The sequence below is a fragment of the Sciurus carolinensis genome, chromosome 3 (assembly GCF_902686445.1).
Source record: "Sciurus carolinensis chromosome 3, mSciCar1.2, whole genome shotgun sequence".
Taxonomy (NCBI): domain Eukaryota; kingdom Metazoa; phylum Chordata; class Mammalia; order Rodentia; family Sciuridae; genus Sciurus; species Sciurus carolinensis.
The window spans coordinates 80,925,109-80,997,197 of NC_062215.1; the positions used below are offsets into that span (position 1 = coordinate 80,925,109).

Here is a 72,089-nt window from a genome sequence, read left to right on the forward strand (position 1 = left end):
CCCACACACACACAAAAAGAGTCCATTACGGTTTCTCTGTCGGTTCATTGTCTTGGTTCTCTTTCTATTCTTAGGCCACCAATCCTATTCTCAGCTATAACATGGAAAGTGAACGACCCCCGAAGACCCATGTGTTGGAGGCTTGGAAACCAGGGTGATACTATTTGGAAGTGATAAAATCTTTAAGAGGTGGAGCCTCATGGGAGGTCTCTAAGTCATTGAGGGAGTGCCTTGAAAGGGTGTGTGGGATCCTGGACTCTAACTCATTCTCGTTTCTGTCCTGACCATGAGGTGAATGGTTTTGCTCTGCCATATAACACTACCATGTTGTGCCATCTCACAACGTCTCATAGGTCCAAAAGCAAAGGGGTCATTTGAACTGGAAACTCCAAAACCGTGAGCCAAAATAAAACTTTTCTCTTTGTAAGTTGATTATCTCAGGTATTTGTTACAGTGACAGAAATCTAATCAGTATATTATCCCTCCCTTTTTCTGACTTTATCAAAGTGCCCTGGTTACAAGTAACAGGAAGTGATTATTTAACTCAAGAGGGAAAAAAATCACGTAAGACTCACAGAATCAAAGGGAAAGTTTGAGAACCTGACTTAGAGAAGGTAACTTTGAGGATTTGGAAAACTGAAATTATTTTACAATACTACTGGGATGCAAAGAGTAAAGTTAATGAATTTCAGCTGTTTTCTTCCCAGCAATTGCATCGTAGCTCTTGATACTTTGAGTTGTTTGAGAAAGACTTATTGCTCTAGCTTTTTCTCATGCATGACCCCTTAATGGGGGAGGGGATTGGGTGGAGAAAGCAGAGGTAATTCTCAAAGGAAAACTGATGCTATTACCAACAGGAGAAATGGATGCTGGTAGCCAAAACACACACCCACACACCACCACCACCACCACCACCACCACCAAAACCCAAACTTGTAACTGCTTCCTGTCCTTCTCCAAGTGTAGAATAGTGAATACTGTCCCTTTGACTGACCTGGCTCCCACCTCGTGCCTCAGCCATGTATTTCCACCATTCTCTCTTTGCACACGTTGTTCCCACTGCCCCAGAATATCCATCCAGCCCTTGCTCTTATTCTTTACCTGAGAGAGCTTTACCGGTCTTTCCTATTTCTGGCCAATGCTCATGTCATCCTCAAGTTCTTCAGACTTCCCTGGCTGCAGGCGTTCTTTATGGGTAGGGACTGAGTTGCTCATCTCTGCTGCCACAGCATCTGGCACAGCACCTCACACCAAATAGTCACTCAATAAAATTTCTATGAACACATGAATGGCTCTAGATGTCTTGCTCCAGATTCTCTTTAGACTGCCAGTCCCCAGGTTGGAGGTACCCCTGGATATCCAGCTGACTTCTCAAACTGACTCACTCCAAACTAAGTCTCCATTCTTCTCCATAAATCATCACCTCCTTCTGATTTCTTGCAGTTCAGTCTCTATTTATTGAACTTGTGTTCTGCTTGCTAGACATGAGGAAAATGAAGATGCCCTCAAGGATCTTCTCTTGATCAGGGTTTTCCAACCTTGACACTGTCCACATTTGGGCTGGATAGTATGTGCTACGGGACTGTCCTGTGTTGGGGAGGGTATTGAGCAGCATCCCTGGCCTCCACCTGCAGAATGCAAGGAACATCCTTTTCCCAGTTGTAACAACTACAAATGCCTCCAGACATGGCCAAATATCCCAAGGGGCCAAACAGATCTCCAACCACTAGTTGGAATACAGAGGAAGAGATACAGAAAGAAAAAATCCCAACATGAGGTATGTGTAATTACAAGGTACAGATATGTTCTGAGAGGAAATGAAATTGAAGACTCCAAAGACAGGTCTATCTACACCAATAAGCTAAATCTTATCCACGTGAAATAATTAAAAGACAACAGAAGGTGGCATTTTCACCGAGACACAAAAGGACTAAGGCTTGTTTAGTCTTTGTTATGCAAAAGCTGCTTTGCATTTGTTGATTTCATTGGTTAACAATCCTACAAGACAGGGAGTATCTCCCGCAGGATGAGGGAAGTGAGCTAAGGAGACAGTCATGTGCTGAAGGCCACACGTAGGCTTCTCTGTATTTGCTAATGGAAACATCTTTCTCTCCATCCCGCATCTTTGTGGTCACTTCACCCTCTTGTCATTAAGAATGACTGGGGCTTCACCCCAGCATCACTGCCCCTGCCTGGAGGATGGCAGTGCCACAGTGTCCCTCCTGTTTGTTCTTTTTCTCTTTCTCCTGTTCAGTTTCCCCACCTGCATTTCATTCTGGTCTTCTACCCTAAATATTAACAAGAATGAACCCCAGGGCTTGACCTGACACTTCATCTTTCTCCCCACTGTCAACCAAATTCAAATTCCAACCTCACTCGGCTCTAGCTTTGTTTCTGACTTCCACCCCGGTTCCTGTCACCTCTTGGAACCATCCTAGCTTGTATGACAAGCTCTGCTAATAGCTCGCATGTCTCACAGGTGCTCTCTGCCAGTTCAGACCATCCTTACAGCAGCTGGTGAAGATGATGGTACTTGTTCTTATTTTACCAACGATGGTGATGGGGCTCAGAGAGGTTCCTTGCCAGTAAGTGACAGCCCCAGAACTCAAACTCCAGAGTCCGGGTTCCAAACTGTCCCCCAAACCAGTCTACGCTGGCTCCTCCTTGCTTTGCTGATGTAAAACACTGTCGGGACACCTTGTCTTGCTTCTTTCACCCAACTCTGCAGCCACTTAAACACCCCTCAGGACTCAACTCCCTCACACCTTCCCAAAGCTCTTCTCAAATGCTCAGCCCTTGGAGATGGTTATTTTTCTTTAGGATACACTTCCCCCTGGTTTTGCCTCAGATCCTCCTCACAGTGAGCTTGTACTATGGAACCAAAATCACCCTGCCTCCCAGGCTCTTCCTTTTGAATGCTCAAGTACATGTTATGAGAACACAAAGACTCTGCTCCTATGGTGTCTGATCACCTTAACCATCTCTACCAGAATGTTGGGGTTGGAGGCCAGAAGTTATGGGTTAGATATAAGTGTTCCCCAAAAGCTCATGTGTTAGACAGCAAGAAAGTTTAGAGGTGAAATGACCAAATAAGTGCATTAATCCAGCTAACTGGTTGGTAACTGTATGCAGATAGATAGTGTGTAGTTGGAGAAGGTGGGTCATCTGGGCCATGGTTTTGTGAAATATGTTCTGTTCAGGGTTAGCCCAGCTTAGGCTTTCTCTGATCATCAAGCCCTGAGCTAATTTTCTTTGCCACACCCTTCACCCATGATGTTCTGCCTCACCTGGGCCCAGAATAACAGAGTTGGCTGTCTGTGGACTGAGACCTCTGAAACGGATAAACATTTCATCCTCTAAAATTGTTCTTGTCAGGTCTTTTGGTCACAGTGATGAAAACTTTTACTAAAACTGAAACCAAATTAGGTGATCGGGTCAAATTGAGGAGATGGAGGCCAGTTAGGATCTTGAAAGTTGGAGACCACTCCTGGGAGATTGGAATGTCAATGTCTCCAAAGCCTATGTTTACCTGCCTATGCTACCCCTCCCAAAAGGCTTCATGCAGACAGGGAGTTGCTAATTAATGCCCCCTGGGCTACTACCTGCCTGGATCACCCCATTTGGCCCTTCCCCTGCCCATCTGCTTCTCACTTTTTTGCCATCTCACCGGCATTTCCTAGGCCTAGTCATGTAGGCAGGAAGGAGAGAGATAAAGGGGAGAGAGCAGGAGAACAAAGGAAACTTTCGTCTATAAAAAGGGCAGGGTGGTCTCACTTTTTGGGATAACAGAATACCAGCCATGGCCCACTTCTCCCTCCTTTAAATAAAACCTGCTTCATGTTTGCCTTGGCGTGCTTCTCCGGTGTTATACTTCAATATTCGAGGAAGCAGAACTTGTCACCAATAACTGCTCGTATCAAAACAATAGAACTTTTGGTCCTTTTTCCAGCACCACCAGCACTGTCAGGGCTCAGGCTATCAGGCATCTGCAGGCTTCTCCTGTGTCTTAGGACAGCAGCATCCCATCGGGGAAGAAGCAGGGACAACAGTTCACCTCAGCCGGCTGTGGAGTCGAGTGGGAAGATGCCCTGGCTTTGGGCTGGTAGAAAGCACTCGTATCCAAACCAGGTGATTTACTTATGAGCTGTCACGGACTCTCTTCTGACTGCTGCTTCTTCCTCGTAACACTGGGAGGAAACCATCCTTCCCAGGGCTGCTGGAGGGCTGGGAGGATTTGTATACTTTATAAGAGCGGTCTAGTCAGGTTCATTTCTCAAAGTCCTCCCAAGTGCATGCTCCGAGTGTGATAGAGCCTGACATGGGTATGTCCCCACTCTTCCCCTGCTCTGTCCTTTCTCTCCTCCAAGTTGGAGAAAATGAACCCCTACTCTCCTGTCAACAAAAAAAGATTAAGTAAAAATCACCCCTGCTCCTGGAGGAAGGGTCCCAGAGTGCCACAGGCCCCAGGTAGCACTGGTCCTCTTTGTCTTCAGCACATCTTAGAGGCCCTCTGCTGGGGACATTGGAAACCATGAAAAAGAACTAGCAGTCTTTTGACCTTAAGCATCTCAAACTTGCCTTTTTGATGGTGGCAAGAGGCTGTGAGAAACATATTAATTCTGGTTTCCAGTCTTTTCTCCCCTAATCTTCTTGGTGGTACTATCAATAGTTCTCATTTCTAAGACCTGACTGCCCTACTGTGTGCATGCAAGCCTTGTAGATATTGTTGCTTCTTTTCTACAGATGAGAACATAGGTACATAGAGAAGTTACTTGGTCAAAGCCTCAGTGCAAATTCTGCCAGCTTCCAGAAAATACAGTCCCTGAGGGTCTGACAATCCCATCTACCCTTTTCCAGCTGTAGATACTGCCCTCAAGGCTGTGAGCAATGCCAAAGATCCCATTTTTTCCTGCCTCTCAAACGTCCAGTTTCAGAGCAGCTTCTCCATATTCTGTCCTCAGAGATGGTCAGCTAGTCACTTGTTTGATGCATCCTTGCCCGAGATATTTGAAGTGCTGTCCTCCCTTGAAATCAACCTCTTTCTCTGAATGCAGGAGAGGTAGGCTCTGGGCGTGGAGGGTAGGTGTAGAGAGCAACCTGGGCATTTTCATAGAGGCAAAGACAAAATGAATCTGAGAAACTATATACTAGGTTCTTAGTTATGAGTAACAAAAAGCTACAATGAATGATCTAGACTGAGAAGGAATTAACTGAAAAAATATTACATGATTAAAGAGAAACAGCTTGAAGAATAGGCAGAGATAAGAGCAGGTACACAAAGTAACTGCAGGACCCAAGTCATGCCACACGGTCTGTTTTCTGTCCTACTGCTGCCTGGATGCTACAGTCACAAACCACCTGTTTCTGATGCAGCTGCCTCTGGAATCTGGAAAGGAGGCCACCACTTCCACTATTTCTGCTCCTTCATTTTATTAATTGATACCTGGTTCAGGGTCTGGTCAGTTATATCTGATTGATCTAACCCAGGTCACAGCTCTCTCTGCCTTGGCTGCAGGGAAGGCACTTCTGCTTTTCTGATGGGAAGGAATCTCAGCAACCCACCAGGAATTGAATGGTACGGTTTCTAAATGGGAAGTCTAGATGCTGAGCAGTTCCAAGAAACCAATAAGGTTCACTTTTTCTCCTCGTGAAATTGCAGATAAGAATAATGAATCCAAAGGAGAATGGCTTCCTTCTCAAGGACTTGTGGCCAAGGCAAGTCAATTTCATCTTCTGTGACTGAAAGGAGCACTGTTGAGCAATCTCAAGGTGGTTATCTGCTCGGGGAGGTAAGGGTGCCATGGGGTGCTAGGTTGCCTACAGCATGCTTCTTCCCACATTAGGAATTCAAACAAAAGCACAGCTGCTTCCTCTGGAACTTGTGTGTCTCCTGAGGGCTGTCCTAGTTTGTGGCTGACTACATACTAACACTATTTCTTGTGTTGGGCATTTTCACTGCAAGGTCAGACAGATGAATTAATAAGAGGCTGTATGTGTAATAATTCTGACTTACTTGCAAACCTAACTGCATGAGGATCACCCAGATTCCTTGCCCCATATAAGCCCACTGAATCACAATCTTCCCTGGTGGGTGGGGGGGATAACAAGAAAATACAAAAAGGGATGTAGGATTTTCAGGTCTAGAAATAACTGTAATGTGTCTACATTTTCATACTATTTGGAAGACAATACTTTGACAATCTCCTCTACAGTGCATCTTACCTCCTTTCTAAGAGGGACCTGGAGAGCTGAGGGAGCAGCTCAGTAGTAGTGTTTGCTTAGCATGTCTAAAGCCCCAGTTGGCCCCAGTACTAGGGAGGTGGGGGGAAAGACCTGGCCACACTTGTCTTGTGTCCTGTGTAGTTTCTGAAACCCAACAGACTTGTTCGTTTGCAGTGCTAGAGCTCAAATGCAGGGCCTGGCACATGCTAGGCAAGCACTCTACCACTGAGTTACATCCCCAGTTCCCCAAGTTGTAATTCATGATGAGCCATGGGTACTTAAAGGCACACAGATGTTGTCTCCACCTGACAATATTATGAGAGTAGCCCTGAAAATGGCTTGTTATGGTGTCCTCCAGAATCTCCTGTCAGTGCAGGAATGTTGAGAGGCAAAATGATTAGATCAAGCACTGTAACCTAATCAGTCCAAACTAGTTTGTATGTGTGGGTGGGATTGTAGGAAGATGCAGTGTGGCTGCAGCAACTGGGTCACTGGGGGTGTGCCCTGGCAGGGTGCAACATCTCTGAGGCCCTTTCACCCTCTGTGCTTCCTTGCTGACATGAAGGAAGCAACTTCCCTCCACTATACCCTTCCACCATGAAGTGCTGCTGCCTCACCTTAGACTCAGAGCAATGGAGTATAGAGATTGAGACCTCAAAACCATAAGCCCCAAATAAACTTCTCCTGTAAGTTGTTCATTTCATGTCAGGTATTTTTGTCACAGTGATGCAAAAGCTGACTAAAACAGTATCTACCGGACAGCCTCCTTAGAGGGGTGTTGCAGGGTTGGACCACTTCCCAAAGTCTGAGTTTGCTCTTTGGAAATTCTGTCTACTCCAAAGGGGCCTACCTGGGCTCAGGATATGGGGTTAGCCCTTATCCCTGCTGCTGTTTGGTAGCAAGCTTTTCACAGAGGATACACAAATGTCTCACGTGTACAGAGCACCATGCCAGTTACCTTATTCTTACCCTTTTATGAATTAGGCAGCATTACTTTCAGTTATCTCATGAAATAGGATAAATCTAAGTGGCATTGGTGGAATTTGATCCAGACTAAATTTATGAAAAAATTAATTTATGGATAAATAAGGTCCATTTTTTTGATATTTTGACTCGTTTTACATTTAACTGCCCAAACTAAAAACTTCAATACAGCAATGATTAACCACCACTGCAGACTAGAAGAGCCCAAGGCTTCTATTTACCTGTAGTGATCTGCTTGGCTTCCTGCCCCTGCTGCCTTCTAACCTTCATGACATCACTTAAGCTACTTGTCGGCTGTGCTCTTAGCGTAAGAGTCTGAGGAACACTTCATGTGCAAATGAGCCTGGGGATGCTGTTGCCCTGGCCTTGCATCTTCTGGAAAGACTCCGTCACATCTGTGGACCAAGCAAGGATTAACAAAGTACTGTCACAAATGAATTATAAAAATACGGGGGAATTATTTAATGATACAGGAAAATAACACGTTCTGAAACAAGTTGGTTACAAGTAGTAGGCAGAGGATGACTTTACTTGATAAAATATTAAAATGTATGAACATGCATACAAAACCTGGAATGTTACATATGAAAGTATCAACATTATAATTTCTGTCCAGTGATTAAATATTCTTCCCTTCGCTTTTGTATTTTTTTAAACATAATTATTTCTGAAATGAACAAACAAATGGCACTGAGGAATGAAAGTTACTAAATGGTAGGAGTTAGGAATCTAAGAAGCCAGTCAGAAGCCCAGCAGTCAAGGTCTGAAACACAAGAGATCCAGCCAGGGTGACAGTAGCCAAGCCTAGAGGCGGAACATTGTTCTTTCCTTTTCCTACTGTAATGTTGTTTATCTAACCGTTTCTTCTCCACTTGATATTCTCTGCATAATTACATTTAATGAGACTATGAATATTAACTGGCGCAACAGCAGAAGGCTGCTAGCAACTTTGGTTTTGAATTGCTATAAAATGTAACTACTTTGTAGTTATGTACTACACAAAACACTAGAAATGAAGTGTTCCTATGACAAATATCCCAACTTACTAAATTGCTGATTGCTATTTTTTCTGATCTCAGTTCATTTTCAGTTTTCAGTGCAAATGTATCTTTTCTTTCAAGGATCTGGAAGAGGTAATTTTTTCCTCACAAAGAAACTAACAATGTATGCTGGGTTATGTCTCATGACTTGGTTTTGAATCTATTGATAGTTGGCCTTATCTTCTAAGTTCTCTGCAGAGTTGGAAGGGCTTATTAAACTCCAAATCACCTTGCAATAAATTGAAATGAGGATTACCTTTATTTATTTATTTATTTTTTAAAAAAGGCCTTAGCTAAGTTACGAAATGAAAGAACAGAATATTACATTTCTACTGCTGTGAGGTTCACAATCTCAATTTTCTCCCTCTCTCCACAATGAGAAGATTGCTTAGGGGCACTTCATTCAAGTAATAATGGCAAATAACAACTGGAGAAAGGCTCATCATTTTAAAATTGGGAATATATAAAAGCAATGTTTTTACCTAAAGTGTTTCTTAGGTATCTGCTGAACATGGTCAACATTTTCAGAAGGGGTTCCAAAATATGGTTAAAGTTCAAGAAACAAAACTAAAAAATAAACCCAAACTACTTTCCATATCACTACCACTGGATCAGCATACTAAAGTTCCTTTCTATAGCAACCAAGCATAGCAATCCATACAATAAAAATCTTCACATACCAAAAAGTACAAGAATTATATTAAAACAATTATATAATTATTTTTGTGTGGTACTTAAAATTAAAATACAATTTTATCACAGTAGAGCTCAAAAAGAATCTAAGGCTACAAAAATTCCTTTGTTAGAGAAAGAAAAAAACTTTCAGAACAAAGTTACTCAAGATGAAAGGAAACTATCTTAGTGAGAGAACTGCCGGCTGTCCGTTGATTTCTTGCTAATATTTTTGAAGATTCTGGACTTCTCAACTTTCTTGGTTTTCTGATAGCCAAATCCACCGCCGCCACCTCTCTTTTTACGCTTGCCCTCACTGCTGTTCACATCTACAAGTGAAATGTTAAGGAACTCAAGCAACAAAGGTGATGAATCGCAATCTAACATCTACAGAGAGAAAAACCAGTGTGCACAGCATTGTCCCTATACTCTTCTTCCCCCGCAATGAAAACGTGGACATGGAATTGTGGGACAAATCTGCTGAAGACTAGGAGTGGAAAAGTACCTGTGGAGGTATAATTTTTAAAACAGAATGTAACAGTCTTGTAAATGACTTCACACAATGAAATTCAAGACAAGTAACAAGGAGCTACCAGGACAAAAAGAACACATTAAAAAGTATACCCTGTATCACAACAACTGACTTTCACTTCTGTTCAAAGCTGATACAGGAATGTGTAGCCAGGTGAAGGAGCTATTTTCCCTGTCCCGATTCAGTGTGTACTCATTACGGCAGACATTTACTCAATGTCTACAATGGGGACAGCGACCCAACAAGGTTTTCTAGTCCCTCAGGAACTACTGCCTTAACAGTAAAGAACAAGCCTTGCCTCAGCTGGTTCAGTTTCTCTGCTGAAAATATGATGACAAAACACATATTATAATATGCAGCAAAATCAATTGGAAGTATTATTCCCTTTGTCTTTTACCCTGAACACTTTTTTTTTTTTTCTTTTACAAACTTACCTTGTTCTTGTTTAAGACCCTTGAAAGACTCTAAGAGGCTTAAAACTCTGACCTGGGCAACCACCTGATGTCTGCTCTTCTACCTCTGTGCTTCTGGAATGCACAACTACTTCTGCCTTTCACTGTCACTCAAATTCCTTTGTCTTTTTGAAGTTTAAGTCCCAAGTTGTCTTGTTCCTGTGACCCCATTCTAACGGTTAACCCCTGTTCACTCCCTTTCTCTAGCACAGACAAGTAGACAATGACCAGGACAAACACCCAAGTCTCTGGTCAGTTGCCAGAGTACACATGGAGCCCAATGTCCCTTAGTTCCAGGATGACTTAAAAAAAAGGATACTCAGATCAACAAAAGGAGGCACCTTGAAACCAAATGACAGGGCAACCTGAGGCAAATTTAAGTTATTAACATCAAAGATCTGTTTCAGAGAATGAGAATCATATGCTCGTATGTAGGACTTGTATGCTTCCTGAGCTGACTTATGAAGAAAGTAGTTCTTTTCAATCAATTTTTCAAGCTGAAATAGAAAGAAACATTGGCTTTAATAAAATAAAAAAGCAAATCTCAACTCTTAGAACAAAGTCATCCTACAAAAGACAATTTTTTAATATATTTGCTCTAGGCTTTGGATTACTTGTAAAATCATACTGTGGGAAGAACATGCTGAAGTTCTCATAGCTATGGACTGAGAGGAGCAAGAGCATCGCAGTGGGGAACTGGACAGCAGGCAACCTCAACAACTGCATGCCCAGGCCCCCATCTTACACAGGGCAGTCTCAGAGCACGGGGACAACACAATAAAGGTTACCATTTACTCAGAAATACAAGAGGGGAGAGGAAGCATACCTGAGACTGAATGTCAGAAATTTTGGACCAGGAAAAGTCAAATTCATTTAATGGAACCTAGAAAACAACAGAAATATAAAGATTATTAAACCAGAATGATCAATACTTACATTTTTGGATGAATGAAGAAAGTGTAAAGTGTTCCAAAAACAGTGAGGGAAGTGACAGAATCAGGCAGCCATAGTTTCAATGTAGCTAATAAGTAATAAAGACAGAGAAGGATGCCCTGTGGAATTCCCTCAGAACAGAGAGCAAACCTTGGTTTCTCTAGTCTCTCCATGTCAATGGAAAGCTCCACATTTGCTCTGCTGAGTTCCCATGAACCATGCTAGGGGCCCTTCACTTCTTTTTTCCTAAAAGATTAAGGTGAGGAACTGAACAGGATAATGAGCTTAATGAAGCACTTTTCTCTAGGGATCTCTATCATCCTGATTATTTGAAGCAGTCTGAAATTTTTAGTTAAAAGGACCATCAGCCCTTTCCCTCCATGTAAGGAGAGGGGCTCTAATATCATCCTGCTCTGTGACCCTGTGACACCAGTCATCACAATGACCACATACTTCCACAAGAGGAATCTGTTGTCAGTTATAAAATGAAAAAGCACAAGACCTATGCTAGGTACAGCGGGGGGTGGGGAATTGGTGCCCAAGTACTAGACTCTGCTTTCAGAAAACTTGCTTTTCAGTACTGTGGAAGAGACAGATAAATGAGTTCTTGTGCTGTGGGAACACACAGGGCAGGAAACCAGACAGCTTCTCAAAAGAGACAGCAATAGCTGAAACCACAGCATTCTAGAAAATTAGTAAAAGAGTTTCTAGAGAAAGTGTACAAAGGTTACAGGGCAATTACATGAAACTACACCAAGTTTCAGGAAGAGGAACACTACCAGGCAAGACTGTGCTAGGCAGACAAAGAGGCAAGTGTCATAGAAGAGAAGACCTGACATGTATCCACAGGTCTAAAAACAAGCCACTTATGGTTTTGATGGTTTTTGTTCTGGTAGGATGGAATGAAGCTAGATCTGGTTGGTTGGGATGGAGTGGGAGGTAAGGAGGAAAAATAGAAACTATATTCCCCAAAAGGCAGACGGAGGAAAGGCTGCAGGCGGTAGTCACCCTGAAAGCAGTTTAAGAGAATGGGTTGAGGGTTGAGGTTATATTTTATAGTGACAGATTTCAGATAGTAAAGTGCTAACTATAAGGGAGACTGAAGACCAGCAGATGAGAACAAGGAACACAAAGCAGGAGGCAGCAGAGGCAGGCATGAATGAGGATCTCTACTGCTTCACATGAGGCAAAAAGGAAAGATACCAGGATGCAGGGGTATAGAGAAGACTGTAGGAGGGAGGCAGGAGAAAGATGATTAGGTGTGAGGGAAACTACAATGGTGGAAGAGTTTTAAACAGGACTTCAGGGAATGGTCAGAGGAGAAACAGACGTAAGAGGCACTGTTGAGCAACACAGCTAGAGGGCTGATCCATGCGGTAGATCCTTCCATCTACACTTCCTGGGTTGGAAGTATGTAAAATTGTATTTTTTTAACCTTTTGAACAATTGCAGTAACAGGATTGCTCTGACTTAAAATTTCTGTGATACATTTAGAGGTATCATGTACTTGCTTACAATCCCCACCAAGAGGACTCGGTTCCCAACCTAAAATCCATTCCGCACTCCATAAAATTTATTTTTCCTAAGCAAAGATCTTTACCTTGGATTGTTTCAAGTAACGAAGGAAACCCAATTCTTCTGGGCGCAAAATGAGCAAGGCATGCCCTCTTCCATTTAGACCTCTGGCTGTTCTACCCACACGATGAATATATTCCTTGGGTAGAGAAAGAAAAACTTTGTTATGGCACTGACTTCCACACGTGACTGTTAGCCATGTGGCTGCATTCTGAGTATGTGACTTCCTTTAGATATCTGTTGCTCTTATCACCCCAAGTATCTAACATTTCTAATTTAAGACCATGAATGCCTTTCAAATTCTCATTGGGATTCACAAAGCCCTAACCATTTAACACTAGAGAAGTACTGTGGTGTCAGGACAGTAGGGCTAAACCTCATATGAAATGAGGTGCTTCTTGGGAACGTGTAGAGTAAGCGCACTGCTTCTCATAAAGTCATTCTGAAGACACCCTGAGAATGTAGTTACCTTAGGGTCATCTGGAGGGTCATACTGAACAATCCAGTCAACTTCAGGAATATCCAACCCTCTTGCTGCCACATCTGTACACAATAATATCCCTGAATCTGCATTGCAGAACTGGAAGAATGTGGTGGTACGCTTATTTTGCTTCTGCCTTCCCTAGAATCAAATAAAAAACATTCATTAGAGCTGGAATTCTGAGTTGCTGCTGGGAAGTCTAGATGCAACAACCCTGACCTGGAGGTGCCATTCTACTTTATTTCAAGCTCAATCTCTGGATTGTGTTTTCCTTCTCCAATAGGAGGGGAATGGTGTCCGTTACTTCTTTGTAAACCATGCCCTTCCACACCAGCAGACTTCCCTCCATACAGGATCAATCAGCTAAGAGTAACTGAACTATTTATGTTTCAAGGAAAGAGCAATACCTCCATTCCTATGAGTTATAGAAAAAAAAGAGTATAACCTGTTTTTTGTTTTTGTTTTTTTCCTTTATAGCGCTGGAGATGGAACCCAGGAACACCCACATGCTAGGCAAGTGCTCTACAACTGAGTTACATCCCCAGCAACTTTAAATCAATTTTTAATAAGCTCATCAGTCACTTACATGAATGGCCAAGACAGGTAAATCGATGTAGTTCAGCAACTCGTAGTGGTATTTTACAGACTTACAAGATGAAAAGAAGACCATGAGTTTCTTCTTTCGATTCTTCTTAAGGAAGGTAAAGAGCAGAAGAAATCTCTTTTCAGAGGGACAAACAACATATCCCTACAAGTGGTTCAGATAAAGATACAAATTAACCAAGTGAACTTTTAGCATCATGAGCCAATACTGATTGTTAGCACTGAGAAAAAGCACATAAACTGCACAGCCTTTCTGACAGCACTTTAAAACAAAATCAACTAAAAGTTTTCACGCTTCATCCAATTACAAGGAATATTCTACTTATCAAAAATCTCAACCTTAAATTCCTGTTTTCATCAAGTGTTTGCATGTCACCTTTTATAGTTATACATCTCAAAGTCCGTATTTCCTTCACCTAGCTCACCTTGTATCCTATGGAGATTATTAAAAACCTTTAAAAAAACAACAAAAAAACTGCATTTAAAATGGATGGTGATTAAAAATGTTTGCCATGTGACAAGAAGTTATCAACAACTAGAGAGAAAACTAATTTACTGAGACTTCATGGTATTTTATACCAGGAGGGTCAGATACCAAATTTCACTATATTTGAATTAAAAGTTCATTAACCCATTTGGTTTCTGGATGATTTCTAATACAAGGAAATACCAAATAAGATACTTGAAGTTTCAGGTTATTTATTTAAAAAGTACCTGCTCAAGACCATCCACTGTTGCATTAGCTTTATCATCATCAACACCAACATACAATGGTTCTTTTTTCAAAGAAATCCTTGCCAGGTCTTCAACTTTCCGAGTTTGTGTGGCAGAAAAGAGCATGGTCTGTCTGCGTGCTGAAACAGACACACGTAAAATAACTCAAATCTTCCAGGGCATCTCTGTAATTGCTTCATAATTACAAAGACTTAAAGTGGAAATATCAGTAATAGGAGATGTGCTGTCACTTATGACTTCTACTGATACTACAAAGGGTAAGAGGACATACTGCAAACTTTAGTCTGTAAATTTGATAGCTAAGACGAAATGGACAAATTCTTTGAAAGACAAGTTATTCCAGCTCACTTAAGAAGAAAAGCTGAACTGTTGATAGATAGTAAAAACCCTCACCAGTCATTACTTTACTTGTAATATCCCAAAATTGTAAATAGAAACATTTATCAACAGGTGAATGGATAAACTGGTATATTCACGTAATGGAATGCTACTGAGGAAGAAAAAGTCAAACTGATTCATATAATAGCATATAAGAATCTCAACAGAATTTTCTGGGTGCAAGAAACCAGATCCCAAAGAGTACACAGTGCATGATTCCACTTATACTTCTTAGAAAATGCAAGCTGATTTAGTGACAGAAAGCAGATTAACAGTCACCAGGGGGAGAAGTTACATGTGTGAGGAGGGAAGGAGGGAGGGACTGCAAGGGGTATAAGGAAACCTGAGAGTGAAAGACATGTTCATTATCTTGATTGCAGTGATAGTTTCCAAGAATAAACATGTCAGAGTATAAAACACTGTGGATTTTAAGTACGGACTGTTTATTAAGCCAAGTGTATATTTTGATAATCCTTTACATGATTTATTAACACACGGTCTTATTTGATATAACCAGTTTACATATGATATTGCAAGACTACAACCAAGGCAAGTACATGTCGGATATTAATACAGAAGGTAACAAGACTATGGCTACCTGGAAGACATTAGATAAGGTAAGAATAAATAAGATGGCAGGGGGAAGGCATGAGACTTATGTTAACACTGTTTCACTTGCCTTATAACTTCTGAAACAGCAAAAACTATTATATGAATTGGTATTAAGTTTGATGCATGTATTCCAAATTATCTCTAAGAATGACTGGCACAAGTAGGTCATATAGCCACAGTAAAATTCTGGTATTAATATCATAATATTCCTATGGGAACAACCATCTCTGACTTCTACTATGAAAGCCACATGTAGATGCAATCTACTTACTTGGCAGAAGTTTAATAATTTGCTTTAATTCTTCTTCAAACCCAACATCTAAGATACGATCAGCCTCATCGATAACCAGACATTGTAGGTTTTTATACATAAAACCTGGGGTATTCTAACAAAAAGGAAAAGAAAAACTGTCAGTTGTCAAACGTTTGTCAAATGTTAATAAGAGGCACTATATAATAATGCTCTACCTGCATATGGTCCAGGAGCCGGCCTGGTGTTGCCACAATGATGTTGATACCATTAGCAAGTTTCTGTGCTTCAGCAGATCTGTTACTGCCACCCATGATCAACCCATATGTGTGAACGTGGTGAGTCATCAGCTCCTTAAGAACACCGAAAGTCTGCATGGCCAACTCTCTAGTAGGTGAGAGAATAAGGGCTCCTGTTCCTGAAAAGCAAAAAAAAGTAAGACAGTAAAAGTCACCACAGGTGTCTAAAACCCACAGCAAACTTGCAGTGCTATAATGGCAGAAACTGATCAAAAGCTTACCATTCCTGGGCATGAACTTTAACTTAACAATGAGTTCAATCACAGGGATGAGAAATGCGAGGGTTTTACCACTTCCCGTTTTTGCAGCTGCTAAAAGATCCCTAAATGTTAAAAAGAGAAAGACAACATTCAATTTACTCATTAAAAAAATATTTATTGTCTACCCACCACATACTAAGCACACATTTTAGGTACTAAGCTAAACCATGCAGACAGACCCGGTTCCTGCCTTCCCCACTGATGAATCAACCATCTTGGTTACATGCTTACCTCTATAAGAACTATGTTATAGAAAAGAAATGAACAGTATTCTTCAAATATTAACAAATAATGCTTTCAATACAGGCTAGATATATCAAAATCAACAGAACATACTCATATTCTTTACAATCTCACAGTCCTAAAAATAGACACTTATGTCCAAGCATCAATGTTATCATACCTGCCTTCCAGAAGTGGCCTAATACTTTTATGTTGAATTTCAGTCATGTTCGTGAAGCCCATTTCTTTTATTGCCTTCAGAGTGTTTTCATTGACAAGATTAGTTAGAGAAGCAAATGAAGTATCCTCAAAAGCTCCTAAGCAGAAGACAATTTATCATTAGCAAACTTACTTCTTTAAAAGTTAAGACTGCCATTTATAATTGCCTATAGTTTTATTTAGAAGATCTCTTTATAGTAAAAAATATATTAGGCTCCAATCGTTCTATGTGATAATACAAAGGAAAAAACCCTATATATATTTTTAAGACTCTCCATTGATGAAGGCTATGTGATTTAAAGTCTAGTTCCACACTGTAGTAAGAGGCAGAGAGGAGGAATAATCAAGGTACCTTATATAAAATGAAAATGCCAAGGTGGGGGAGGGGAGAGTCCAGAAGAAGTCTGATATAAAAAGTGAAAATATTAAGCATTAATAAACATTATGTCTGAGTCCACCAAAAAAGCAGTCAACCAAAAAGACAACTGAGAAGAGTCAGATGCAGATACAATGTTAGAATGATCCCACATATCAAGTGGTGTGGTGGTTCTCAGCAGGGATGGCATCAGATACATGTTGGGGAGCTCCCCACACTGCCATGAGCAAGTATAAATCTGGGAGTCTCAGTCTTGGCACTACTGATGCTCCCCAACTTATGACAGATGACTCAACTTACAATTTTTCAACTTTACAACAGCGTGAAAGCACACGTATACGACCATTCTGGTTTTCACTCAGTATGATATTTCCATAAATTACAAGAAAAAATTACAAAACAGGGTTTATAAGAGTTCAGAGCATGTTTAATGAAGACTAAGTGATAATGTTAAGTATATTAAATGCATTTTTGATTCATATTTTCAACTTAGAGTAAGTTATTGGGATACAGTCCCATCTAAGAAACATCTGAAGTGACATCGTGAAGAGTCCTGGGCAAGTTTATGTAGTCTAAGTAACGATGTGAAGTGTATTAAATGCATTTTTTTTGCAGGGTACTGGGTACTGAACTCACGGGCACTCGACCACTCAGCCACATCCCCAGCCCTATTTTTAATTTTATTTAGAGACAGGGTCTCACTGAGTTGCTTAGCATCTTGCTTTTGCTGAAGCTAGCTTTGAACTCATGATCCTCCTGCCTCAGCCTCCAGAGCCACTTGGATTACAGGTGTGTGCCACTGTGTCCGGCTTAAATGCATTTTTGATTTATAATTTCAACCTATAGTAAATTTATTGGGATACAGGTCCCACCTAAAGAACAGATGAACTGACACTGTGGGCTGTATAAGTCTTTCTTTTCAGCCCTGGGGATTGAAGCCAGGGTCTCATTCATACAAGGCTAGTACTCATTGAGCCACATCCTCAAACAGGATAACTCTTTGTTCTGGAAGGCTATCTTATGTATTATAAAAAGTCACACAACATTCCTGACCTCTCCCCTTTAGATGTCATAGACTGCCCCTAGATCTGACAACCATGAATGTCTCCTAGGGACAGGGTGACTGATCTTCCTGGTATGTCTGGGACAGGAGATTCCTGTGATAAAGACCTTTCAGTGCTAAGTCTGACAAACCAGGATGAGTTATTAACTCTACCTGGGAGGCAACACTGTTCTGATTGAGAACTACTGCCATAACCAGCACATTTTTTTTTTTTTTTTTAAATGTGCCAGAGATTGAATCCAGGGCCTTGCACATGCTACAGAAGTGTTCTACCACTGAGCTACACCACTGGCCAACCTTTATAATTTTAATCAAGCATGTCTGGGGTTGGACCTCAATATCTTAACAAATAAAAAAGCTCCAAACAATAGCTTATGTACTTCCTAGACAATTCTGCTTAGGAGCACTGAATTCTAATATAAACTCTTGACATTACTTAAGAACAAAAGCCAAAGGAGATTAACCTGGCAAGCCATGAATTCCCTACTCCACATGGAAGGACTTAGAAAAGGATAAACCAACAAAACATAGGATCCCAGAAGCTACAGATGTATATAAAAATGTTAGGAACAGAGAACTGAAGAACAAAAGAAGAAACAAAAGTACTGCAGCACCACAAGATAAAAAATGAAGAGGAAAAACAGCAGCAGAAAGATATATAAAGCATTTCTCAGTTACTTTTTCCAGGTAAACTAAAAGTCACAACTGAACCTTCAAGCTCATAAACCAGAGACACATTTTTTTTTTTTTTTTGGTACCAGGGACTGAAGCCAGGGGAACATTATAACTAAATCAAATCCATAGCCCCTTTCTATTTATTTATTGAGAAAGGGTCTTGCTAAGTTGCTTAGAGCCTTGCTAAACTGCTGAGGCTGGCCTTGAACTTGTGCTCCTTTTGCCTCAGCTTCTAAAGTGATGGGATTACAGGCATGTACCACTATGTCCGGCCAGAGACACATTTTTGAGAAAATGTATCTCTGAAAAATTTTCTGGAAGTTACCTGTCAGTCCCAGGGGCAGGCTGGGTATTTCACTGTCTTCTTCCTCATCAACTGGCTTTTCCACACTGTTTTCTGTTTCTTCATGAGCTTCAGTGCCTTCTTCAACTTTTACTTTTTTTGCATCTTTGGTTTTAAAAAAGAAAACAATTTTTTTTCTTAAAATAAAAATACCAAATGAGATCAAATGATTTGTGATGTAAAGAGGTATATTTTCCAAAGCCTAACATATTTGATATTAATTTATCAGAATCTCTTCTCATGAAAAAAGATGTCATTTAAGAATTCAGGATAATACTAATTGCCAACAAAGTTATTATTTTAGGCTTTTGTTTTTAAAATACCTTTTAAAATTTTTATTTATTTTTTATGCGGTGCTGAGGATTGAACCCAGTGCCTCACGCATGCTAGGCGAGCTCTCTACCACTGAGTTACACCCCCAAACCCTATTTTAGGTTTCTCAATGTACTATAACATTTCACTAAAAAACTTTATGAGTTAAACTAAATAATATAAAGACACTAGTTACAAGTTTCACACACTTCAATGGGGAAAAAAATGGCACATGTGATGAATGTAATTTTTAAAAACTTCAGAAGCACTTATGTTCCCCCCTCCTGTCATTTACCATTCATTTTCTACAAAAGCCACCTTAGTTTGAAAAATGAACAGAAAAAAACAGAGGCTGTTCATGTTCCTAGATAGTCTATAAAGCAAAGGCAATGATTTACTTAACTGGGTGACAGGAAGTAGACTGATGCTAGGTTTCAAGAAGTGGGAGAGGCTTCACATTCACAACTTTCTTAATATGGTCCAAAATGCCTTTCTTCCCATAACTCTCTTAAACATCCCTTTTGGCTCAAATGAGTTTGCTATGATGCTGGGTTTTTAACAGAAATTTATGGCACCCACTAATGCCAGTTTGAACAGAAATGACCTAGTTCAAAACTCCGGGCTCTGTAGTCCAGTACTGGCCTCTTTCCCAGTACCTTACTGAAATTCTTTTGGGAAAAGGTCAGCACTATAAGACAAAGGTCAAAAACCATGGACACTACTAGCTGCTCTATATGGCTTATCACTTTTGCTTTCCTTAGAACAGTTCTTAAAAGTTTACCCATATTGCTGGAGTTGTGGCTCAGTGGAAGAGGGCTTGCCTGGCATGTATGAGGCACTGGGTTTGATCCTCAGCATCACATATAAATAAACAAAATGAAGGTCCATTGGTAACTGAACAATATTAAAAAAAAAAAAAGTTCACCCATATGTTAAAACTCCCAATACTATGATTCAGTGTTTGAGACTAGAAATGTTACTTTCTTGAGACTCTTCAGAATGAGACTCTTGAAGTTGTTAATAATTTTACATTAGGACTGCAATTACTTTACATAAAGACTAATTCCTAATCTTCACTTTTCCCTATCTTGTTTTATTTTTTAGTAGACAATTTCTCATCATCTATAAATTTATTAGTTTGTAGACAGACAGAAAACAGTAAAATGTTAGGAAAGTTCAAAGCTCCTTTCTAAAAGAAACCTGCTCCTCAGACAAGATAAACTCATGATGTTCTAACTCAGGGTCTGACAAACTTTCTATAAAGGGTTAATAGATATTTTGGGCTTTGTGGGTCATATGGTCTCTATTACAATAAAAGCAAAGTAAACCAATGAATGGGCAATGTTGAAATCTAGTAGTTTTATTTAAAAAATTGGTGGAAAGCCAGATAGTTGACAAACCTTGTTCTATCCTGCATTGAAATCTCTGCTTGTCCACATATCATTAAAATGCAAATAACTTCACTTGAGTTTATTAAATTCAATCATTACCTTTCCTTTTCCCCATCCCTCACCATTATTTGGAAATTAACCATTCTATTTGTTCAGAACTTTTCCTATATGCTATTTTATACACTTTGCAATTGAGACTCCTTTTAAAAGGGTAGAAATGTATGACAGGAAAAAATGAGGCCAAAAAAGAGGTAAATAGGCAAACCTAAAATACTATACCATATTATGTTCTATTGATCATAAAGTCTACATAACTGCCAAAAACCAAACAAAAACCGAAACAGACAAAAAGAACATTCCTATAATTCTAAATAAATTCTTATTTAGGTGTGGGGTTCTCTTCAAAGTTAAGGAATGTAAAAACATGATGTTCTGCTGAATATTTTGATAAAAGTTAAAATATACCCACTTCTCTGGCAATAAAAGGTTTCCTTCTGTTACCAGCCTAGTCTCTGGTGTGATGAACACAGGGGAATTCTTACATATCATGTACACACAATAACAACAAAGGGAAGGGGGATGAATATGAGGAACTATTTAGATAAAATGGCTGAAGTTCAAAGAACAAAGTACCTACCAGGTCCAGCATCATTCACCATTTTTCTCTTTTTCTTCTTCTTTTTCTTTTTTGTTTCTGAATTGGGGGACTGTGTTGTTGCTTCTCCATTGGTTAATATGGTAGATTTCTGGGGGGATTTTTTAACTTTTACATTTTCTACTATTTCTTCAGACTTATCTCCATTTTGTGCTTCTGACAAGCCCACATTCACAGAATGCTTCAGGGATTTTTTAACTTTCATATTTTCCACTTTTTCTTCAGACATATCTCCATTTTGCACTTCTGGAAAGCCCACAGTCACAGAACGCTTCAGGGATTTTTTAACTTTTCTGACTTTCAGTGTTTCTTCAGGCACGTCACCATTTTGAGTTTCTGATAGGCTCACATCTGAGGCCCCTGTTTAAAAACAGAACATACGTGAGGAAAGGAGGCTTATTTCTATACATTGGAATTTCACATAAAAAATTCTATGGTTTCTGGGACTCAAATTATTTAGCTTCTTCTTGGTGTTTACTATATGAAAAGTAGGCATTCTTTAGGAAAAATGCTGGAAAATGAAAAGCTACAATGATTTCTTAACTTCAAAAGTCCTTATCTGTCTTTAAGGAGTTAGGAAAGGAAAATTTCAATGAGCTCAAATATGATGGGTATAGACAATGGCAGTTACAAGACATACATTTGAAGTATCTAGTAAGTATAACTAATTGATACATTGAAAAAAGTATTTACATGTTACTCTCCTAAGTACCACATCTGATAATTTCACAACAATCAACCCTAACTTGTCCAGACTTTAGTGAATTGAAATTTCAAGTTGATAAAACCACTATTTGTCCCAATATACATCATATACAAATACCCAAGAATGTCTTTACAAAAGTTTCCCTGTTTATATTTGGAAAAAAAAAAATGTAGGCAACACGACAGTTCATTCAAATTGTTACTTATACACAAACCAAAGAGTAATGCTAATTATACTATAGGAACTGTCAAAACACATTCCTTAAGCCCACAAACCTACTGCTTATTCCAGAACTTCTTTCAATCAATTAATGTCTACTGAAAACCAGAGACGATATGCCTCCAGTATTTCCCCCAGTGTGTGTTTGTGTATGTCGGGGTTATACCTAATATGGAACCCAAATGGTTAATACAATGACTTCATTATCTCTGGCCCACCCTCAGGAAATATGGACTTCAAATCCTAATTAAGCCACAGGGCAGTATTGAAGCTTTTTGAGCCTCAAGTTGGGAGCGACAAAAACGATATAGGACACAAGAGGCAAATCTTCACGTGTGCAGAGGACACTTTCCGAGCTGAAAATAAGGAAGCCCTGCAGTAGTGGCGAGTCAGGAGATAGGCGATGGTATCAGGAAAATTCTGCGAAGAATTTTTTTAACACTTTTGGGGGAAGAAATACAGAAATTAAGTAAAAGATGGAAAAGGAATGTGCGCAGAAAGTTCTACGTGTCTGACTGGAAACGGGAGAGAAGGGGGACAAGGTGGAGCCTGAAGGTGGTGAGGTAGTCCAAAAGGGTTAAGGTGAAATGCAAAAGGCAAGTTGAATTGGAAGCCTAGAAGTCAACCCAGCGGCCTCCTGCTCTAACTCTGCAGGGAGGGACTGATGCTCAGAGAGGTCAGGGGCGGTCCTGGGGCCACTCGGCTGGTGGAGAGCAGCGCGGGACCCGGCAGGATGCTGCCCCAGGTTGCCTGCTAGCGAATCGCGATCACACGTGCTCCCAGGTAGGGGCCGCGCCTCCCGGACCCGTGGGGACTTCCCACCCAGTGCCGCGGGCCCCGCCAGGTCGCCAGAGCGCGCCACGGCCCGCGCAGGAGCCTCCTCCGCCACCACTCAACTCACTTTGTAACTTTAGGTTTCGCTGCCTCAATTTGAGGTTCCGCTTCTCAATCTTCTTACGCAGAAGTTTCATCGGCAGGTGCGACATGATGCCGGAGAGACGCCTTTACTGCGGTGCTGAGGTACTGATCTCCACTCCTCCGAAAAGACGTAATTTCCTTTCAGGCCGCATGTGCGCAGCTCGGCTAACGGGAAATACGTCACAGGAACGCTCCAGCCCAGCGGGGCAGAAACACTTCCGGGAAGGAAGTGAGTCCAGGTGCTTGCCCGGCGGTTCAGCGCCCCCTGGGGAAGCGGAGGAATCACCCTGTGCCAAACCAGGAGGCGCATTAGGGAGGTTTGGGAGCCTCCATAGTTTGTGTTTCCCCAACGTGGTAACTGAAGAAACCAGGTCCAGTGGAGGGCACAATTAAGCATGTGCCTCCGAAAATCCTGTGGTCCTCGTGTTCAGCATATGTTTAATGTTTTTTAAACTTCTTACTTGGGCTTCCAAGTAAGGATCTCTTTTTTCGACTACAGTTATCCAACAGTTATTCACTATCTAGCTATTCTTATTTGACCACATTTGTGCTAAGAGTTTGTGGTAGATGTGTGCTAAATGCTGGAAATGAATTAGTGGAACTTAAGGAACTTCCATGGAGACAGAAAATTAAAACTACGGTGGACACAATGACCCATGACAGGGAAAGCACAAAAAAGAAGCAACATCCTGGTCTGGGCATGGGCCAGGGATGGGATCTTCATGCAATCAATGCCTGTTATACGTAGGCATGGAGCTACCCTCAGGCAGAATAGGGACGCCGGGTTTGGTGGCACATGCCTGTAATTCCAGTGACTTAGGAGACTAAGGCAGGAGGATTTCAAATTCAAAGGCAGCCTTGGAACATAGCGAGGCTTTAAGCAACTTGGGGAGACCCTGTCTCAAAATAAAAAAAATAAAAAAGGGCTGGGAACCCAGTGGTTAAGTGCCCCTGGGTTCAATTCCTGGTACCAGTAAATAAAAATTGAAAAAAAAAAAAAAGGATGAGGAATGTCGTCTCTTGCCACCCTATTAAAAACATTAAATTTGGACTGGGGAGATAGCTCAGTTGGTAGAGTGCTTGCCTTGCAAGCACAAGACCCTGGATTCCATCCCCAGCACCACAAAAAACAAACAAACAAACAAAACACATTAAGTTTAACAGGATTCCATCCCCAGCACCACAGAAAACAAAAACAAAAAAAAAAATTAAGTTTAACAGACAATGCCTTTTCCACCCTGTTCTTCCAATTTCCATCCAGAATCCTTAGATTTAAGACAACTGTTTGTAAAATAAAAAGCAGATTGTGTAATTTCTTTTCATCAAATAAAAAGTGCTCCAATTCACTGGAAAGGAATCAATCTGTTTCCCCAACACCTTAAAATTGTGAGTCAGAAATAACTGATTCAACCTCTCAAATCACTGCTTTAGGTTTGTGAGTGATTTTCTAAGAAATTTCAAATGCTATTTTTATAAGGTTTATCACTCTACACTGTCAAGGCATGCTAAATTACTGCAAACGTGTAAGACATTGCTTCCTTCGCATAACTTGATTTCCTGGTGGGAAACAGGTGACTTGCAACATTTTAGTAGGGACATTATGAAGGTCATAGGACTAGAAAAGACAGAGTTTAGATACATTTTCCAAACAATAACTGGGTGACCAATTGTATGTGGGAATTAAGAGAAGGAAGAATAAAAGAATGTCATAGTCTCTTTTCTGTTGCTAAAACAAAACACCTGAAACTAGGATACTTATAAAGAATAGAGACTTATCAAAAGTCAAAAGGAGTATCTTCATATATCTTAGTTGAACTTGATACAAAGCACATGAAATTCATGCATAGTTAATTTGATTCTCCAGCTTATAACAGAATGGTCTGTGGCAAATTTCTAAAAATTAATTTGCTTGGGTTTATGTAAGACTTGTCCTATTTGACAGAATCTCTGACTTGTATTCCCAAACAGGAGGGTCTAGGGGCGTGATCTAGTTTAGGACAGGCAGAGGCACTGTTAGAAAGATTCATGAGTGTCTCTGAGGAACCTTGAGGTATCTAGCATAAGCCTTGCAAAGTAGAGATGGAGAGGGTACAGACTATAAAGGCTTTTCCTCTGGGAATGGGGTGTGAACAGGACACAGGAAAATATATTCTGTCAGGAACTTTAGGCTTGTTGATTCCTGAAATAATTTATTACATACTCTTATTGTAAGGAAAATCCCATGGAACCACGCCTGACACGGGAAATCACATAAGGGAGTTTGTTAAGCAAACAGAGTGTCTCCCTGCAGGGTAAGAGACAAAATGAGCGGAAAAGAGAAAGGAAAGAGAAAGGGCACGCGCTAGAGAGAGTGGAAAGCCAGGAGGATAGAGAAAAGTGAGGAGGACAGACAGAAGGATGGGGAAAGATGGCGGGGAAGCTACAGTAAACAGTTGAATTCCGCCGGGCTAACAGGGGATCAATATCGGAGAAGGATACTTGCAAGCTGACTGAAGAACCAATAGCTAGCCAGGATGTTCACAGATTGACAAGTGGTTGGGAGGCAGGGAAAATGGCTGCACCTGATGGGCAGGGGAGCAGCTTTATACTTTACACTAATGTGTTGCCCAAATTTGGGAGGAGGCAATGAAATAGGAATCACATACTTGGTTTTAGACAAGGAAAAGAATTTCACTAAAAGAAAGGAGCTGGGCACTCTTGAATATAGTGAAGGGAGGGAATTAGGTCTTATAATGTGGGATCTTCATGCCTTGGCCTGTAAAGACTGAACCTGATGTTAACCTGCACTTTCAGCTTCAAATATCATTTTAAGGCAAAATGAAACAAAAAGGTGCATTTTCTTTATATAATTTCATATGGCAAATGATTTTTCCTTAAAAAGTATTTCTTAATCACTATCCATGAAAAAAGCAAACTGGGCTCTTTCAAAAGCAATACTGATGATGGCTCTGTGGCAAGTCTGGCCCAGGATCCAGTCACAAATCCAAGTGTTAATCGTTTCTTCTTATATCTGTTTATTGCTGATCTCATCTGTCAATGGACATCTGATTACAGAAGAATTAATTGCTCATCTGTGGGCAGTACACACTGGATATATTTCATATCAAGTATTCGTTAATGGTGTTAGGATAGTCACAATTGAGTGGGCCTCAAGTTATATTATTTGTCATATGATTTTTCTTAGAAAGTTTCATATTTTGGACTGGTATAGTTTAAGATAATGTTGAGATTATTTCTGTATTAATTTTTTTTCACCTCATGTATCACATCAGCTTGTAAATGGGTGTTTGCCTTTTAACTCTTATATCCTGCTGTACCCTGTGTGCTGTGGAATTCTTTACCAATATTTCAGTTTGACTCCATAACTTCTGCCATCTTTAGCTATTAAAGTATCTGACCTATTGCACTTGTCAATCTCATCTTCAATCACAAGCTTCTTCCTTCTTTGCTTCTTCCTGCAAAAATTCCAAGGGGAGGAATGAAGGGTGGTCTGCTTGCTTTCTTCTTCCTTTCTCTTTTTTGTACTTGTTCTCTGGGAGAAGAATATAAAAAGTCACTTCCTTTCTTGATCCTCCTTGGCAAGTGGAGCACCTTTCTTTGTTGGTTGGAATAGCTTTCTTCTTTTACAGGCAACCTATTTATTCCTATTTATTTATTTCCATATTTATTATTTCTGGTCCTCATCTAACTTCTTATTAAATATGGTTGGTGGGGAAGTTAGTCTTCCTATTTTTATTCTCCATTCTTTATCTAACTTCTTGACTGGAGACCTGGACAGGTGTAGACCTCAGAAGTTTCCAACTGCAAGGAATTCGAATTTAAGAAGCTGTCATCGGCATTGGTGGTTCTTTTTGTGATTCTGTATCTTCGAGTTCACCCGGCCCCACTGGCACTGCAGTGTCTTTCTGTCATGCATTCCTCATTGTCCATTCCAAGTTTGCCAGTAGCATATATCTCAAGCACATTTTGGGGCCCTTTAACTCCTTTATTGGTTCATTTTCCTCTAAGTTACTTAGGTAAGGCATTGCAGTGGAGCAAAAGGTACTAGAAAAATGTTCCTGTTTATTTCTGTTTTTTTTTTTTTTTTTTTTTTTTTTTAATAAACACTTCCCTGTTCAGTCTAATGTCAACAAATCTTCTACTTCTTGCTTCATTTTTCACAGGCTTATTTTCGCAAGTAGCTATCTGTGAATTCACAAGCGTGAGACTTCCTGGAGTGAAGGTTCAGGTGTAGACAAAACAAGGCCTGAACTAGCATGTGGCTGTGTGAGCCCAGGTCACATCCAGGTAACTGTGTTGTTGATACTCATCCCCTTTGTCTTGGGGAACTTACTTCTGCGATTATGAAAGAATGCCTCTTTATTCTCCAACAACTTGCTGTTTGGTTTATCTTATGTTTTTGAGAAAGAAATAATCAACTGGCATCCTCATTACTTACAAACTGGAACCAAGTTGTACAAATGTGGAGACAGTTATTTGAATTTCTTGCTGGCTTATGTATAAAGCGAGGATAATGTTGGTTACTATTTTGTAGAGTCGTTGAAAGAATGAAATGAGTGTATAACATGTCAAGTGCTTAGAGCAATCCTGTCAAACAGAAAAAACTCAATACATGTTGCTAATATCATTAAGATATTTCTTTGGTTTGTTCTTTTATGTGTGTAAAGAAAACTTTATGTAGGCTGGAGTAGCCAGAGAGCTCAACAAAGATGTGCATTTGGGGCTCAGAGCGCTTGGTGCCACAGGGAAGGCATCTTTATTACCTTCATCTTCCCAGCACACAGGGTGGCACCTGGCATGTGAGCACTCAAGAAGAAAGGAATGAAAGGATGAATATGCTTTCAGTCTTACTTTAATCCTTAGCGATCAGCATGCTTGTTTTGGTAGAGACACTCATGAGCCACAGAGTACAGATCAGACCTGTTGGCCTGGAATTCTCCAAAGGGTAGGGGAAGCACAAAGCCCCTTGGAAGCACCGAATTCAAGCCACAAAGTTCTAAGGACCTGTTGTACTGAATTGCTTTTCCATAGTATTGACCACTACTTAGAAAGCTTCATCAGCTTGCATTTGAGAAGCAAATTCCATGTTGTTCTACTTGGAAGTAAGATTAACACTGCAGATCCTTCTACTTGCTGTCAAGGCTAGCAAGTAGGGTCAACTGAATAATGAGCAGATTAATCAAAACTTCAGATGCTGCCTCCAGCTCATAATTTATAGACTGACAGGTTCATAATCCTTAAAATCATAATTTTCCCTAAGGTAGTAGGTTTTTCTATAATAAGCTACTCTCTTTTGTAACAAGAAGATTCTTTAAAAAGGGATACAAACTCTTTTCCTTCAATAGAGTACTCCTCAATTCTTATAGCTATTCAGCTAGAAAAAAAAATGTCTTAAGAAGTCTCGATAAGGATTGATTCACACACACAGCAAAGAGAAATATCAGCTAAACTGCAGACCTAGGTCACACTTTTAAGTTAGTAAAGAAACTTACAGCCAAAAAATTGCCTAAAAATATGCAGTTTGACATTAAACCATTAATGGGTTTAAGGTTTCTGTGCTCCTACACCATTGTTTGAAAAATATATCCATTTTTTCCCATTCAGCACCCTATTTACAGTCTTGAGAATTGGTATTTTTTTGTGTGACTTTAACAATATATTAAGTCATACTATTTTAACAGAACTCAGAGTTGGGTAAATGAATCCTTTAAAAACTCACATGGATCATATAGTCCTTGACCATGGACCGTCTCAGAAACTTAAGTACTAACAAGTTTAATAAATAAAAAGTAGTGTGATACTTACAATGTAAAATAAATCTTTTAGTCCTCTCTTTATCCCAGTGGTAACTTACTTTAACTTTCTAAGCTCTTCCTTCTAGTAAATATCATATTTCAAAGTAGCTCATACTTTACTATATCCTACTTAAAAATTGTTTTGATGTTTTACTTTCTGCAGTGATAGGAGACTTCCTTTCTCTTTTTAAAATAAATTTTTAAAAATTATTTTTTGATTCATTGTACACAAATGGAATACAACTTTCTTTTCTCTGGTTGTACATGAAATAGTCACACCATTTGTGTAATCATAAATGTACATAGGGTAATAATGTTTGCCTCATTCCACCATCTTTCCTTCCCTCACCCCATCCCCACCCCTCATTTTTCTCTACACAATCCATCCTTCCTCCATTCTTCCCTTACCCCTCTCTTCCCTGTTATATATCATCATCCACTTATCAGAGAAAACATTTGGCCTTTGGTTTTTTGGGATTGGCTTATTTCACTTAGCATGATATTCTCCAACTCCATTCATCTCTCTGCAAATGTCATAATTTTATTCTTCTTTATGACTGAATAATATTTCATTGTGTATATATACCACAGTTTCTTTATCCATTCATCTACTGAAGGGCATTTAGGTTGGTTCCACAATCTGGCTATTGTGAATTGAGCTGCTATAAACATTGATGTGGCTGTAGTATGCTGATTTTAAGACCTTTGGGTATAAATGGAAGAGTGAGATAGCTGGGTCAAATGGTGGGTTCATTCCATGTTTTCTGAGGGATCTTCACACTGCTTTTCAGAGTGGCTGCACCAATTTGCAACCCCACCAGCAATGTAGGAGTGTACCTTTTCCCCCACATCCTCACCAACACCTATTGTTGCTTGTATTCTTGATAATAGACATTCTAATTGGGGTGAGACAAAATTGTAGGTTAGTTTTGATTTGCATTTCTCTTATTACTAGAGATGTTGAACATTTTTTCATATGTATGTTGATTGCTTGTAGATCTTCTTCTGCGAAGTGTCTGTTCATTTCCTTAGCCCATTTATTGATTGGGTTATTTGTATTCTTGGCGTAAAGTTTTTTGTGTTCTTTACAGATTCTGGAGATTAGTGCTCTATCAGAAGTGCATGTGGCAAAGGTTTTCTCCCACTCTGTAGGCTCTCTCTTCACATTGTTGATTGTTTCCTTTGCTGAGAAAAAGTTTTTAGTTTGAATCTATCCCACTTGTGCTTTGGGAGTCAGGTTAAGGAAGTCTGGTCCTAAGCTGACATGATGAAGATTTGGGCCTACTTCTTCTTCTATTAGGTGCAGGGTCTCTGGTCTGATTCTGAGATCCTTGATCCATTTTGAGTTGAATTTTGTGCAGGGTGAGAGATAGGGGTTTAATTTCATTTTGCTGCATATAGATTTCCAGTTTTCCCAGCACCATTTGTTGAAGAGGCTATTTTTTCTCCATTGTATGTTTTTGGCACCTTTGTCTAGTATGAGATAACTGTATTTATGTGAGTTTGTCTCTGTGCCCTCTATTCTGTACCATTGGTCTACCTGTCTGTTTTGGACAGGTTCTCCTAATTCTTCTTGACAGAGTCCTGTTACTGCTTATAATTGTTAACTCATGCTTGCCTCATTATACTCAGGGAAATGTCACCCATTACAGACTTTTTACTTTTCCCAAACATTCTAATTGTCTTACATTTTCTCTTAAATAGCTTACAATCCACGTATTCTTAATTTTAAAAGATGCTCCAGGATCATGGATGTAACTATGGACTTATTTTTATCCTCAGAGCCATTTTTCTGGAAGTTTCTGTCCTGCTTCGATCCTGTTTGTTCCTTGGGCCTGTACTGATGCCAAAATATTCAGTCGACTGGGGTAGATTTATATGGCTTGAAAAATATCTCCTTCTAAATCATAAGAAGTGCACAGGGGAGAGAGACTGAACCATACATTACTTATGATGAGGGATATTTTAAGATCTGATATTAAAGTGTGTTTTTTTCATGTGTCATTTGTCCCAGACTAAGTCAGTCAAAATCCATGCATGCTCAAGTCTCTTATATAAAATTGTGTAGTATTTGCATACGACTTATGCACATCCTCCTGAACACTTTAACTCACCTCTAGTTTACTTATAATATTTAATATGATATAAATACTATAATTAGTGGTCATGCTACATAATTTAGGAAGTAATAACAAGAATAAAAATTGTACATGTCCAATACAAATGTAATATTGGATGTTTTCAATCTGTGGAACCTTCAGAGTATTCACTAGTGAACTTAACCATAACAAAGGAAAATTGAGGTTCTGTGAGAGCATTTGCGGTGGTTAAGTGCTGATTCAGTACTGTCACTTACCAGGAACTTCAGAAATTGGTGGGAGCATTTTTGTTGGCCTCCACATATGATTGCAGGGATTTAGTGGAGAGGAACAGAGGGTTTGACATCCTACAGCTTATAGGACAGTATCCGAGGTAAAGAATTGTCTCACTTCACATATGACTTCCAAATATTCTCTTAGTCATGTATTTAATTATCTGAGCTTGGAACTGAATTATATTTTACATATAAATACCAAGTATTTAGCATGATTTTAACATAAGAAAATAAGTCTTCCACTCCAGTCTTCATTCCAGTGGAAACTTGCCTTTACTTTCTAAACTCTTTGTTCTGGTAGACACCATCATATTTCTAAGTCACTTACATATTTTTATATCTGAATTTAAAATTTTGGGCCTTTTGACTTTATGTTATGATTTACTTTGTTTAAATCAAGTATCCTCTTAATTCTTTCTGATATAGTTATGTTGCAGTTTTTAATTCAGTATAAATTGAGGGAAGATTGTATTTCATTTTATTTGCAGCCTTAATGAGAGTTGTTCATCATTTTGGAAACTCATGTCACTGGCAGCAGAGTTGCTGATGGCATTTGAGTCACCAACATGACAGTCCTATATTGATCTGCATTTGGGGCTTTTTTATTCACAGTGATTCTGTATACTGATTCTATAAACATAAGATTGCCCAAACAAGTCTTTTGAAGTGAGTAGGCATTTATATATTGAAATACATCTTTTTAATTCATTATTTGCTTTCCCATTATTGGTACTTTATATTATGATTTGGACACTACACTGATGGTTTTAAAAATTATGTGTGTAGGGAGGTTTAGGATCTGGAAGTTCAATTTTAGGATAGTAGAGGTGAAATTACAAAATATTTGTTATGAAAAAACACTTGGATCTTATGGAGTTGAGCACAAATGTATAATCTAAAAATTTTCCAGAACAAGTAACATCTTGCCTGAGAGCTGAATCATCATCAGTTGTGGGTAACTAGAGCAAGACAAAGGGTAAGTGGGACTGGTGGCATGTATTAGATGTTAGATGACATAGATGGCACTGGGGAGATCCTTGTGCAGGAGGGAGCTAGGGGAGTTCAGGGATCTGAAAGAAGGCTCCTATGGCTGGTGTTCAGAGAGCAGATAGACAGGAGCATCAGGTGGGGCTGGTAAGATGAGCAGAGGCCAGTGCCTTCAAGGACTTAGAAACCAAGTTAAATAAAAATTTGATCTTGATTCTACATCAGTGAAAAGCCATTAAATGGCAGAGAATGATAGAATCTGATTTTCATTTTGAAAAGTAACTGCCTATAGTGTGGAGAAAAAATTGATGGAGGATGGGTGAATGCAAGGGTGAATATGAGGAAACTGTAGCCCAGGGAAGTGAAGACTGCAACCTAAGTCAGGGGGGAGGTAGTAGTTATGAGGAAAGCAAACCTATTTGAGAAATATTTTGGAGGTTAATAGACTTTGGGATGAGATGAACTGCTTGTTGGTCACGGGCAGGAGGGAGATGATGGTGCCAGTGGCTTGTGCAATTGGGTGGTGCAGACATTGACTATGACATGGGATCCTGTAGAAGGAAGAGGACAAGGCTTAAGTAGGGTCAAGATCACAAGCCTGGCCTTGGAATGCTGAGAGGGAGATGCTGTTGAGATCATGAAGTGGAGGTATTGAATAGGTCATTGGGACTTAGAAGATGCTTACAAGACATCTGGCCAGAGATAGAAACATGGGCCATGTAATTTAAGTGGCAATCTTGGCTGCAATTCATAGGAAGAGAATGTGCAGTGCTATGAGAGGAGAGCCCCAGACTGAGCCTTGGGGAACTTCAACATGTCCTGCAAAAGTGTGGTTCCTAAAGTGTGTCCCCCAGACCAGTGGCAGCAGCATCCCCTGAGCACTTGCTAGAAATGCAAGTTCTTGAGCTCAACTCAGATCTACTAAATGAGAGCTCCTGTGATTGGGTGAGCTATCTATCTACATCTTAGCCAGAACTCCAAGTGATTCTGCTCTCCTTAGAGTGTGAGAATTGCTGGTGTTACAAATGGGAAGGAATTGCCAGATAGGATGCCAGGGAAAGAAGAGAACATGGTATCACAGAAGCTAGGGGTAAAATCATCTCAAGAAGGTATTAGTCTATAGCAAAATGCTGCTGAGAAGTATCCCCTCACCCCTGTCAATTTTGGTACTTTACAGCTGGACAACATAAAACCCCTGTAACTCAGCAGCTCTAAGACTCCAAAGTTTTCTGAGCAGCTGTTTTTACAATTTCTACGAGCAATTAGATTTCAATTTTTGTAAGTGACTGTAACCCTGACATGTTACAAAATATGTAAGTTTGGGGGAGGGTAGACTTTATTATTGGCAAACTTGCAATCTTGAATGAAATCAGAAAAGAGGAGGGGTAGGAAAAGTGGGGGAGAGTGGATGGAAAAGTGTGGATTCAGTCCCAAGCAGAGAGGGGAGCAGCCTGGCCTGCCTTGCTGTGATCCTCTGGCAGTAGGGGCATCCTCAGTGCAGTGGTTCCCAACCTTGGCTATCCTTAGCAATGTCCTAGGGAGCTTTTACAGACCACTGATGTCCTGGCCTCACCCCAAGTCAATTACACCAGGATCTCTGGAAGTAGGCTGGATTCCTCATTTTTAAAACTCCCCAGTTGATTATAGTGTTCAACCAAGGGTTGAGCACCTTTGAGCAGGTTCTTCTGTGAATAAAGTTTCTATTAATTGGGCCATCTACCTTTCAAGTAGATTTAGATGGATTGTTTTTTTTCCCTCCATATTTTTTATCAGTGCATTATCATTGTACATAATGGTGGGATTTATTGTCACATATTCATACATGCACACAATATACAACATAATTTAACCAATGTCATTCACCAGTATTTCCCCTTTATAAAGGTATGGCTTCTTAGATGAAGTAGAGGAATCTCACCTGGCTGGGTGAGCATTCCAACTTTAATAGGTTATTGAGTAACCCCCTTTTGAATTGCAGTTTCTGTTGAAAATCATTTATACACTTTTTTGTTTGTTTGTTTTGTTTTTGTTTTTTGTTTTTTTTTTTAATCCAAGGTCCCTTACTGGTCCTGCTTCCATGAATGATCAAGACCAAGAGAAAAGGGAGAGGAACCAGCCGGCACAGGGAGGGATCATCTCCACAATACTCCATTTATACACAGAACTAAACAGACAAACACAGAGTCACTATTGCAGTTAGAAGTTGGCAGCATGGGATGGGGGAGGAACAGGTGGGGAGTAGGGGTGTCATTAAAAAAATACAGCTCCCCCCAAGCTGGGTGCCTGGGGGAAGACTTGGTCTGTTTCAATCCAAGAGGAATCAGAAGATCAAAAGCAGTTTGGGAAGGTCAGAACCATTAGGAATGAAGGGAGGAGGAAGGTCCAGGGGGTGGGGGGAGGGCTGTTTGGCAACTGGGGTGAAGGGAATGCCCTCCCCCTGCTGGGAGCCCCTCTAGCCCCTCCGGTCTGGCAGGAAGGGGGCAGCCTGCAACCCCCTAGGGCAGGTCTGGGGCTACCAGATGTTCCAGGCAAACAAAGGTTTGCCCTCCAGAGAGATGACAGCACTGCCCCCCAGTTTTTCAGCCAAGGTGCAGCGGTCCTTGACCTCCTCATAGCAGTTTGCTTGTGATTCATGCTTGATCCCTGTCAGTTTCTTCTTGACGGCATCCTTGGGACTGGCATAGATCATTTTGCTCTTAAGGGGTGCAGACTCAGGGGGCGCAGAAAATAAACACCAGGTCCTCCTTCTTGCTGTCCTTGGTCTGGTAGATTGCACCATAAAGGGCACAGCGGCAGTCCTTGTCTGGCAGCATCTTGACAAAGGTGGCTAGGGGTCATCCACATCACCTTGCCCTCCTCCAGGATGATGCTCTTCTTGTCCTCACGCAAGCAGAAGAGCACCACCTTCTTGCGCTTCTTCACTTCCTCTGGCGTCGAAGACTTGCGCACCTTCATATCCTTCAACACCCTGATGAGGCCATCAGAGGCCATGCACCAGAAGCCCTGTTTCCGGAAGCGAAAGGAAGGTAGGAGCCGCCGCAGCTGCTGCCAGGATCCGACTCCATTTATATAATTTTTACCTTGTTAAAACCACTATTTTTAGCAAAATAAAAGATTTACAAAGCTAATGTACTTGCCAGTACTCAGAAAATGTAAATAAATACATTTCTGCAGATTTACGAGTTTGCGTTTGTGAAACACTAACCGATGTTGTACGTGGTCTTTGTTTTTTGGTTAAAATTATTGCAGTGCTGGTAATCGAACCCAGAATCTCATGCACACAAGGCAGGCAAGCCATCTACCACTCAGCTGCACATCCACTTCTTGGTTAAAATTTTCTAAAGGGAAACAGAAAGGATGATTTGTGTCAAGGTACTACATTTCTTTTCTTTTTAAAGTTGCAGCAAATCGAGAAGTAAGAAAAACAGTTTTTTTTTGGGTAGGAGACTAAAGAGAGATAGAATCAACTGTGGTTGAGAGAGACAAACTCTGTACATTGAAAAATGTTGAGTCCTGCAGAGGAGTTGTTACAATTTGGTCTTGACCCTCGCTGCCTTCCTTCTATTCATGGTCATTTCGATTTTACTTCCAAGGTCTATAAATCACCACCAGAGGGCCCTGGAAGCATTTCTGTGTGATTTCAAGGACCACAGTCTTTTTTCAGAGAGGATAGCAGATGAAATAGTCCCATTGCAAACAGGAGAGGTGGCCTGGTCCCTATTTAAAGTTTGTTTTTCTCCCTTGGACATTTTCACCCAGAATGTCACAGCAGCTGCTGAAATGGTTTCAATGTGTTCTGAGTTTTATCAAATTTTTAAACTGTCATGTTGAATAATTTTTATGCCTTGGCATCTTTTTGATTCATACAAACTTTTATAAAGTTTTGTATAAAATTGCTGTTCCTTACAGTAAGAAAAATAAGGTTATTTCTTTTTTAAAGCCCAAAGGAAAAAGTTAACTTTGGTTCTCCTCCTTGTTACTGAGCTAGGCTACCTGAGGATTTGCAAGGTCTGTGCTGTTTGGTGGGTTTTCTCAACACCCCATTCTTTGTACCAGACTGAATCTGAATTTTTCTTTAGATCTTCTGTTTCAAGAATCCTGAATTATTTTCAAATTAATAATTGATTGCATACCTACAGAGAAACTTTTAATTGCTTAAGGGGGTTATAAATTATAGTCATAAAGTATCTGACTTAGTTCATTTGGGTTGTTCTAGCAAACTCTATAAACAGGGTGGCTTATAAAAAATTTGCTTCTCACTGTTGTGGGAACAAGGAAGTCCAAGATCAAGGCACTGGAAGGCTCAGTGTCTGCTGAGGACCCATTTTCTGGTTTATAGATGAATGGTGCATTTATTCTCAGCATCTTCATGTGCTTGAAGGGGGCTCACAAGCTCCCTTGGGCTCCTTTTACAAGGCATTGACCCCATTTATGAGTGCTCTACCTCATGAACTAAATATCTCCCAAAGGCCCCCAACTATCAATACCCTGACTCTTAATAATCATTTTGGGGATCAGTTTTCTATATATGAATCTGTGGGGGGGGGCATGAACATTCAGACCATAATGGTATTTGTATTAATTTGGGTATTTCATTTAGTTATTTAGAGACATATTTCTCAGATAGTAGCCAGACAATATATTGTTCATTAATTAAGAATATTCTTATTTTCATTGAAATAATCTCTTTAGGTAGGGAGCAATCCACACAATTTAAAATGAAACACATGTACTGAGACCCTTTGTTTTTAAGAAATAAAAGATATCTGGTCTTCCTCAGTTTCTTTCTTCAATGTTTTGTAGTTTTCATTGTAGAGATCTTTTACCTCTTTGGTTAGATTGATTCCCACGTATTTTATTTTTTTTGAGGCTATTGCAAATGGAGTTGTTTTCCTCATTTCCCTTTCAACTGTTTCATTGCTTCCATATAAAAATGCTTTAGATTTATGTGTGTTGATTTTATAGCCTGCTATTTTGCTGAATTCATTGATGAGGTCTAGAAGTTTTCTGGAGGAGTTTTTTTGATCCTCTAAATATGGAATCATGTCATCAGCAAATAGTTACAGCTTAAGTTCCTCTTTTCCTATTCATATCCCTTTAATTTCTTTAGCCTGCCTAATTGCTCTGGCTAGAGTTTCGAGGACAATGTTGAATAGAAGTGGTGAAAGAGGACATCCCTGTCTTGTTCCCATTTTTAAAGGGAATGGTTTCAGTTTTTCTCCATTAAGAATGATGTTGGCCATGGGCTTAGCATAAATAGCCTTTACAATGTTCAGGTATGTTCCTACTATCCCTATTTTTTCTAGTGTTTTGAGCATGAAGGGGTGTTGTATTTTGTCGAACGCTTTTTCTGCGTCAATTGATATAACCATATGATTCTTATCCTTAAGTTTATTGACATGATGGATTATGTTTATTGATTTATGGATGTTAAACCATCCTTGCATTCCAGGGATGAACCTCACTTGATCGTGGTGCACAATTTTCTTCATATGTTTTTGGATACAGTTTGCCAATATTTTGTTAAGGAAAGATCTCCCATGTTCTTGGATAGGCAGAATTAATATTGTCAAAATGGCCATACTACCAAAAGTGCTATACAGATTCAATGCAATTCCAATTAAAATCCCAATGATGTACCTTACAGAAATAGAGCAAGCAATCATGAAATTCATCTGGAAGAATAAGAAACCCAGAATAGCTAAAACAATCCTTAGCAGGAAGAATGGAACAGGGGGTATCACAATACCAGAACTTCAACTATACTACAAAGCAATAGTAACAAAAACAGCATGGTATTGGCACCAAACTAGGAAGGTAGATTAATGGTACAGAATAGAGGACATGGACACAAACCCAGATAAATACAATTTTCTCATACTAGACAAAGGTGCCAAAAATATGCAATGGAGAAATGATAGCCTCTTCAACAAATGGTGCTGGGAAAACTGGAAATCCATATGCAATAGAATGAAATTAAACCCCTATCTCTCACCTTGCACAAAAATCAACTCACAATGGATCAAGGACCTCAGAATCAGACCAGAGACCCTTCATCTTATAGAAGAAAAAGTAGGTCCAAATCTTCAACATGTTGACTTAGGACCAGACTTCCTTAACAGGACTTCCATAGCACAAGAAATAAAAGCAAGAATCAACAACTGGGATAGATTCAAACTAAAAATCTTTCTCTCAGCAAAGGAAACTATCAGTAATGTGAAGAGAGAGCCTACAGAGTGGGAGAATATCTTTGCCACTCATACTTCAGATAGAGCGCTAATTTCCAGAATATATAAAGAACTCAAAAAACTCTACACCAAGAATACAAATAACCCAATCAACAAATGGGCTAAGGAAATGAACAGACACTTCACAGAAGAAGATCTACAAGCAATCAACAAACATATAAAAAAAATGTTCACCATCTTTAGTAATAAGAGAAATGCAAATCAAAACTACCCTAAGATTCCATCTCACCCCAATTAGAATGGCCATTATCAAGAATACAAGCAACAATAGGTGTTGGCGAGGATGTGGGGAAAAAGGTACACTCATACATTGCTGGTGGGGCTGCGAATTAGTGCAGCAACTCCGGAAAGCAGTGTGGAGATTCCTTAGAAAACTTGGAATGGACCCACCATTTGACCCAGCTATCCAACTCCTCAGCCTATACCCAAAGGATTTAAAATCAGCATACTACAGAGATACAGCCACATCAACGTTCATAACTGCTCAATTCACAATAGCCAGACTGTGGAACCAACCTAGATGTCCTTCAATTTATGAATGGATAAAGAAACTGTGATATATATATATATATATATATATATATATATATATATACACACACACACACACACACACACACACACACACAATGGAATATTACTCAGCTATAAAGAATAATAAAATTATGGCATTTGCAGGCAAGTAGATGAAATTGGAGAATATCATGCTAAGTGAAATAAGCCAATCTCAAAAAACCAAAGGACAAATGGTCTCGCTGATAAGTGGATGATGACACATAATGGGAGGTGGGGGGGGCAAGAATGGAGGAAGGAAGGACTGTATAGAAGAAAAAGAGGGGTGGGAGGGGTGGGGGGAAGGAAAAAATAAGAGAATGAATCAAATAACATTACCCTATGTAAATGTATGATTACGTAAATGGTATGCTGTTACTCCATGTACAAACAGAAACAACATGTATCCCATTTGTTTACAATAAAAATAAATTAAAAAAATAAAAGATATCTGTTAACACCAAAACCCCTAAATGGGCAAAAGAACTAAACAGAAACGTCTCAAAAGAAGAAATATGAATGGCCAATAAGTATATAAAATGTTCCACATATCTAGTAATCAGGGAAATGCAAATCAAAACTATAGTAAGATTTCATCTCACTCCAGTCATGGGAATGATCAAGAATACAAACAAGAAATGCTGGCAAGGCTGTGAGGGAACAGGTACACTTGTACATTGTTGGTGGGACTGCAGACTAGTACAGACTAGTACAACCAGTCTGGAAAGCACTATGAAGATTCCTTAAAAAGTAGGATGGCCATAATATGACCCAGCTATACCACTCCTTGGTATTTTCCCTGAAGGCCATATGTCAATAATGTCAGCATATTACAGTGACACAGCTACCTCACTGTGTATAGCAGCACAATTCATGATAGCTAAATCATGGAACCAACCCAGATGCCAGTCAATAGATGAATGGATTAAGAAATTGTGGTGTGTATTTATGATGGAATTCTACTCAGCCATAAAAAAGAATGAAATTATAGCATTTGCTGGTAAATGGGTGGAAATGGAGAATATCATGCTAAGTGAAATTAACCAAACTCAGAAACTCAAAGAGAATGTTTTCTCTCATATGCAGAAGCTAGAGTAAAATAAAGGAAGGGAGAGGGAAGGATAAGATAACATAAAGAACCAAATACAAATTAATAGATGAGCAAAAGAAAGTCTGGTAGAGTAGAGGAAGGAGAATGGGAGAGAAGAGGGAGATGAGAAGGAAAAGGGGGAAATCGCAAACTGAAATCAATTTCCACGCATGTGTGAGTGTTATGGTTTGGATATGAGGTGTGCCCCAAAAGCTCCTGTATGAGACAATGCAAGAAGGTTCAGAGGAGAAATGATTGGGCTGTGAAAATGATTGGGCTTAACCCAATCAATAATTAATTGCCTGATAGGGATTAACTGAACTGAATGGAAATTGAAGGCTGATAGGGTATGGCTGGAGGAGGTGGTTCACTGGGGGCCTTGCTTCCAGGTATATACTTTGTATCTGGTGAGTGGAGTTTGTCTCTCTGCTTTCTTATCACCACGTGAGTTGCTTCCCTCTGCCACACTTTTCCACCATGATGTTTAATCTCACCTGGAGACCTGAGGAATGGAAGTCTGCTGTCCATGGACTGAGACCTCTGAAACCGCGAGCCCCTAAATAAATCTTTTCTCATCGATAATTGTGTTGGTTGGTTTTTTTAGTCACAACATTGAAAAATGTGACAAAAACAATGATTTTGTCAAGATGAACCAACTACTATGTGTAACTATAAAGCTCTAATAAAAAAGATTATCTTTTATAATGTTTACATTTGACTTGACTTCTATAGATTTAACATTTCTTATATCAAGTATAATTATTCCCACATAATAGGAAGGATTTTTATAATTTTGTACCAAATGCAAATAGTTAGAATATACTCTACTAAGGATTGAATAACTATTGAGCTAATACAGAAAGTTCCCTAACGTTGTATTCAAGGTCAAACAGGATAACCACTTGACAAGTTAGCAGGAGAGGTAGGAGTATCACAATTCTGGAGGGTAGAGATTTCCTTTAAGATATTATCCACTTTTCAGAATGTATACATATGTAAAATCAGAAACTATATTCAATTCCATTAAAAATGTGGTTCCCCAAATCTTACAATTTCTTTATAGACATTTTTTCTTTTTTTATTGATGCATTTTAATTACACACAATATTTGGATTAATTGTTACATATGCATAACTGCACATAACATAATTTGTTCAGTTTCATTTCTCAGTACCTCTCCTATTCCCCCTGACATGAAATAACCTTGAAGTTTAATTGGCAGGAAGCTTAAGGCCCCTAGAGGAATATTTCATCAGAATTAAGTTGTTGAACTGACTTTGTTTCCTATAACTGGCCATTGGAGGTAACTGAATCTTGTGCCTTTGTGGTTTGCTTACTCTATGTCTGTTATAGTTTGGACCTGTGATGTCTCCCAGAGGCTCATGTGTTGAGGGCTTGGTCATGACCTGTGGCACTAATGGGAGATGAGGGAGATAAGGAGGTGGGGTCTGATGGGGGTGTGACCTTGAAGGGACTATGGGATCCCTCTCTCTGTTAGTCTGTTCTTTGCTTCCTAACTGCCACAAGGTGACAGGCCTCTGCCACACACTCCTGGCATGATGTACTGTGATGCCACAGCCCCAAAGTCACAGGACCAAGTTACCATGGATTGAAACTTGTATAAGCCAAAGTAAACCTTTCCTCCTTATGAACTGATTATCTCAGATATTTGTCACAGCAACAGAAAGCTTACTAACAATGTCAATAATATGCATGTTTTAGATTTCCTTCTTTTAAATACCTTCAGTGGATTCCTTTCCCCAATGCCCTCATATCACAAAGTATGTAAATTTGCTGAGATGGCTGCCATTAATAGGTCCAAAACTGCCAGGGTGAACATATTATCTCAGAGAGAATGTAACAGTTTATTTCACTTTTAAAATAAATTTAGTGAATTCCATGACTATTAGATTAAGTGAAGAGCAAAGAATTTGAGTATGTAGGGAAGGTGAGAGAGGAGGAATATTTTCTTCACCACTACTATGAATATGTGTTTAATATTAGTAAATATAAATGCATAAAAGTCAATCCAAATATTTGTGTGTGAATGTCACTAGTGGTCATTGTCCTTAGACTGAGAGATTCTAGAAACATCTTCCGCTTGAGAAAATAGGCTCAAGATCTACAATGTAAATCCATTATCTTGGTAGTAGAGAATTTCCTTACTTAGAAGTCATTTAGCTTCTGATAAACATATATATGTATATATATATATATATATATATATATAAATTTGGTGCTGGAAATTAGACAGAAATATAGGTATTTGGCCATCAAAATGGATCACTCAAGGTTCGTAATGTAAAACCTGTGTCCCTTATTCAAGAAAGAGTCTCTTGATCTCTGTTAATGTGGATTTATCCACACTTCTAAGGAGTCTGATGACTGATTTCCCAGTTAGAGAACCACAGATATTAGAGGTGGGCAGGTGAAGAAGTCCAAGGAGATAGGGAGGACCCTGACAGCAGCAAGAGTGATTGCTGATGCTGTGAAGGACACTAAAAACAAATTCAAATTTTAAAGATTGTACCAACCTCAGACTGTGATTTAGAATATTCGAGGCTAGAGCAGTCTTCTATTCTTCAGCAGTTCTTGTGAATGTCCCTACGTGACTCCAATGGTTTCCACTGATACTTCTGGAATCCAGTAGTCTGTATTCTCTCAGGAAGATCAAATGGGTGGGACTCGCCACACCCCATTTCTCCAACTCTTCTTTGCACGTGTGATGTATGTTAGACTTCTTTATATGGGCTTTTCAGCTACCATGTACATTTGAAAACCCATATTTTAGTCTACAGTTTGGATCCAAAATCAGACTGAGTCATAAAGAGAAGAATAAATTATTCTCACCACTTTTTGTGCAAAAGGTGTGGAAAGATATAAAATATTTCAGAAATATTTACATTAAAATGGTGAAAATAAAACCTTTGGCATGGTAGATTATAAGTAAATTTTGTTTGCATTTACTAAATGCAAAGTGAGAAACTTACACTCTATGGTAAGTTGCATTCCCTTACATCACCATGTAAGCAAGGCATGGCTGAATATGGTTCATTTGTTGAGTTCTAGTATGCTTACAGATACCTTGGTGCTATCTTTTAAGAACAACTTAGAAACATGACAACATTTGGTGAGGTACTTGTCACAAGTGCCTTCGAGTATCATTGTGCAATCTTTACAGCATCTTTAAGAAATATCAAAGTATTTGGAGGGAAAGTTGATGACTCATTCTCTTGCATATGTCAATTTTGAAAATGAAATCAATTCTAGAAGAAAGTCCAGTTTGTTTTGTCTATATAATCAATGTAATAAATTAAAGAAAAGGTTATTTGTTGTCTTGAAAGAAATTGTTATTTTATGCAGTGTCTATTGCCAAATTTGAGGCAGAGCTAATTGTTTATATACATGTTGTTAAAATTGTAAAATAGAATATACATATGGAAAAGGATATAAAATAGAAGTATACAGCTCAATGATTTATTACTTGCATTGTCAAACTTTTTGTATAAAAGGTCAGATGGTAAATACATTAGGTTTTGTAGGCTTCATGGTCTCTGTAAAAACTATCCAATTCTTCTATTTTTAATGCAAAGATGGACATAGACAATATGAAAACCGATGTGTGTCTGTTTTAATAAAACTTCACTTAGAAAAAGATGGTGCACTAGATTTGGGTCATTGGTGTTGTTTGCTAATCCCTTACTCATTACAACTCAAACCCCAGGATTACTACCACCAAAGACCTGAAATATGACATTGCCATCATTTCAGAAGCATCTTAGTCTATCCTTCCAATAACTATGGCTATCCTGTAACTCTAATCCTGATTTTTATGGTAATGTCTTTTTTGTTTTTCTTTTTTTTAAATTTAATTAAAAAAATTTTTTTTTGTTCATTACATACTACAGTGGCACAGTCATATCAATATTTATAGCAACTCAATGCACAATAGCTAAACTATGGAACCAACCTAGATGCCTTTCAACAAATGAATGGATAAAGAAAATATGATATATACACACACACACACACACACACACACACACACACACACACAATGGAATATTACCCAACTTTAAAGAAGAATGAAATTCTGACATTAGCTGGTAAATGGAAGGAGTTAGTAGAGAATATCATGCTAAGTGAAATAAGTCAAACCCAAAAAACCAAAGACTGAATGTGTTCTTTGATATGCAGATGCTAATTCATAATAAGGGGGAGGATAGGGAAGAATAGAGTTGCCATTTTTTTGTTTTTCTTTATAGTTTTATCAGTCAAACACAATTTTATTAATGGAATCAATAGCATGTATTGTTTTTTGCACAACATTATCAGATTCATCCCTGTTGCTCAAAGTGGTAATTTGTCCATTTATATTGCTGAAAAGATTTTCACTATGTGACTATATTAACATTTATTTTCCCATTCTAATGCTATTAGACCTTTGACGTTTCTCATGTTTTGACTTTTATGAATAATTCTGACATAAGCATTCTTTTTTTTTTTTTTTTGCGGTACTGGGGATTGAACTCAGGGCCTTGTGCTTGCAAGGCAAGCACTCTACCAGCTGAGCTATCTCCCCAGCCCCAAGCATTCTTATACTAATTTCTGTGTGCATGTGTGTGTGTGCATTTCTGTTGGGCTTACGTTTGGGAGAATTGCCAAACATGCTTTGCACCAGTATTTTAATACATAATAACAACAATTTTCCAAAGCAGTGTTTCACCTTTGCACTTACCTGTAGTGTACAAGTGTTCCCTTTGTTCTGTAGCAGGGATCAGCAAGTGGTGGCCCACATCCAAATGTGGAAGGCCACCAATGACCCCTCCAGCACTGTGAACCATGGAGATTGGACTAGATCATCTTCTTCCACCATTGTTCCTCTTTTGCCAGCAGCCACACCTCACAGCTGCCCAGGGCCTAGAGTGTCACCACCTTGGGGATGCTGCTGTCGGCAGTGGCTAGGGCACCAAGAAGTGAAGTCTGTCTCTCTTCCTGCCAGCTGCTCAAATGGAGACAGCCAGCTTCCCCAGGACCAAAGGGCAAGCTGAGATTTCAGTGACCCTGGGGCAGAGAGGGAAATTGACCATGGTGGCTACCCCTCTTCTCTACCCCATCCCTACCCACACCCTGTGACTCTTCTTCCAGGTTGTTTCCAGCCAATGCAACTGAGGCAAAACCCATCCACTGCCTGTGAGGGTTCACTGTCCAGTCAAAGGTGGCAGGGAAGGCCAAGAAGTTTTCTCTTGTATAAATCACTGAATTCAAATACCCTGGGTTTTGTCTCTGACCACAAGACCTAAAAATAATTTACATCTTGCCTTTTATGGGGAAATTTGTCAACCCCTGTTCTACAGTCTTACCAACACTTAAATGTTGCTGATCTTTATGATTCTGTATATTCTGGTGAGTTTGCAGATATTAAGTTTTGGATTTTTCGTTTTTATTTCTCTGACTTCAAATAGCCTTGTGGACCTCGTTATGTCAAGTGACCATTTGGGTATCATCTTCTAAGGAATGGCTTCTTAGGTTTCTGGCCCATTTTTCATTTGGACTATCTTATTCTTAAGTTCTTTATGTATTCTAGATATGAAACTTTGTCACTTACATATTGCAAAATTTCTTGTTTTGCTGTGTGGTTCATCTTTTTTACTTCCTTTCTTGGTTTCATTTGGTGAGGAGAAGTTCTTCATTTTTACTTTCCTATTTAAAATTTTTTTTTTTAACTTTTATACCATAGTTGTGTTTCATTAGACTTTTCTTAACTTGATAATGAAAATATTCCCCAAAACTCGTTTCTAAAACTGTAGCCCTCAAACTTGAATGTGCATCACAATTGTCCTGGTGACACAGCTAGCTGGTCCCACTACCAGACCTTCTGACTCAGCAAACCTGGGTGAAGCAGGAGAATCTGCATTTCCACCAAGTTCCCAGGTGATGCTGACTTAATTGTTTTGGGATCGTATTTTAAGAACCACTGACCCAGAAGTCTTTCACATTTCTATCTTCAATCCAGAAATGAAGAAGTGCTGGTCAGTTTTCATTGTTTTCATAGGGAAATCCTATTATGTGTTGATTGGACTCCTTTTACTGTTCTGTAAACCAAATGTCCAAATGTGCATAAATCTGTTTCTGGGCTCTCTTGTTTTTTGTTTTGTTTGTTTATTTGTTGCCTACTGTTGGGGAAATGCCTCACTGTATGAATTGTTATGATATTATCATGAATCTTGATATATGGTCAAGAAAACTGCCTTTCCTTTTCCTCCCTCATATGTTTGTGACCAGAATATCAATTTCACACACACACACACACACACACACACACACACACGCACAAAGGACACACACTGCATACACCCATACACACATAGAGACATGCACCCTGTCAGGGCTTTGATTGGAAGTACTTTGGCTCTATAGATTAGTTGGAAGAATTGATATTTATAATATTGAATCTCATAATTCAGTGCTTCTCAATTTTTTTCCTTATGCTGTTCCCTAAGGAGCCTTTAAAAAATGTTTTCCCCAAATCCCTTTCCTCCACTGGAAAATTTTAATACCTCAGATATGTTATATATCTGTGCTTTGCATATAAGAAGATTATAATTTTTTAAAAATTTACTTTTTAAAAATTTTTACAGACTACATTTTGATTCATTGTACACAAATGGGGTACAACTTTCTGTTTCTATGGTTGTGCACGAGTAAATTCATACCGTTTGTGTAATTATACATGTACATAGGGTAATGATGTCTGTCTCATTCCACCATCTTTCATACCCCCACCCCCTCCTCCTCATTTCCCTCTACATAATCTAAATTTCCTCCATTCTTCTCTTATCCCCATCCCCATTATGTATCATCATCAATGTAACAGGGAAAACATTTGACCTTTGGTGTTTTGGGACTGGCTTATTTTACTTAGCATGATATTCTTCAATTTCATCCATTTATTTGCAAATGCCATAATATTATTTTTCTTTATGGCTGAATAATATTCCATTGTGTATATATACACCACAGTTTCTTTATCCATTCATCTATTGAAGGGCATCTAGGTTGGCTCCACAATCTAGGTATTGTGAATTGAGCTGCTATAAACATTGATGTGGCTGGTTACTGTAGTATACTAATTTTAAGTCCTTTGGGTATAAACTGAGGAGTGGGATAACTGGGTCAAAAGGAACTGAACCAGACACTTTACTGAAGATATATGGGCAATTAATAAATATATGAAAAAGTGTTCAACATCTCTAGTAATTAGAGAAATGGAAATTAAAACAACTCTAAGATTTCATCTTACTCCAATTAGAATGGCTATTATCAAGAACAGAAACAATAGATGTTGGCATGGATGGGGGGAAAAAGACACACTTTTACATTGCTGGTGGAGTTGCAAATTGGTGCAGCCACTCTGCAAAGCAGTATGGAGATTCCTCAGATTATGATATTTTTATCCTCCATAAAACCATTTTTTGCCCCCATTAGGGCAATTCTACCCCATTTTGAATATATGTCCCAATGCCTACTTAGGTACTCTTTGATTGCTCTTAATAATGTATTTTAGATCATTTTCTGTGTAGCAATCAAATGCATCACTTTTTAAGTTGATTCCTAGGTATTTGGCATTTTGGAATGTAAAGCTCATGCCCTCTCTGTTTGCTGTGTATCTCCCAAATGGGCTCAAGGAAACAGATATGGTTATTGCCATGCAGGGCACCTTGGTCTCTTGGCTGCACACCCAAGTGTTTGCCACCTGACTGCCCCACCTCATCAAGTCCTGATTTGTAGGCTCCATTTATCAAGACAGATGCTTGAAAGCGCTGGTCTAATTTCAAACCCATTTGTCATTTGTGGCTATAAAAGAAAGTAATATATATGACTTTAAGTGCAGAACAGATATTTGGAAAGGAGGGCCGTGTCTTGGAAAGCATTCATAATTAAGGCGTAAACAACAGTAGGTAATTTTTTCCTGGTTTACAAGAACCAGGGTGAAAATGTATCAGTAGATGGCACTATTTCTCAATAGATAGGAAAAGCCCTGTAATGGTGAAATAAGTTTCAAGAAAAACATTTTTGTTACATTGGGATTAAAAATAATATAAATAAAACTGGAAAAAGTTCTGGACAATCCCTTGTGATCCACTTCTCTGGTGAACTTAATTAAAGGCAATGAAGAAGCTTAAGCTCCTTCACCTTCTCTTGCTTTTGGTGGGCTTTTGCTCTGTTGGTGTCTTTTCTCAGACCAGTCTAAGTTAAATGATAGTGTGATGTATAGCTGGCGAGCCCAGAATAAAGTTACCTAAGCAGAGATGTCTCTGAGATGTAGAGTGTTGCCTTGCATGTGTGGAGCCCTGGGTTTCATCCCCAGCACTGAAGGAAAAAAAAAAACCCACAAAACACACATTTATGTATATATCATCCAGATGGAGTATTTCTGTCAGAGTCATCTGGGAGGGAGACACAGCACCAATGCATCCCAGAGTATAATTTGTAATACCTGTTTGCAAATCCTGCCTCTGCTGTGCCCTGGTCCTAGAAATTTAATCTTGGTAAACCATTTATTCTCTCTAACCTCTATTTCGTTACCTAAAAAAATAGATGTAATACCTACATCACAGGATGTCATGAGAATTAAATGAGGCAGCATATGTAGACGCCTAAGCCTGGTGCCAATGAGTGACGACATGCTATTGATTATTCTGTGCTCTCTGGAGCTTTGAAAGTGGTATAGAGAGTAGACTGCATGAGTCCTGAGTGGTAACTGTTGTGTGCCCAGGTGAAGAAAGTCATTAAACTTGGCCGCTTGCCTTGTTCTCAAGTTCGAACCCTGAAATCCAGGCATATGGCCTTCAACATAAGAATCTTTCCTTCCTGAGTCCCCTGAGGAGCTTTCAAAACATGCCACTGCTCTAGCCCTAAAGATCTGTATCTAATTGGTCTGGGATGGGCCATGTCCCCAAGTGACTCCAGCTGTGTTGAGGTTCCTGCTGGTGTGTGGTATGCCATCTTTACACCATGTCATCTGCAGAGGTGAGATCAGGTCCCAGGCTTGTGGTGGGGTTGCAGGTTCATATTTGAGTATCTGTGAATGTCAGAGCTGATGATTTCCTCCTGGGTACCAGTGCATGCATTCAGTTCAGGTAGGCTGCTGACAGGTATCTTTGCAGCAGATTCTGGCTGGACAGAGGTGAGGTTAAAGTATGAAAGGTATTTCTTCCTCTTAAATATGCTTCCCTAAATTCCATGAGCCAATCATAGAGAGTTTAGTGAAATTCTATATTTTTTCTCAAGTTTTATCTGTTTTCTTTGTCTGTTTTTGCTATTTGTAGGTATGACTGTGTGCCTGTCCGCTCTCTTTGTGTTTACCTGTTTCTTTGTTTCTGTCTGTTTTGTTTCTTTCCATCTGTCTCTATGTATTTCTCTGCTCTGTACCTGTCTGCTCTGTTTCTGTATGTCTGTTTTATTTCTGTCTGTTAGATTCCCTTTTGTCCTGGTGGGGCCTGATTTATGCATCTGAGGGGACTACCTTGTATATTAGGTTTGTTCAGAGAATCAGAACCAATATATGTCTCTGTGTGTGTGTGTGTGTGTATACATATGCATGTATATAAATATAAATATATATGTGTATATATGTGTGTGTGTATAAACTTACATGCACAGTCCCCTATTTATTGTGAGTCTGCTAATGAGTTTTTTACTTTATGACAGTGTGAAAGTACACCCATACTACCTCCTGTTTTCCACTTTTAGCATAGTATTCAGTAAATTACATGAGAAATCCAACACTGTATTTATAAAATAGGCTTGTGCTAGATGATTTTGTCCAACTGTCTAAGTGTTCTGAGTGTGTTAAAGGTAGGCTAGGCTATGTTAGGACATTCCATTGGTTAGGTCAGGATGTGACCTCATCATAAATCCAGGAACATATGTGCATAAATATAACACATAAGGAACTGACTCATGTGACTATGGAGACTGAGAAATTTCAAGTCCTCAGAGGGCAAGCAGGAGAACTCATGGTGTAAGTTCCAGCTCAGTTCAGGGTCTAAGCTAATGGTGTATGTTCCAGCTTGGGCAGGGTCTGAAGATAGGCAATATCCCAATGTGAAAATGAGTAGAAAGAATGCTTTCTGACTTGTTGTTTTAGTTAGTTATTGCATCACTCTGACCAAAATACCTGAAGGAGCAACTTAGATGAGGAAAAATTTATTTGGGGCTCATGGTTTCAGAGGTTTCAGTCCATAGACTCTGTTGCTCAGGACCCAAGATGAGGCAGCACATCATGGGGGAAGGGCCCAGTGGAGGAAAGCTGCTCAGCTCATGGTGGAACTTGAAAGGAGAGGGAAAGGGACCCTAGGGAAGATTCACCCTTCCAGGATACAAGCTTGGTGAGCCACATCCTTTAGCCACTCCCCACCTGCTAATAGTTACTACCCGATTAGTCCATTCAAACTGGGATGGACTGATCAGGTATGGCTCTTACAATCTACAATCATTTCAGCTCCAAACATACCTGCATTAATACAGGAGTTTTGGGGGACAGCTCATGTCCAAACCATAGCACTCATCCTTTTTTTCTGCTGAGGCCTTCAACAGTTTGGAGGCGGCCTGATTGTACTGGGGAGGGCAATCTGCTTTACTCAGTGTACTGAGTGTTGACTTAAATGTCAATCTCATCCACCCCCTCCCTTGACACACTCAGAATAATGTTTAGCCACATATCTGGGTGACCTGTGTGCTTGTCAAGTTGATGCATAAAATTAACCATTACACCATGGCAGTCCTTATGTCCATCACTCCAGAGCTTCTGGTTCACTGGCTACCTGAGGGTCAAATTTAGTATGTGCCATTGGTGTCCCACCCTCACAAATCTATCACACCCAGGGAGTTTTACTCAGCACTTTACCTGTCTGACCACTTTTCTAGGTCATGGCTGGTACAAGTCATTGAATTTATGACCCCCAATCCTTTTTCTTCACCTCCTCTGATAAAGTGGAGCTAAATATTGTTTATATATAACACTGAAAAATGAAAATATGTTTATAATTCCCATTGGCAATATTACTCAGCTAAATAATTCAGAATTTGACTACACAGCTACATGTTTTCTTCTTAGTTCTCTATTTTGGGAAGAAAACTTACTTCCTGGTGGACTAATCCATAGAACTGGGGTTCATTCTGTTTGCCAGAGTGAACCTCAGAATATTTTGATTGCTTGTTTATCAGGAAAGAGTGTTTTCTCCCTGACTAACCCTCTCCTCATCCTGATTCTTCTTTTTTTAGGTCACTTAATGTTTTTTTCTGCTGGAACTTTGCCTGACATCCTCAGACAGTTAAATCCCTTATCAACCAGGACACACACCACTGGGCTCTCTGGGTGTAAACTGTCTTCAGAAAACAATTTGGAGTTTGAAAATAAAAGTTTGTCATGACATAGATGTTGAGATGTTTGAATAAAACTTAAAAGGTTTGTAAAACAAACTGTTCTATCCAACAGGAATAAAAGAAAAGGCAGGGCCATAACCATGTAATAGAAATATAACACCCTAAGCTAAAGACAATGTTATTATACCAGTGTTTTACATTCTTTTCTGAAAATCTTCATGACAAATTGTTATAATTCCCTTGTTTCTATATGGCACATTGAAATGTTTCCAACAGTGGCTGTGTTTTGGAATGTATATAACAGCAGTATGAAATACTAAAAATGATGTTAAAAAAAAACAAACAAACCAGTTTTGTGCCCTTGCTGCCTGGCAGTGTAGGGGTTAGGATGCAGGAGGAGGAATAGAGTCTGGATGTGTGACCCTGGAGAGCTCTTGTAATAAGAATTCAAATTCTTCACTTTTGCCTGTGAATGTGCGATGGGTAACTAAAAGCAGAATAAAAAACTCCAGTGTCTCCACCTCCATTTTGCATCTGTCTCTTTTGCTCTGAGTCACCTTGGATTCCAAGAGGAATAGGACTGATTCATAAGCACCCTGTGATGAGTGGAAATTAACCCCCAGCAAACAGCAACTTTCTTACTGCTGACAATCCTGAGGTCATGATGGACCAGACCAAACCTAACCATGGTCACCTGCTTTGGCAGCTATGCAAACCCTCCAGCTATGCAACCCCTGAACCCTTATTCTTATTCCCTTTCTATAAAGCCTCAAAGACATGGTCAGCTCCCTGATCACAGGGATAATGATGTAGATTCCCTTGTCTTCCCAGTATAGTTACACTGATTAAAGCTCCTTTCCTGCCCACTTGGTATTCTAGAGTGAGTGGTTAGACCTGATTTGTTGGAGTTGCAGAGTACGGCCTCTGGCCTGGGACACCAGCAACAGTCTGAACATATAGAATTGACTGAGGAGAAAGCAGGGAAGGTGACACATAAATAGAATGAACCTCCTGGGACTCTCTCCCTGAGGATGTCAGCAGTCACCTCTTCACAGCAAGAGGGTGCCATATTTCTATTATGTAACTATGGACTTTCCCTAATTTTTATTCCAGTTGGATAGAACAGTCTGCTTTAAAACCTTTTAAATTCTGTTTAAACACAGGACAATGCTTAAACCATCCTAGAATATATCCACATGCCTGTGTTCTCTGGGAGCAATTTCAGTATTCATTGAGTCATTTACAATCAACTCGGCAGAATCTCCAGGTCTGCGATGGGAACTGGGGATAAACTATGGCCGTCAATTCTGCCTGAGTTCTTGAAGTTTCCCAATCAATTTAGATGTGGATTTTTTTTTCTGCACTTCAAAGGAATACAGCTTTTAAAAACAAAAATTGAAGCAAGAAGCAAGGTTGGTCCAGTAGCATTCTGTTTTAGGCTTGGCTGAGCACAATCAGGAATTTGATTAGTGGCACTAAGGAAACAGATGAAAAGAAAAACAAAGGCTGTCTCATGAAGAAATGCCTGTTTGATTTGCTTTGTGGGAACCCAAGCAGGAGGTCTATAGGGAAAACTTGCTCAACTAAGGCTGGGCCAGGATGTATTTGCTTTTTTGAAGTTATGGAGTGCCTGATAGAAGCAGAACCCCACACATGGTTGGACTGCTTCCATGTGTTCCCAGTGCTCTATGAAACAGCCTTACCAGCACAGAATCCCTTGCTCCGCTTCAACAACAGCATCCAAAGCAACTCTTGCACTTTTCTTTGCCACTTTCAAAACCAGAGTATACGTGAACAAAGACTTATTTCTGAGAACTGGAGGGAGCCTATTTAATTGCATGGCAGGGAAGCCACAAGCTTATGCCATAGCACTGCAACTGCTAGCTGGCATCTCTCTCTTTGTTCATCATAAGCTTCTTGTAAAGATTCTTTGGCCAAATTTGCATCAGGCTTCTTTTTATCCTCTTATCAACCTTAGGCTCTGTCCTTGGACCACTCAGTCTAGTTTTAGCAAGAATCCTGTTGGATCAATTTAGTCAAACTCTCCCCCTCTTGACATCTGATCAGACTCCTCATCCCCCACTCTCCATAGCTTAGCATCCAGGTCTGCCATCAGCAAGAATTTCCCCTGGTTTGATGTTTTCCCTTAGTAATTGTCCAGTCAATGACCCCCTACCCTTCTCCCTGGTAACAAATGCTCAATTTTCCTTGTTGTATCCAGAATTCAGAAAAATCTTTCTCCCCCACTGCAAAACTCTTTGCAGTGGTCCCTTGAATAAAATCTTCAGTGTCCTATATAGGTGTCAGAGCAATAATAATTTTGATTTTTGACAAGGGTCAGCTCCACTTTGTGTCCCTGGGATCTTACAAGAGGCTAGAACATAGTGGGTTCTCAATTAATAATTCTTGAAGGGACAAAGGAATAGAAAATAGAAAGACATAGGTATCTTAGTTGAGCATGGCAGGCAGGGTCTTTGAAGCCCACAGACCCAGATCTGGAACCTGTCTGGTACTTACTAGCTATGGGATTATAGATAAACTAGTGAGCTTCCTGTGCTCTGTTTTCTTAGAGGTAAAGAATGGTGATGATGTGTAGCCTGTGAGTTGAGAGGAGCAGATGCAAGGATGTAAAGTGTCAAATACTTGGTATTTGATCAATAAATAGTTATCATTGGTATGGTTGTCATGGGAGAAGGAATTTCTCTAGAGAAGGGTTTAAGGAGTTCCCAGAGGAGAAGGAGGAACTCAGCTCAGGACCAGTGGGGTTCTTGGCATACATGATAGAAAAGAATTTCAGCATGAGCCAGACAAAGGCATAGACAGAGGTTTATTTAGTAAGGTGGATACATATTCAAGGGAGAATGTGGGCTGTCTCAAGAGTGAGAAGCAGTCCTGACTTGGGATGGGGGTCCAATATTTATAGAAGGGCTGTATCAGGGACTGGAGTGGAGGCAGATCCAGGGTGGATCCAGTGTGGAGCTGCACAATTTTGTACCAGTTTTCCTGCACTTAGTAATTCCTCATTTTACAAGGGCAGGGGCCAAGCACATGGATCAAGGTTTACAACTGTTTTCTACGTCTCAGTGGCTTGAGGGTATTTCCTTTAATATTCCATATTCTTCCTCCTTATCCTAAATCCCTATCTCATGATGATTAGTAAGATAATGGCAAAATTCCCACCTAGCCTGGGGTGTGTAAGAGAGGTAAAATTGCTTCTGGAACTTCTCTGTCGTTCTGATGCTTTCCCATTTTTTTTTTTTTAAGTTTGAACTTTCTTCCTCCAAAATTCATATGTTGAAACCCTAACCTCCAAGGTTACTGTATCTGGAGAGAGGGTCTTCAAAAAATAGTACTACCTTGGTATCTTCTGGAGGCTGGTTCCAGGATCCCTATGGATATCCAAATCCATGAATGCTCAAGTTCTTTATATAAAATGGCATTTGCATATAGCCTATACCTATCCTCCTGTGTACTTTAAATCACCTTTAGAGGACTTTTACTACTGGACGCCATGAAAATGTTAGGTAAATAAGGTTAAAACTTGTTACAATGTGTGGTTTAGGGAATAATTATGAGGAAAAAAAGTCTGTTTGTGTTTAGTACAGACACAACTTTTTCTTTTTTTACTAAATATTTTCAATCTGTGGCTGGTTGAGTACACAGTGAGGAACCTACAGAGACAGTGGAATGATTAATCAAGTTAAAGTCTGTCATAAAGGTGGGGATCTAATCCATTAGGCTTTATGAGAAGAGAAAGAGACATTGGATACAATTCTGTTTCTCTTTCTCATATAGAGGAAAGGTCATGTGAGGATTCAGCAAGAAAGTAGCCATCTGCAAACCAGGAAGAGAGGCCTCCCTAGAAATTCTGTCATAGTAGCCTAACCTTACTAATAAACATTGTAAGGCTACTGTGAATGCTTGGTTCCTCACTGTGTAACCAATTCTTCCCCATCTACTCTCACCCTGAAATTTCTCCAGTCATAGTTGTATTCCTTACTCATTCAATCAGAGTTTCTATCAATGCCATCTGAACCTTTATTCTCTTTTTTCAGGATTTGGCTCTTCAAAGACTGTGATTACCTTTTATTAACAAACTATCTTCCAACTATAAATTAGCATTCAATATTTTGAGTTTATAATTTCATGTGGTCAAGGGGCTAATTCATTTCATAAATAAGACCTTATATGATTAGAGAAATTACAGGGAGGAGTTTCATTATTTTGGACAATGAGAATATAGAAGGTATATTTCTTTGTGGTACTGTTTTCGTCAGTTTTTTTTTTTTTTTTTTTTTGGTCACTGTGACCAAAAGAACTGACAAGAACAATGTTGAGCAGGAAATGTTTATTTGGGGCTCATGATTTCAGAGGTCTCAGTCCATAGATGGCCGGCTCCATTGCGTTGAACCCAAGGAAAGACAGCACATCATGGTGGAAGGGTATGGTGGAAGGAAGCATGCTGCTCAGGACATGACAGTCAGGAAGCAGACAGAATATTCTGCTCAACAAGAACAAAATATCAGCCTCAAAGACACCCACCCCAGAGAGCCACCTTCTTTAACCACACCCTACCTGCCTATAGTTACCACCCAGTTCATCCATTTAAGTGGATTAAACTACTGGTTAGATTAAGACTGTTATAATCCAATCACTTTATCTCTGAACTTTCTTACATTGTCCCACACATGAGCTTTTGGGGGACACCTCATATCTAAACCATAATAGGCATCTAACCTATAAATACTTATAATTCAGCTTTTAAAAGAGTAAATCTCTTTCCATGACTTCATTTGAGTGAAGAAATATTCCAACTATTTACTGCTTGACAAACTGCCACTTAGTTTAATGGTTTAAAATAACAGTGATTATTTATTTCACCCATGAATCTGCAGTCTGGACAGTCTTGCAGGGATAGCATATCTCTGTCCTATGTGATATCAGCAGATCAACTTCATTGGTGGGTGGCTGGAGGACCTACTTCCAAAGGAATGTATTCACTTGGCTGGCAATTCTAGGAGCTCAACCAGAAAGTGGGCAGGGCCTCAGTTCTTTTCCACATGGGTCTCTTCACAAGTACTTGGGCTTCCTCATAGCATGGTAGCTGGGTTCTTAGAGTGAGATCTTAAGAGTCAGCAAGAAACTGGAAGCTGCCAGTTTTTAAGGTCTGTATTCAGAAATATGCACACTTCACTTTTGTTTTAGTCTACTGGCCAGGCTGTCATGAAGTTCAGATTTTAGGGGAAGGGTATGCAGGATAAATAAACCTTATCTCCTTGGTGGGAGGTTATGTTTTAAATATGGAGCACCAGATGGTATAAACCAGAAGTGTTCAACCTTGGTTCTATTTTAGAAACATTTTGAAGTTCAAAATAAAAAATCAATAACTGTGACCATCCCAAGAGATTTTGGTTTAATTGGGTTGGGAAAAGCCTCATAATTCATTCATTCCTTCTTTTTTCTTTCTTTCTTTCTTTCTTTCTTTCTTTCTTTCTTTCTTTCTTTCTTTCTTTCTTTCTTTCTTTCTCTCTATCTCTTTTCATTTAATTATAGGTGATTCTGACAGGCAATCAAATTCCTGTGTCCAAGAGTTTATAAAAATTGACCATAAGTCTAAGGCAGCGAATGGGGCTCCTCCTACTATCTGAAATCTGCAGGAAGGAAACCAGGTCAGGAATTGAGTCAATTCAGGAATTTTCTAACACCACTGTCTACAAGATAAATTGCTTCCAAATGAGCATAAAGGGAAAACTTTCAAGTAAATGGACTTGCCATCATCTCACATGCTTTTTTTCTTATTACATTATACCTGCAGTTTGTAAATATTAAAAAAAATCAATAATACTGCCATATTGCCATAATCTAATTTGTCTTTTTTGATTGTGTGAAGCATGAGTAGGCGTCTGGCATCACACTTCCAGACCTCAGAGAGCGATGTTAAACATTTATAGTGCACTTAATCATCTGTCAGAAATGTACAAAGGCATAATGTCTCATTAATAATTATTAAATCATCGAGTCACACAGAAGGAGATGTTCCCCTCTTTACTTACATAATGACCAATAACTACTAAAATGTGGGTCATTTGTGACGCATGACCAGCATTTGTGATAGTAGAAATCTGCTTGAGGAAATTAATAAGAAATCTTATTCAGAGATGGGCTTTTAGACAGGAAGAAAACATGCATATGGATTGTTGTAATATTCGTTCAGGGCAAATAGATGCTCCTCCCTGTTCAGAGTCAGGTTAAAATTCAGTCAGATAATTGCTGGGAGTGAAGAGATGTGAAAGCAAATGATCTTATTTGCTTTCAGAGGTTAGATAGCTCATTTCAAAATGCCCAGCTTGGGGTTTTTATTCATAAGTATATGTATCATTTTGTGCATAAAGAAGATACACATTTTGATGATCAGAACGGAAGGTGCCATTGGAATTTTTCAGGACTTGGGTTTTATTTCCAATGCTGTTCATGAGGATATATATAAAATTTTATAGGAACACTTTATAAGAACATAAGAAGAAGCAATGTTATTTTAGTAACATGTTATACAAAAATTGAATTGTATCTGTGCACATTTTACCCCCACCTCCAAGAGTCAGCCTAGAGAATTTAAAGTTTAAGCCTTTAAAAAAATTTACAAGCTGTACTTGTCTTTATGGCACTGACATGATATTAACTCTTCTGATTTTTCGTTTTCAGCCTTAAACTTTTTTCACTCTGGGCAAAGTCAAAGATTTACAACCTATACAGGTGACAATTGCATGATCCAATCAACCGAGTGGAGACTGGAGTTTGTGTAGTACTGTGATGGGTGTCTGGTAGAATTAGTCTTGCCTAGTCTGACATTCTGTGCCACCAGTATTCCTACAAACTTTCAGAGTCTTTCATATCTTTCTCATAGGAGGCTGGTGTTTGGTAAAAGTATTAAATACACAAAGCCACCTTCTGTTCTTATCCTCCCAGTTTGGAAACTAAGATCAGTCATTTATTTTTTCCTGCCATTGGTTGTCCCTCTACATAGTTTGTAAGCACAGCCTTGCCCACAGTTCTTCAAACCATCATGGGTTAAAGTATTTGTTGGTTGTCGCTTTTGGGGAAAATCATCAGAGCATCTTGTGTGTTACCAGGGTTTGGGGAAGAGGACCACATTCAAAACACATCTTAAAATTTGATTAAGATTGACTTCCATTTTAGTTGACCCAAACAAATTAATGAATTTATGCCTCTCCTTTGTCCAGAAAGGCTTTAAAGTTAGTATAATGATGCATCCAATTTTTTTTCAAATATCATAAATACAAGTAGATGAGAATATGAAAGAAAATTACTGGTGAAGACATAAAAAGGAGCCAGGAATAAAGTCAATGCAAAAATGCAGACCATACATATAATCTGTTACTTTTATAATAGGACTGGAGTTGCTTTGTAAGTATTCGAGAAACAGAACAAAAAGGGACATTTGATTGATTATGATACTTAGAGTTCATGAAATAATAAAAAAAACCCAATCCACTCTAAAGAGATGCATAATTTATTTTTGAACTATGCCAAGAATGACATGCCTTTTGGGAGTCTCTTTATGAGAGCACTATAAAATAATAGTGTCTTCAACATCTCAGTCTAGATTCCTGGGGTTCCATTAGGGTGTCTCTTCTTTCTGTGTGGACTGATAGTGTGACCTCCCCTAGCCCATGCTGGTGAAATCTTACATGAAAGAAGAGTGAAGAAGAGAGAAAGGGTGAAAAGATAGTCTTTGACAAATTTCTGTTGATCTAGTTTAATCAGGGAAGGGACATTTGGGTATATGGATGAAAGGAAGAAAAAGAATTTATGCACCCATTAAAACTTTTTTCTCCTCTTAATTGAGTTTTTGACAAACACCGGAAGACATTTAATGTTACACTTCCTGGAAGATAATTACTGTGTATGTATTTTATACCCCCTATTAAGTTTGGAATCAAAGACTTTAACAGATCATGGCTGGGGTTAAGGTTGACTCAACCTGTGGAAACTGAGGTACTGCAAGGGAACTTTGCTGGGCTGATAACCCATTCCACCTCTGCAGGGAGGTGAGTAGAAAGAATAGTGGGTGTGCAGAAGCAGAGGACCAAATTGTGTCTTACTACCTCTGAGCATTTTTCCAATTACTGTTGCAGGAACTTGAGAATCAAAGAAGATGGGCTGATGAATGATAATAGTCAAGGTGAGTCACTGCCAAAGGCAGAGGGAGTGAGGAAGTAGGATGGCTGATTTGTGCAGATTCCAAGATACATCTAAATGGAGCTTTCTGACAAAGCAATTGATTCATTCATGCGCTGATTCATGCGGTACCTATTCTTTGAGCATGAGCACACGGAAAGCACCGAGCTTGATAGTGGGTATGCCAAGAGAAAAAAACAAATGGTTCGATTCTCACTATTTTTTCATCCTCATCTTCCACAGGTAGACTGATAGTTTTTTTTTTTTTGCTTTTCACAGATATTTTGGAGTTCACAATTTGTTTTCCAGTTTCTCAGCAGCAACGCCTTCAGAGAGTAGGGAACAAGCCTGCTAATATGGTCATGTAAAAATTTCAGTGCTATGTTCTGGTCATACCCGAGGTTCTGGTGTCAAAGACAGCATCATTTTCATTCTCTGTTTTTAAAACTGAGTAATCAAACAACAGTTAGGAATTACTGTTAGCAAGACAGATATGAAAGAGTCATTTGAACTTCCTCTGTAGAGTAAGCATTGAGGAGTAAGTTTTATGCTGAATGATTTTGAGACCTAATTACTGAATCTGAATAGCTGTTTTTAAAATGTCAGTAATGGTAGAAAAAGCCCTTTCTTCTTAAGAACCAGCAGGGAATGAATAGTACAAAATGTTCTTGTTAAAATTTCCCTTCTCCTTTTAAAATAGATGATCAAAGATGAGCTGGTTTGCCATCATTTGAGGAGATGTATACATTTATAAGGAATGGCATGTAGGAGGACTCGTACCTTTACCATGACATAGAGAAGTCCACAGAGTGAAGGAACACTCAGGCTGGAAGGCAGTGTCCAGTCCAACCTCTTCGCTTTGCAGATGAAGATTCTGTGTTCCAGCAAGTGACGGGGGTTGCTTATAAATGTCTCGAAGGTGATAACAGAGCAAGGTACTCATTGACACACAATGGGGTCATGTTCCTGATGAACCCAATGTAAGTTGGAAATAGCTAAAGTTGAGAATGGACTGAATGCACTTCACCTACTGAACATCAGAGCTTAGCAACACAGTGCGCTGTGGCATGTTGGTTATTTCCCCTTACGATCCCATGGCTATTTGGAAGCTGCAGCTTGTTGCTGCTGCCCAGCATCAAGAGAGAGAGAGGTTCATACCACATATCACTAGCTTGGAAAAGGATCTAAATTTTAAATTCAAAGCAGTGTTTCTACTGAATGTGTGTCACTTTTGTACCACTGTAAAGTTGGAAAATTGTTAAGTTGAACCATTGTAAGCTGGGGACTATCTGTATTGGGTTTTGGGCTCCTCTTCTTCAATCTAGTGTCCTGTTAATGTGTCTAGGAGCATACTGGCTGCCCCATTTCTTCTTGCTTCCCAATGCCCATGGTGTTATTTCTATGATGTGCTTGGTGGCAGGAGATTGCTATGGCAATCTCCCTGCTCTTTACCCATTGATGTGCTCTGGTCTATAATATATAAGGGGAGTTTTGCTGGTGCTCTTTGGAAAAGTTTTACTACCCTAACAAGAAGTAGGCCCTTGGAAAGAGGTCCCTTTTGTTAATATCTTCCTTGCTTTCTTCTCTGACACTATTGCGGGAGGGGACAAGACTTTGAGCTGTGCCTGGAAGAGGAAACTGTTAACATGGTATTGAAGTTGGTTGACTGGAAAGAGGAAGTCAGCCTTGTCCTCTTTGACATCATCAACTTCCTGAGCAAACCTGGGACTGACTATGTCTTCCAGCTAGCTTAGCAGGATCTCTCCTTTTGTTAAGTCAGTGGAAGGATGACTGGTATAAGAATAAATTGGTGACTAAGGTGACTGTAGAACAGTGAGTGAGAGGGAGAGCAGAAGGAGAGGAGGAGAGGAGGTAAGGGGAGGCCAAACCAGGTAGGGTTTTATAACATGGGAAGGACTTTTATGTTTTACTCTGCGGATTGGCTGGGGGGCATTGGAGGGTTGTGAACAGAAGTATGATAATTCTCAATTATGTGTAACTGAATCACTCTGGCTGATATGTTATGAATAGACTCTGGGAAGTAGGTCTGTGTTGATTTGATATACTTTGTTCTCCTTCTCTTTCTGCCTTTAATAAATAAATATGTAAGGCTAGACTGTGCTAGACTCTGAGGATTAGTGCTAAACAAAATAAGTTTCGCCTTAACCCTCACCACACTTATAAATAATGAGAATAGAGATAAGTAATCAGGCAAATGTGGCACACTTTAACTGGGTCAGAGTAGAATGAATGAAAGTTACTGAATTCATCAAGCAAATGTCTGTGACTATAAGTTCCTCTAAATATACCACATGTTTAAGGAGGATAGGAGTTATCACCTAAAGAAATTTTTACTAAAATGTTACTAAAATATTATACATTCACTGATTTTTGTGGTCCTATAACATCGTGTAGACTCTAGGCCCTACACTAGAACTGGGTAGAGTGGTCTGTGTGGTTCTAGACCTAGAGGGCTTTCCTATCAAGTGAGGTGGCAACGGATAATTATGCCATTATGATGTAGCTATAGATTTGGGTAGTAGTGATAGTTGTGGAGGTTTTTCCAGAGGAGGGAGTTCCAGGTATTTTATTATTTAACAATTCATTCCCAAACTTCACAGTTTAAATGAGAATACCCATTTATTGTCTCTAATGATTCCTATGAGCCAGGAATTCAGGAGCAGTCCTGATTCAGGATCCCTCTGAGATCACCCTCAGGTGGTGGCCAGGGTCACTGTGAAATTCATTCGCTCAAGCCTGGTACCTGTGCTGGGAAGATGTGCACAGGGTTGGGTGTTGGAGCAGCTGGCGCAGTTGGGAAACTTTGAACATCTTTTCCATCTCTATTTGGTTTCCCTGAAGGGTCTTTTCTGCTTGGTGGCTTCATGGTATATGGAGTTCTCACATGGTGGCCCAGGGCTCTAAAGCATGAATTTCTAAAAAGGGCATGAGGCATCTGCTGTGCCATCACTTTTACAACAGCCTCAGACCTTGCTCAGTATGACTTTCACACACTGTGCTCATGGAAGCTGTCCCAAAGGCTTCTTGAGATCAAGGGGTTCTTCTACCTCTTGATGGGGGCAATGGCAAGGCACTGTAATAGCAAATGAGACCAGAGATACTGCTGCGGTCATTTGTAGAATGCAGTTAGCTGCAGCAGCAGGATATAATGCTTTCCTCAACATGAGTGTGTGCAGGAGCAGCAGCGTAGAAACCTCCATGGGAGCTGGCGCTTGGGCGGAGTTAGAGGTTGGATAGGAGCTGAAGTTCTGGATTAGATAGGGAGGATATGTTTATTACTCTCGTTTTCTAGGTGGGAAAGCAGGAATAAAACAGTTGATAAAGACAACTATGATATGAACTTTTGTAATGAAAACCTTTGAAATGGTTTCTAATCTCATGACCTTCAGCGCAGCCCATGAGAAGGCCAAGAGATGAGCAAAGGGCGATTTCTTACCGCCCTGCGCCAGGCACAAGAGAATCTCCAAGAGTGGACCTGAGAAGCAAGCATTAGAAAAAACAAAAATGCTGGATTAGATCTCACTGCTATAATTAGTTGTACACCCAATTCTTTGATCAATTGTTTTTATGAACTAGAAATTCTTAATACAAAATTTTAGATACTAGGAATTTTAGGAAGTAAACTTGAATTTAAGAGGGAAAGAAAAACTTTTCTTTCATAGAGTTAGTTGTTCCAGGAGTTGTCAGGTGCACTGATGGAACAGAATTAGTGAATTACTGCTTTCTCTTCTTGTCTGTTCTGTAGACCTTTGAAGACTATTGGATGAGGAGGATACTCTATTTCTTTAGAGATATTCAGGTCAATAACTGTTTGCTGAGAACCTGCTCTGTGCCACAGTGTGTTGGAGGAAACAAAATGTAGAAACCACAGTATTTCCTCTCAAAGAGTTTACACAGTTAATTTGAATGACAAACAAGAAATGCTGTGATATGCAGCTATGTATGCACTGCTATGTGGGTGCTGAATGAAATTGGTTTTGGGGAAAGGAGGAGTCCTGCAGGAGCAGATTCTGGGAAGAATGTGTAGGAGTCCCCCAGGCATGGCAGATGGAAAGCAGGCAGGATAAGAAAAATACATAATCTCTTGGAGTTTTATGCAATCCAATATTAACTGAATTGGTAAGGATTGTGTATAAAATTCATTTTCTCTCCTAGCACAATGTATTCCATTTGTCCATATTAGTAGGACTCCCTTAGCTAATATCTCTTTGTACCTTTATGGATCAGACATAGAACTAATCTGTTTTCTCATTTTGTTTAAAAATATAGAAATGAAATGAATAACATTGATTGTGTTTCAAATCCTCTTTCTATAATTTGTAGAACTGAAATTCCCATACTTTATCAACATTAACCTATCAAGTTCTTTTTTGTTTTGTGTGCATGGAGTGCTTATTCTTCAAGGACTAATAGCTTTGGCTATACCAGGGAGATTTGATTCCACTATAAAATGTATTTCCATTTGTGGTCTCCTCTTTGCACTGGAAGATTGTCTACATTTTGCTTAGCTGTAACTTCTCTGTTTCCAACATATTTGATTTGTGGCCACAGTGGGGAAAGGGTCAAGCATCTTCAGACAGAAATTTCAGAGTTTCAGCATATCTCTGGTCTGGGATGCTTTTGTGGATAACTCTCTGAGGTCTGTCCTATCTGAGGATCTTTAAGAGTGTCTGGGTCATACCACATGTCACAGTAAGGCTGATTCATTAAAAAAAAAATCCTATCACAACTTGAATACCTGACAATAGGGAGATGTCTGTGTAAGTTACAGCACAGCCATACTATTGAACACGTTGCTGTGGTAAAAATGAATGAGGTAGCTCTGGATATTCTATCAGGGAAGGAACTCTTAGATGTGTTGTTGAATCAAAACAGTGAGCTGTGGAGTAATATACGACCCCATTTATGTGAAGGTTACTACCATAAAGCAGTACTATGTATCTTCATGGGCACACATATATAAGGGTAAATGCAAGGACAGGTTCTAGAAGGAGAGGAGAGAAAATGTACTAGCGGTTATCTCTGCAGAAGACAGGATTGTGGATGATGGTCTAATAGGAGTTGGTCCTCATCTGTGAAAGTTAAGAATTTTCATTACATGTGTTTCATTGTTGTTTATAAGGGGATTGTACTATGTGACTTTGTAAACTAAGGAGAAACTATGTAGATGTGACTACTCCAGGTGATGATTCTGGGCCTGGGAAAATGGGGGGAGATGTCCTGGGGACACATGATTCTTCTCAAAGACTGACTCTGCCCTCTTGGCTGTGTTAAGTTGGGGGAGTCACTTATCTCACCTGAGCTCAGTGACAAGTTCTTGTAAGTTACTTTTGATTATTGATAAGAAGTGCCAGGCTCACTAAAAACAAAGAAACAAACACCTAATTTCTTTATGTTATTATAGTTGGGATCCTGCCTTTGTGGTTCCAGCTTCAGTACTGACCTGGGTTTTTCATGGTTAGACACTTACTTGGAGTCTCTTATTAATAGATTTTTTTTAAAAAATTATTTTTTGATTGACTCATATGGATCTGGAGAACATTATATTAAGGGAAATAAGTCAAATATAGAAAGAAAAATAATGCATGATCTTATTGTTATGGTTTGGATATGAGGTATTTTCCCCAAGCTCCTATGAATGTGAACATGAACCTAGGGATGTTCAGAGGTGAAATGATTGGATTGTGATCCATCCCATTATGAATGGACTGACTGAGTGATACCTTTAGGCAGTTGGGGTGTGGCAGGAGGAGGTATTTCACTGGAGTGTGCCCCGAATTGTTCTTCTGTCGGGGGACCGCGGACCCCATCCTAGCCTGGCACTAAGCCGGGGCAACCTGGTTGCAACATCAAGGACTTCAGTACGGAACCTGGCACTGAGCCGGGGCAACCTGGTTTGCAACAAACAGCTGACAAGGACTTCCACACTGGCACTAAGCCAGTGCCAGAATGGACTGCTCTGATTGGACAAGGTGACTCATGCTCGCTGCGTACCCTCTTGTTGCCCTTATTGTATTACATTGTTATCATGCTCTCCCCACATGCTCTGTAACCTGATTGGCTCATGATTCATATATAATGACCATGACTTCCTTGTGAGAACAAGGAAAAAGGAGAAAGAAGAATGAAGGAGAACAGAAGAACAATAAAGAGCTCTGATGAACAACCAGTGTGTCGTGTCTCTCTCTGCGGGCAGAGGGAACGTGACATTCTTCTTCCCTGTGGCCCCCTACACCCTTACCTTTCTGCTTCCTGGTTGCCATGAATGGAGTAGAGCTTCTCTACCACACCCTTCCACCATGATGTTCTGCCTCACTTGGACCCAGAGCAATGGACTCCATGCCCTGGACAAAACCTTGGGAAACATGAGCCAAACTAAACTTTCCTTCCTCTAAGTTGTTCTTGTTGGATATTTTGGTCACAATGATGAAAGAATTGACTTCCACATTCACTCACAAGTAGAATCTAAAATAGTTACTCTCATAGAAGTTGAAAGTACAGTAGAAGACACCAGAGACTCAGGACAGTAGAGTGGGAGAACAGGGGTCAGATGACAGGTTCAATGCTATTGCTTGATTGGAGGAACAGATTCTGGTGTTCTAATTCTTTTGTTTCCAATCTCAGAAACTCATGCCTCTTATCTAAGCTTCTTTGGTTGAGACAATCCATTTTCTGGTATGCCACTACTTACAGAATTCTTTCTGCTCAGTTAATTCCTTCTCTGGGGCAAAGATGGAGGACTCCAAAAATCATTGTTATCATTTATGATCTCATCCCTGATAAACACAAAGAGCAACGTTTTCAGTTCCTGGAATATTCTGGGTCTTAATTCTCTTCTGGCAGTTCTCCTCCTGAAGGTGTTCTTTGTGTGGAAAAACACTGTGTGTGGAAGATTTTTTGTAAATCAATAGGAATTTCGCCTGAGAGCAAGCAGTAAAAGGAGAGGCAGGCAGTGGCTGCAGATTCTTGCAAAGCAGCCAGGTTTTTCTGGGGGAAGGGGACCACCCTGTAGTAGCAGGAGCACCGTCCCCCAGGGAAGACACTCCCAAGGTAGTACATGGTGGTTCCATGAGGGTCTGCGTGGAACAAGAAATGTTTAGTTTTTTCCTTATACATGTTTTGTTTTTTTAACAGAATCCTTTCCTTATTGAGTCTTCCAGGATGGTGGGAAATACTGCTTTCTAAATGCCTTTTTTCCTGCCAGAACATACTGCCCACAGTGCAATTTCGTTGATTTAAAGGAGGCATTTAAAACCCCAGTTTCTTATTGTCCTCATTTCTTGCTAATAATATTAGAAATGTAGAATTTCCTATTGTTGATGGAGATGAAGGCTTTTTAGGGGATGCCTTTGGAGAAATGGGCATTTATTCCACAGAGGTGTCTACATGGATGGCTGAAATGATCAGCTCCACCCACAGGTACTTCCTTCAGGCAGCTGCTGAATGGTGAGAGTCTAGATTCTGGTCTCTTGGCTTTGGAAGCATCTCATTTCCTTCATTATTTCTTGCCCCATTGTCTGAAACTTTTACTATAGGAGGTCCCCCCCCTCCCCGGCCCCCCGTGTGTGTTGTGTAGGGTGTTCCAGTAAAATGCAAATTGTCTAGAGAGGGAAACTGGCCAAGTAAGGGATTCTTAAATAGATTTTGTGTAACACTGCCCCCCCCCAAAAAAAAGTTGTTGTTGGGGTGGAAGGCTAATGGACATGGGAACATGGCATTAATTGTCCCTATCACTTACTATAATAAATCTGCACAGAAAAGGTTGGAGATGTTCTCAAGTAAATTGTTTATGTTTGTTTGGGTGTTTTCCATGATACTCAGTTTTCATGCAGACTCTCTTATTGTCTTGAAGAGCTAGTTTTCGTAGGATATTTTGGGTTGTTAGTGACACCTACTCACAACCTAGTGGAATTAATTTTTATTTTCCTCCATGGCCCTAGGAAGTTTCTGAAGTTTAGGACAAGGAGGTGTGCTCCAAAGGAAGTGTGTGTCTGTGTGTCCAAAGGTAAGTCTAGCACACCCATGTAAACTGATCAGCAAGAAGGGAGCCTCGTGACATGACCCTTTTTAGAACTGGTCCAACATGACCATTATTATTATTTGTATTAACATTAGCAAAATTGTGTTCAGCTCTGGACAATGGCTAAGCTGTTTCAGAGTTTGCTAATAAACTGTGAATATTTATGCTACTTAAGTGGAGGAAATTTCAAATGGTATTATACAACAAGCAAAACTTCATTTCTATCTCCTTTCTTCCTTCCTTCCTTCCTACCCTCCTTCCTTCCCTTCTTCCTTCCTTCCTTTTTCCTTCTTTCCTTTTTCCTTCCTTTCTTCCTTTCTTTTTCCTTCCTTCCCTCCCTCCTTTCTTCCTTCCTTCCTTCCTTCCTTCCCTCTGTCTTTCTTTCTCTCCCTCCTAACCCTTCTTTTATTTTTTCTTTTCTCAAACAGTTCACTGTCTTTTTCATGCTAGGCCCTCTCTTTGCTTTCTGGTTAAGCTCCACCCCCCCGAATCTCTTTCTCAATTAACCAGCCATAAACAGTACAACTTCTGAACTTTGCTATCACTTGGACTTAGATCCTTTAAAGTTGTATATGTTGACAAATTCTCCCCTTCCCACTACCCTCACCTGGCCTTCCTTAAGTAGAGTCAGTAGAGATAGTGACTAAGAGACTAGGACTGGGTGTCATGTAGATCATTCAAGTCCTGACTCTGCTCTTGTGCACTTTATAGCCTGACTGATTCAACCTCCTTATCCTTTGTCTAATTCCATTAGAGAAGGTGTAAATGCTAAAACAAAAGCAGCTAGGTTTGGCCATAAGATGATATTCTGGTGATATTCTGGCCAGCAAGTTGTGACTTTTTGACATTATTTAAAAATAGGTGGGGACAAGGGTGTAGAAGATGACTCATTCCATGGGGTGCTGATTGCATTACTGTTTTCCCTTAGAACCATATCTTCTGTTTCCATGGGCACACTACAGAATTTGTGATCTTTTTTTCTAAAATGCTTTTGAAACTTTACTCCCTACACTCCTTCTGCTTGCTGCTGTCATGAACTGAGAAGTTTTCCTCTGCCATGCCTTTCTGTCATGATTTTCTGTCTCACCTTGAGCCCAGAGCTATGCAGTTGGCTGACCATGGACTGAAACTCTGAAACCATGAGATGAAATAAAATTTCCTTGTTAAAAAGAAAGAAAAAGAAACTTTGCTCCCTACAGAGTACAATTTAGCCTAAGTTGAGGCCCACATACCTCTCCAGCAAGTCTTTGAGACTAAAAGTATCTAAAAGATTTTGGAAGGGGGTGCTTTCAGTCATATGCCTAGAGCTGTCTGCTGCCCACTTCCAGGTTGGACTGAGTCAGGACTGAGTATGACCTAGGGAATGGGGTCCCACAGAAGTGGGTCGAACTGGGGAGGCAGTACAGTTGTCATGGATTATGAGGGTGGGTGTCTAGAGGAAGCAAGGCTATACCTGGAGAGGTAGGCCATATATCAAGCCTGAAGAACAGTGATAATACAAAATGACAAGGTTGACACACTGAAGAATAAACCTACAGAGATGTCCGGGTGCTGATTGCATGTGGTACCCATGCATGGCTGTCCTGCTCTGAAGTGACCCTTGAGGGTCGTGTTGAGTGAGCTGTGCCCTGGCTCAGGGGAGGCATGTTGCAGGAGAGGATGGCACCAATCTGTAAACTCTGCCTCGTCAAGGTAGATTTTTCACCTGGGACATCCACCGAAGGATTTTCCTAGTGGGTCTCAGTTCATTGACAGCACACAAATGTATTGTCCTGTCTGCTTGCCTGTTTCCCTGGATTTCTTTTTTCCATCTCTGCAGAAGCTGGTGCCTTTGCATGTAACTTGGCTTTACTCCCACCCCTTCCAGGCATTTAAATGATCTTTTTATCATCCCAGTCCAGAGTATGTCTCCTTAGTCCTCTGCCAAAGATCACTCAGTGAATGAAGCCAAATGTGGTGGCTTTCGAGCTGTGTTGATTCCTAATGTCAAAGTGATTGTCTGAGCACAATGTATTGAGTGTTTTCCTTGTCATTGGGCCATGAAGGCAGCTTTTCCTTGGCTTCAGTGGAAAGTAGGGATTTGCAGGTTGATGACTGGTTTCTTGTTTTTTTTTCCTCCTCACCATAAGGTAAGATCCTGGATACTTTTAAAGATTAATAGAAAAGGGCTTTAATTATTTTTCACATTCACATTGGGGGCCTGTGGTCTGCATTCTGCATGAATGTATCTTATAGAAGACTGCCTGATGCATAATTCAAATTTGGAACCATCACTGTGATAAGGCCATGAGAGTGCATGCATTCCTGGAACAGGTTAGAATAGTGAGTGTCTTTATCTGTCATATTAGATTTTATTTTGCACTTTCCTTCTTGTTGTTTGCTCTCTGTTTTCAGAGCCTAAGCTAGACATACAAGGTGCTCAGGTCATGCACTGCGAAAGGGTGGTTCCTGTAAGGAGGCTCTATTATAAAGTTGGGGCCTAAGTTATGATAGTTTCCCTTATGATATTTTCTACTTTACAATGGTGCAAAAGTGATATGCACTTTATAGAAACCATACTTAAAATTTTGAATTTTTGTGTTTCCTCTGGGTTGGTGATATGCCCCATGATTTTTTTTTTTTTTTTTTTTTTTTTTTTTTTTTTTTTTTTTTTTTTTTTTGGTGGTACTAGGGATTCTATCCAGGGCCTTGCACATGCTAGGTAAGTGCTCTACCACTGAGCTACATCCCCATCCTTTTTATCTTATTTCAAGACAGGATCTCAGTAAGTTGCCTAACTGGACTTTAACCTTGCTATCTTTTTGCCTCAGTCTCCTGAGTAGCTGGCATTATAGGCATGTGCCAGCACACCTGCCTTATGGAATGATACATGTTAATGATTCTGGGTACAGCAATAAGCCTCAGCTCCCAGTCAACCCCTCTATCTTGAGGGGATGAACTGATATTCTGCAATGTACTGTGTTGCTGAGCTAGAATGTTTGGTAGGGTAGGTACACTACAGACATTTTTGATTAATGATATTTTTGACTCATAGTGGACTTATTGGGATACAACTCCATCAAAAGTCAAGTATCATCTCTATTATATACATTAAGCTTTTACATACTTATTTTTTAAAAATTCTGGTAGATGATGGTAAAGTCTCTTGTTCTAACAAACATGAAAATTTCCTAAAAGAGGGTAGTGATGTGTCTTTAGGGTACATTTTTTTTTCTCATTTGTACAGATGACCCAGATGAACTAGTTTTAGGAAACTTGAGACTGAAGAATTTTCCTTGCGTTAATATATGAAGACAGGCCAGTGTCTATATGGCCCTACCCAGGTATGATCAGGAGGTGGAAGTTCATGGAGGCTATGGGGAGAGGGGCTCTTAATGGAAGGTGAGGAGGCAGCACTGACTTGACTACCTTCTCCCCCAGGAAAGTGGAGATGGCTTCCCTATTATCAGGAAAGGATAGGGAAAAGGGGGAGATCTCCATGAGAATAGACCCAGGCTCTGCCTGTCCACAGCACCCAGGTGGAATGGTGACTGAGCCAAGGGAGAATGAATCTACTCAGAAATCTTGGCAGAAGATCTCTGAGGCCCAGCGTGGCATATGTCAGGGAACATTCCCCTTTCTAAACAGGCCTTGCCATCTTTGACACTGAGCATCTTAGCAGGGACTAAAAGGGATGTCAGTGCATCCTCAAAGTTTCTGGATCCTGTCATTCCCTCATCCCTTGGACTCTGTATAAACATCTGTGCCTAAGTGTCTCACCAAGTCATCTGACATATGAATAAAGCAATGTGAGATTTCTTGTATCCAAGTCCAGCTGAGCAACTGTATATTCTCTACATCTGAGAACAGATGATGTGTTTAGCTCAGAATCACAATATTTTCAAAGCAGGTCTCTTGTGCCAGTCACTGGAAGTAAGTGTGACTTAGATAAAAATTGTCTTCAGCATCTTTTCATTTTCCTTAAAAAATACCCTTTATTATTCTTTTGCATCCACATTTTTACTACAGGGAACCAGCAGCCCTCTGGTGCATGCTGGCTGCCCTAGGTCCTTCTTGCAGAAGAAACCCCATGTTTTCTTCTCTACCATAATCCTAACCCCACCCGAGGATGTCTCCAGCAACATCCCTTCCCAACCTGCCCTCTGGTTACAAATCCAGGTGATGCATAAATGACTTACGGTGAATTAATAGGTCATCTTACTGTCAAAGACAAAAAAACAAGTCTGAGACCAAATTATCAAAGTCTGTATATTTATAAGCCTGCAGCTTGGAAAGGAGCCATTCC

General features: G+C 39.7%; 1 protein-coding gene and 1 pseudogene across 1 annotated transcript; both read right to left on the reverse strand.

Moving 5' to 3' along the window:
- Positions 1-7,642: 7,642 nt before the first annotated feature.
- On the reverse strand, positions 7,643-23,273 carry Ddx18 (DEAD-box helicase 18). Its single transcript, XM_047547183.1, has 14 exons — positions 23,111-23,273; positions 21,267-21,644; positions 18,909-19,031; positions 16,432-16,567; positions 15,990-16,090; positions 15,688-15,887; positions 15,491-15,605; positions 14,209-14,348; positions 13,478-13,639; positions 12,880-13,032; positions 12,436-12,549; positions 10,729-10,785; positions 10,222-10,399; positions 7,643-9,247 (listed from the first exon to the last, which is right to left on the reverse strand). The coding sequence occupies exons 1-14, from the start codon at positions 23,193-23,195 to the stop codon at positions 9,105-9,107; spliced, it is 2,085 nt and encodes a 694-aa protein (XP_047403139.1). The 5' UTR covers positions 23,196-23,273; the 3' UTR covers positions 7,643-9,104.
- An 11,522-nt stretch (positions 23,274-34,795) lies between these two features.
- LOC124979446 (cofilin-1-like) lies at positions 34,796-35,262 on the reverse strand (annotated as a pseudogene).
- Between the last annotated feature and the right edge of the window lie 36,827 nt (positions 35,263-72,089).

Excerpts from the sequence above, each read along its gene's own strand:
- Ddx18 (XM_047547183.1), bottom strand. The coding sequence starts at position 23,195 with ATGTCGCACCTGCCGATGAAACTTCTGCGTAAGAAGATTGAGAAGCGG. Across the intron at positions 19,032-21,266 it reads GGTGAATGATGCTGGACCTG|ATGCAAAAAAAGTAAAAGTT; the intron begins GTAGGTACTTTG and ends TTAAAACCAAAG. Across the intron at positions 14,349-15,490 it reads AATTATTAAACTTCTGCCAA|CACGCAGACAGACCATGCTC; the intron begins GTAAGTAGATTG and ends TGTCTGTTTCAG.